At 45.5% G+C, this 72,089-nt stretch overlaps 1 protein-coding gene and 1 pseudogene across 1 annotated transcript; one reads left to right on the forward strand and one right to left on the reverse strand.

Moving 5' to 3' along the window:
- LOC123397002 overlaps positions 1-2,084 on the forward strand; it is a 2,423-nt pseudogene extending 339 nt beyond the window's left edge.
- Positions 2,085-30,108: 28,024 nt separating this feature from the next.
- On the reverse strand, positions 30,109-31,020 carry LOC123399747 (dirigent protein 1-like). Its single transcript, XM_045094134.1, has one exon. The coding sequence runs from the start codon at positions 30,828-30,830 to the stop codon at positions 30,279-30,281; it is 552 nt and encodes a 183-aa protein (XP_044950069.1). The 5' UTR covers positions 30,831-31,020; the 3' UTR covers positions 30,109-30,278.
- Between the last annotated feature and the right edge of the window lie 41,069 nt (positions 31,021-72,089).

The raw sequence follows: 72,089 nt of genomic DNA on the forward strand, positions 1-72,089 counted from the left end.
ACGGCGCTCAAGCTCGCCTGCAACCTCCGCGGCGTGCGCGGCACCGGCAAGTCGGACAAAGAGGGCTTCTACGTCGCCGCGCTCTGGCTGCACGACAACCATCCGCGCACGCTCGCCTGCAACGTCGCCGCGCTCGCCGAGTTCGGGTACCTCATGCCTCGTTTGGTTAAGGGGGATTGGGGAGGTTTTGAGAGGGAGGGATTTCAGAGGATTGGGTGAATCCCTTTGTTCCACCCAATCCTCTCACATTCCGGGGCTTTGCTTCCACTAGTCCTCCGAGAAGGGCTTTGAAATACATGGATAAGAAGGGATTGAAGGGGAACGAAGGGGATTGAGCTAAGCAAATCCCTCCTATCGAATAGGTGCCCGAGGATCCGTGGGGTTTCTGGCCCTGCCGGGGATTTTTCTCTCAAAACCTCCCCGATCCCCTCTAACCAAATGAGGCCTCAAGGACTTCCCCGAGCTGCTCTTCCGCCTCATCCACGGCCCCGACGTGCGCAAGGTCGCCAGGGAGGGCGCCGCCGCCGAGAAGGTTCGGAGGAAGGAGAAGGACTTCGGCAAGCAGCGGGAGGCCTTGCGTGCTAGCCTGGCCAGCCGCAAGCGCGCCCGCGAGCTGGCCCCTGTGCCGCCCAAGGCCACCTTCGGCGACTTCCTGTCCGCCGCCCTCTCCAAGTCCGGCAGGGCCAAGCCCATGGAGGTGGACACCGTCCCTCTCGCTGTCGCGGTCCAGGAGCCGGCGGAGCAGAAGCCAGACGAGATGGAGGTGGATCAGAAGAAGAAGAAGCCCCGGCAGATGTCCAAGAAGGTCAGCAAGGTGGCCAAGCTCGCCGTGCAGTCGCTGGAGACGTACTACGGCGACAGCGCGTACCGCTTCCTGTTCGAGGCTGCCGCGGACTTCTTCGCCGCCCTCCTCGCCTCGGACCTCGAGCAGCTGGCCACCGGCGGCAGGAAGATGAATATCGGGCTCGCCGCCAAGTGGTGCCCCACGCCGGGCTCGTCCTTCGACCGCACCACGCTGCTCTGCGAGGCCATCGCCCGCCGCCTCTTCCCGCGCGACTCGGACCCCGAGTACGCCGAGCTCACGGACGAGCACTACACGTATCGGACCCTCCACCGCCTCCGCCGCGAGGTGCTCGTGCCGCTGCGCAAGGTGCTGGAGCTTCCGGAGGTGTACATGAGCGCCCAGCGGTGGTCGGAGCTGCCCTACACCCGCGTGGCCTCGGTGGCCATGCGGCGCTACAAGTTCCTCTTCAAGAAGCACGACGAGGAGCGCTTCGACAAGTACCTGGAGGACGTGGAGGCCGGCAAGGCCAAGATCTCAGCGGGCGCGCTCCTACCGCACGAGATCGCCGCGTCGGCCTACCGCGTCGAGGACGACGACGTGTCGGAGCTGCAGTGGCGCCGCATGGTGGACGACCTCCGCTCCAAGGGGGCGCTGCGCAACTGCATCTCCGTCTGCGACGTGTCGGGCAGCATGGAGGGCACCCCGATGGAGGTGTGCATCGCGCTGGGCGTGCTCACTTCAGAGTTCAGAGCTCAGCGAGGAGCCCTGGGCAGGCAAGGTGATCACCTTCAGCGACACGCCTGAGATTCACCTGATCCAGGGAGAGACTCTTGTGGAGAAGATGAGTTTCGTTAGGCGCATGCAGTGGGACATGAACACCAACTTCCAGGCGGTGTTCGACCAGATCCTCCGCACTGCGGTGGAGGCCCGGCTGGCGCCGGAGAAGATGATCAGGACCATTTTCGTGTACAGCGACATGGAGTTCGACCAGGCGTCGGTGCATGGCGGGTACTACCAACCGCGGCAGGCGGGAGCATGGGACACGGACTACGAGGTGATCTGCAAGAAGTTCAGGGCCGCCGGGTACGGCGATGTGGTGCGCCAGATCATCTTCTGGAACCTGCGCGACTCGCACTCCACGCCGGTGACGTCGACCCAGCCGGGGGTGGCCATGGTGAGCGGCTTCTCCAAGAACTTCCTCAAGATATTCCTGAGGAACGACGGCGTGGTGAACCCCGAGGCCATCATGATGGATGCCATCGCCGGCGAAGAGTACCAGAAGCTGGAGGTGTTCGATTAGATCGATTATCAGTTGTCACCAGCTTAGTTTGGTCAGTTTTCTTCAGAATTGTGGACGGCTAATGCCGTTTTTCAGAATTCGAACCAAATCCATGCCTAGAATATAAGTTGGATTTTGTAGTTGAACAACGATGCCTGAGCTGGTAGGATGGCTGGAATGGTTTGGCATCCACTGTAGTGAATGGATGGAGTGCATGAATGAATTCTGAATGCCGGACAAATGTATATTGTTCGTGGTGTTTGATTTTCCGAATCCAAACCAAAATCAGCATGCTTGTAATTTCTGTTCTCCCTCGCTGGTATGATGATTGGATTGGAAGAACGATCATGTTATGAACAAATTTCTAGTGCTTATAATATTGTAAGTCCACTGACATACTTCCTCCGTCCTAAAATAAATGTTTTAATTTTATACTTGATCTAATGTAAAGTTGTATTAAGCTTATGACATTTATTTTAAAACGGATGAAGTATATTATAGGTAGTTGTAATGTTGATCCAACAACATGTTTCTCTGTTTCTGCATGCCATGGCAGCTTGCTGCTGTTAATTTCTCTGTTAAATTGAACTGAAACGAAATGAGGTAATTAGATCCATGAATCATAATAACTAGTAACTTGCTGGAAAAAAAATTGCTCGTGGTGTTTGACATGGTCGTGCTGGATTAGTTCAATCCTGCCCTTTGCAAATTTTCATCGTTTTAGAGCATCTCCAACAGCCGCGCTAAACAAACGCCGCGTCTCAAATTTATTCATTTTAGCGTGCGCGTAATCGGCAGAGTGTCTCAAGCGGACGCATAATAACCGCGCGCGCGGCATATAGAGTTGGGCGCGCGGTTTGAATCGCCATCGCGCGCTGCGTATTTGGGGCGTCCGCTTCCGCGGCGGCACACACGAGCGCTCGCGCCGCACTTTCTCCCACCGCGCCACCTTCGCCCCACACGCGCCGGTGCCGGCGAACTGACACGATGGACGCGCGCACCGGCTCCCCCTCACCCCATCCTACAACCGCCGCCGCCGCAAACCCTAGCGCTGGGAGCGTTGGCCACGCCTCCGCCTCCGCCGGAGCTCCTCCGAGCATTAGCCTCGCGCGCGGCCTCTTCATGCCGTCGCGGATGACCTCGGCGGCGGGCATTGTCGCGCCGGCGCCGGCACCCGACTTGATGAAGCCCTCTGCACCCCCCTCGAACCTCCCAAATGCGGCGCAGACGAAGAAGGGCAAGACATCCGCGGCCGAAGAAGCCGAGGAGAGGAGGGTGGCGGTCGAGGAGAGGAAAGTGGCATTGGAGGAGAGGAAGGTGGGCATGGAGGAGCGATCTAAATTGTTGGAATGGGAGAAGCACTTGTTCTTCTTGGACACATCTTTGTTCAATGATGCGCAAAAGAAGTATGTTAATCTTGCCCGTGAAGAAGTCTTGATCCAAAAAAGAGCCATGATTCGCACATAGGTGGCGGTGGCCTTGGCGGCATGGGTGACGGTGGCATTGGCGGCACGGGTGGCATTGGTGTCATGTGTGGCTTTTGGAGCAACCATGGGCGGCATGGTTTCCATGAATGGCTTTGGAGCTACCATGGAGACCATGGGAGGCATGGGTGGCTTCGGACCACTTCCGGACGGCTTGGACGGCATGGGTGGCATGGGTGGCATGAGTTTTACGACTCTCATTGGCGGCATGGGTGCACCTCCGGGCGCCGGTGTGCAACCTTCCCACGATCTTGGCAACACCTTCCGAGTTTCTCGTGATGAGAATGCGGTGCGCAACAATGGAGAGGAGGAGGAAAAATCGTCTTTGGCGGAGTCGGATGAATCGGAGGAAGATGAGGATGAAGACGAGGCTTGATTGTTGTGCCTTTCGTTTGTGTCATGAACTTGGTTTGCATTTTGAACTTTGTTAAATGATGTTGTGGACATGAATTTGAATATGTGGGCATGAACTTTTGGGCACGAACTTGGTTGAATGATGTATGTGATTCAAATTATATGCCATGTGTTTTGTGTTAAATGAGATGTGTGAAATTTGTGTTCAAAATGAAGAAATGTGAGGCGTCGGCTGCGCACGCTGCATTTTAGCGCGTTGCTGGAGCTGCGCGCCCGCGCTGCATTTCAGCGCGGCTGCTAGAGCCAGCGATATGCGTCGTGTCAAACCTGACGATGAACGCGCTGTAAATCAGTTTTTTGGACGCCGGTCGAAACGCGTTTGTTGAAAATGCTCTTAGTTTGTCACGTGTTTGTGCTTCCAGGATTATTTTTTGAACCGTTTTGATTGTTAGTCAGGTGCTGAACATGTTGCTGCTTGAGCTGGTAGGATGGTTCGAATGGTTTAGCTTTATCCAGCCTAGTGGTGGATCATCTTTTATTCGGAGCGGGTGAACGAAGGAGTGAATTTCTGAATTCCGAACAGCGCACTGTTGTGGCATTTGATTTTTAGAATCCAACCAAAATCAGGTATATATAGACGTTGTTGTATGGGCAGTGCTCTGCGCCGGAGCGTCATCCGATCCAACAGCTGCACGCGGGCCGTATCGTTAGATCTACATACAACAAAATTTTCTCGATGCAACAAATTTCGTTCACGATACAATAATTTTCGTTCACGGTTGCAACAAAAATATAGTTGTAGCAAAAAAAATATCAATGTTGTCGTAACAAAAAAACAAAGCTGATGATGCGTGATCGCAAAACAAAAAAAGGGTTGTAGCAAAACAATCCGGTGAACTCGTGTTGCAACTTTGACGAACTTGTATGCAACTTTTTTAATGAACGGTTGTAGAAAAAGGATACCGGTTGTAGCAAAAATTAACACGGATGTAGCAAAAATAAAAACACAAATTGTAGCGAAAAATTCGACGAACTCGAGTTGCAACCAAACGTGGATGCAACTCTTTTAGTGGATAGATGTAACAAATGAAAAATACTTGTAGCAAATTTAAACACTAGTTACAGCAAATTTAAACGAGATAAAAATTGCATGCCTAATCAGCTCTTGCGCGGGTCACGCACGACCGGCCGAAGCGTTCGGCCGGCGCGTCATGGCGAAGCGTTTTCCTTGTTGTATTGTTCATCCAGCAACATGCTCTGTTTCTGCATGCCATGGGATTAATTTGTCAGTTTATTTGGATTGCTATGAGGTAATTAGGTGCACTAATTATGATAGCTACTAGCAGTGGCGGAACTAGTACTAGATTACGCCTAGGGCTAAGCAAGCTTAAATGATGCATTAATTCTAATGATTATATATATTTTTTTAGAAGGGATTACAAAGGTTATTGTTTCTAGGCCTAGGGCTAGAACCCCAACTGCCCTAGGCCTGTCTCCACCACTGGCTACTAGTATACTGATGAAAAATACTTGTCAAGGTGTTTGTCATCTTCAGTTCTATTAGATTGATGGGCCGTGCCCTTTGTTATTTCTCATTGGGTTGGTTTGTGATGGTGTTTGATTAGCTTCTTGTTTCGCGGATTATGAACACTGCTTGCTATGATTGCTAGTCTTCTTTTCAGAATTCAGTTTTTGCTGTTCAACAATGTTGCTTGGATGATTGGGACGGTTGCCAGTGTACTGAGTCTGTTCAGTTTACCTTCAAATCGTCTGTTTCTGCACTACAATTGAAAAGAACGCAGAATGAACAAAAGGGCTTTGAATGGGAAATACATACTTAGTCCAGGAACGCGTGGACTCAGTGACGCCTACTTGCGGCCGACGATCTCAGTTCTCAGATGGCTAGACCAAGGAGCCAGAAGAGCCGCGACGGCGTCCTTGATGCCACCGCGCCGAAGACCTCCCCCGAGTTGCAGATGTCGTCGCCTTCTAAGTTGTCGATCAACCCCAAAATTAGAAGAAGAAGGGGAATCTTATAATTACAGGCACCAAATCAAACAAACTCACCTACAGTAGAAAACAAGGAGGATCGCGGCGTGAAAGCATTGAAAATTAGTTTTAATTTGCACTCTTGATATACATTGCCCTCTGCAACTTGCCGAATTAGTTTTAATCTGCACCCTTGATATACATTGAAAATTGCAATCTTTCTAAAAGGGTGTACTGACTACTGAGGCACACCTCTTTACTTTAATGGTTTGGTATCTTGAAAACCGGTTTGCATTTTGACTTCGAAGAAAAATACCATGGTTGTGCACTCACAAAAAAGGAACTCAGGTAGGTAGCAGCCATCTTAGCTTGTAGTAGTACGTTCTTTCACTCCCCTTCCTTTCTCAAGCATTTAAATTTGGTGGTGCATGATGTAAATTCATTACAAATACTGGTGTTTCCTCGTTGAAAACTATGGCGCTCCAAAGGCTTCATGCTACGTAGTGTTGGCTTCGCCTATACAAGAGAAGCATGCTTGCTAGCATGTCGGTATCCTCTAATTTCTCAGTATCAAGTATTGTAAACAAACCAGTAGTAACCAATAATAACATGGTGGTAAATAATTAAGTAAGCACATAGATTGGGATCTACTACCTAGATAGCTAGCTCATTGAAACACACTGAGTTAGCAAATGGAATCAATGAAAGGTGTATATATATATATATTTCATCTCTGCAACAATGAATGATATACACATAGGAACTCCAGATGCATGATAAAGTCTAAATTGCATGAGTGCATCACACAAATGAGAATGAATTGTCTATCATGCACGGGATATACCGTTCATGCATCTTTTCTGCAGTTATAGTTATTGTGTACTACACACACAATACAACTCATTCCGTTTCTCCCTCGTTCCACTCGTCCACCAACCTATTCTCTTTCATTTGATTTTAATGTTTGTATCAATTGTACTATCTCCGTCACGGTTTAGAAAGCGCGAATGAGCGATCTCTGGAACCAAGATGAATCATGATTGGTTCAATTTTTTTACAAATGCTCATACAATAACCTCATGACGCTTAATTATTAGAAAAAATAATGCATAATAACTCACATAACCACTAAACGAGGAGTGCATGCAACCTAGCTAGTATTTATAATTAACTAAGTAGTAAATGTCAGACGCCTTAAAGTACTATTCATGAACCCTTTCCTTCAAAAAATCAATCATATCCCGGCTCCCCAACCAAACTCGCATCACTATGTTCCATAGAGTTTCACCATGTTTCAAAAATTGAATTTTAAAATTGTTAAAATATACTCCCTCCTTCCCAAAGTCTTAGGCGCTTAACCTTTTTCAGAAAACCCCACAGTATTAGCCGCTTAAGCCTCCCAACCCGTGTTTTTCTCACGTACTCACTAGTGGAGAAAGGGGTATTAGAACCGGTTGGTAAGGGCCTTTGGACCCGGATACACATCCGGTGCTACGTATCCGGGACTAAAGGCCCCCCCTTTAGCACCGGTCTCTTACAAACCGGTGCTAAAGGCCTCCACGTGGGCGCCGAAGAGTGCGCGCAGGCGGAGGACCTTTAGAACCGGTTGGTAACACCAACCGGTCCTAATGCTTTTTTTTTCTTTTTTTTTTCCTTTTCTTTTCAGGGTTTCCGATTCCGTATTTCGGTGTTTCCGTGTTCCGTATTTTCAGGGTTTTCGTTTACGTGTTTCCGGTTCCGTATTTCCGTTTACGTCTTTCCGATTCCGTGTTTCCGATTCCGTGTGTCCGTGTTCCGTTTTTTACGAACACGTAATCGGAAACACGTATCCGGAAACACCGATTCCGTGTTTGCGGTTAAGTGTTTCCGATTCCGTGTTTGCGGTTAAATGTTGATGCACCAAATAAAAATACATATATACATGTAACACGAAGTACTGGACCGATTATCATTACATAATTTGAAGTTCATTTCCTATAGCTGTATACTTGCATAGAGAAGGGGGCTGGCTATTGGTTCATAGGATGGAAAAATTCTCCGCCTTCATCTATGACTTGCGTGAGGAGAAATCCTGCCAATTCCTCTGCAACTGCCTTGCAACGTTGGATTGGTCTGAGCATCGCCCGCTTTCGTTGCAGCTTTAAAAGAAGTAGATGAAAACAATTAAGTTATAAACAAAACTAAACATAATTGATGGCAACATAAATAAAGTTGTGAAGATCCGGTTACGTACCTCTAGATTTCTGGAAGTACGGGATTTCTCATTGATAATCCTGTGAATGTACTCGCAAACGTAGTATCCACAATAATCAGTGCCCGGTGGTTGTTGCGGGACGCCCTATATACGAGAACATAATTCAGTCAAATTAATAATAATCAAGAGAATGGTAATGGTATTGAAACCAGGGTACGTAGTACTACTTACTTTGTTAATCTGAAAGTGGAGCTTGTCTGCCCATGTACCGGGTTCTTCCTTGATGAAGATTTGCCAAACCCTGGCCGACAAAGAAAAATGAATACAAGAGTTAATTATTACTTACTTGATATCAGGAAATGAACGAAAAAGAGGCCGATGAACGAAAGAGGCCGATATATATATACCTTTGAAGCATCTGACGCACGCTCTTCCATGTGTCAGCGTCCCAGGTTAACGGGTCCCAGACTTCAACTTGTCCTTGATCGATTCTAATGATGAACAATATGAAGTGGGACCTGCGCACGTGTACACACGCAGTCATGCATACTCATCAATTACACTTAACATCAGGTAAGCAAAATGAAATGTATACAAGACAGTAACACTCACTTGAATCTGTAGGGCCAAAGTATTTCTTTTTTGGTACTTTGTCGCTTCAAAAACCTTAGCAAATCATCCGGTGTATCCTTGTTGAACTTTTCTATTGTCTCTTGATGAAACGAATACGGGTGAATGAACCCAAAGTCCCAGATTCCTGCCAGCCTGCATTCACGAATCTTCATTCTGCATAGTAGGGTACAAAAAGAATGTCTCGTGAGTGATAACTATACGAGCAATGAACGCGAGCTTAACTAAATAATTAAATTACACAAATAAATCACTTACAAACAGTAGCGGCTGACGACAGCTTTGTCGAGGGCACGTTGATTGTACATCTGGAAAAAATCATCGAACCCAACCTCCACACCGTACTCTCCGAAGTAGTGTTGATCCTGAACTGCCGCCATGATACAGTCTCTCTTTTGCCTTGCGGCCTCCAAGTACCAAACATGTAAATTCCATAGTTGGGTTGTTAGAGCACTAGGATTTTCGACCAGAGGGTGCTCGGGCTTATATTTATATACCACATCAGCAATAGCGTAATCTACGTCGCCCATGCGTGGACCGGACACTGAAGCCTGGTCAGATAACACCTTGAGCGGGGCAATTGACTGTGCTTCTTGTTGTCCGAGCTGGGGAACTTGTTTCCCGCATTTCGTCTGCTCTGCCTGCTTCATCTGTGCGGTGTGCATCTTTTCAATGTACCGTTCATAGTCTGAAAGGGGCGGCGGTGGCGGCGGTTCAGGATAATATAAGTTGTCGATGGTGCGCTCAATTTTGCACTTTGGTACGTTCTTCAGAGTTTCCTTCCAGATGTCTGGAGGGGGCTTCAGGGGAAATCGTGCGAACCATGCTTTGTTTTTGGCTTTCACGGCCTCGTCTAGTTCCTCCGGAGTCATCAGGCCTGGTAACTTCGGGGGAGTCTTGACTTTATTGGGTTTCCTTTCTCTCTTCTTGGGAGGAGTCCCGTTTCTTCTGAACTGCAGCTTCCGCTTTGCCGTACCCGTAGTGGGCGCATCCGTCGGCTCACTGGAGTGCACGGGCGATGGACTCTCGGCCTCGGGCTCCCAATCTTCGTTGTGGGGTGGACTTGGAGGTGCGTTGGGGGGTGGACTTGGAGGTCGTGCATTCTCTGTACGAAAGTGAAAAAACTATTAAAAATAGGCTTACATGTGGTGCAACATTCAGTAATTGTTGGAGGTGGTGCATTTGTACCTGGAGGAGTCGGTGGCCTTGGCGTCGCGTTAGGAAACACGGTGTGTTTCTTCTTCCACAAGATGATACCAAGCTCCATTTCTCCCAGTGTCTTCTCGCCTTCACCTCCAGGAATATCAAGCTCAATTGACTGGCATCCCGGCGTAATTGTTGACAACCCGACACGAGCATGGGATGCTGGAATCTGACCACCATGGTAGGTTGCTCCAGGTTGATTCGGTAAAGCATAGCCTGACGCCACCATGAAGGATATGTTCCCCATTGGCATATATATCTCACAGTTTGTCTTCTCCGTGACATCATCCACAGGGTAGTGAGGCGCCGACGGTTCGACTGCAGGACCATCTTCTAGCTGCAGCTGCGTGGAACCCACGCTGCTTCTATGCCGAGATGGGACGGCATCTGCTACAGGATCGTCTTCTAATTGCTGCTGATCAGCGTCAGGTGCAGGATCTTCTTCCTCCTCTTCAGTGTTAGGTACAGGGTGTCCCCTTTTCTTCAAGAGAAACGCCACCTTTTCTTCTAATGTCGATATCCGTTCCAGCGCCTTCCTCTTGCTTCTACCACGGCTTCTATAAGTGCCAAGGTCCGCCGGAAACCCTTGGTTCCACGGGGTAGTGGCTCCAGAGCCTCGTGTTCGTCCCCACTTTTCGAGGTTCCCGAGTGCCTTCGTCAACTCGTCGTTCTCTCTATCGGGAACAAAAGTTCCTTTTCGAACAGCTTCTATTGCCTTCTCTAGATCTGATACGACTTGTGTTATTTTTTCCGACCATGGTCCCTCCGCAACAATCATCCCAGTCTCAGCGTCCAACGTTGCCCCATGCGCGAACAACCAGAACTTGGACCTATCGGGCCAGTCATGTGTCTGTGGAATGATATTTCTTTTCAGAAGCGCATCTTCATAGCGTCGCCACCTAGGCAGGGCAGTCATGTAGCCACCTGATCCCAAAATATGGTGATATTTCTTCTTCTTCGCATTCTCCGTATTTGTGGCTGATCGGGATGTGAAGACACCCGATTTCTTGTACGCCTTAAAATCAGGCCAAGCGTCTCTTATCTTCACTAGGTGCCCAGTGAAAACTGGATCTTCGTCCTTATATTTCTTCCACAAGTCTTTCTTCCACCTCTCGAATTGTGTGGCCATCTTCTTCAAAGCCCACTCCTCGACTTTCTTCTTCTTATCTTCCGCTACGCTAAAATTTAGCCAGACCGTGTCGCAAAGCACTATTTTCAATCTGTCATCGACATAAGTAGCTCCAACGTTGGCGCCGGTCTTCGGCTTATTCCATTCTATTAAGTTGATCGGGACCAGGTCTCTTACAACAACTCCGCACTGATTTACAAATTTGCGATAAGTTTCTGGGGGTTCCAGTGGTTTGCCATCAGCAGCAACTTTATCGATCGAGTAACTTGAAGTATCTTTCAACCTTGCGGCCGGGCCTCGTTTCGACTTTGTCTCAGTACTTGCGCTAGCTGTTCCGGAGGGCGCCTAAACGGGAAAATAATGATTCGTTAGTAAGTGCAATACAAATTAATTGTTGCGTCAACAGTGACTTGAGATATACATTGGCAGAGTTTGTTCCGGAGGGCACTTCTACATCTACTACATCTTCTATATTCTCAGCTCCGTCACCGGAGTCATTCAAAAATTGATTGCTAAACGCCTGTCCACCGTCGTCATCATGATATATGGCCGTTGCATCTTCAAAAATCATCTGGCACATGTATCTTTCCTTCTCCGCCTCACCCATTCCCGCGAGCTGATCGGCGTGCTGATCATGTGGTTCTTGGGGATCCATAGCTCAACACTTGCTAGTAACAAGAATTTAACTTAGCAAAATTATTTACGGAAAAGTTTTACGGAACCGGAAAGTTTACGGAAAAGTTTTACGGAATCGTCGGAGTCGTAATCGTCGGAAAGTTTTACGGAATCGTCGGAAAGTTTTACGGAATCGTCGAAATCGTTGGAAACTTTCCCCAGCAAAACTAGTGAGAGGTTGGGGGGACATGACGAAAGGGTCCCTTGGCCAACACAGTTATATTTGTGTCAACATGATTTTGTTTACGAATGCTCGCAGATCTCCAACACGTCAGCACGATTTCCTATGCTTGCTGCAACGTTCGCAGCTCAGAATTCAAATTAAAATGCCACTTGCAAGCATATTATTGTTGTTTGACAGATCACTTGTGAAGGCCAAAGAACCAAATACCAACATCGCATCTGCTCCAGTAAACTATTGATGTAACATCGCATACCAAATACCAAGATCGCGTCGGCGTACGAGACGTTTCCGTGGGAGAAGAAGATGAAGTCGCTGCTGCCGGTGCCGGAGTCGAGCCGGTTCCTGTCGCTACTGCTGCTCCCCAAGGCCACGGGCGGCGAGGAGGCGACGGCGTGGGACGGCGTGGGACGGCGAGGAGGCGACGGCGTGGGGCGGCGAGGAGGCGACGGCGAGGAGGCGACGGCGTGGGACGGCGAGGAGGCGACGGCGTGGGGCGGCGAGGAGGCGGCGAGGAGGTCGACTCGACGAGGAGAGAAGGAGAGAAGACGCGCGGGAAGGCGAGAAGATGGCGGCACCGGAGAGGTCTAGGCTGTACAAGCCTTTAGCACCGGTTGGTGTTGACAACCGGTCCTAAAGACCCTTTAGCACCGGTTATTAACACAAACCGGTACTAAAGGTCCAAAAATTGGGCGCGCGAGCGAACCCACCTTTAGGACCGGTTGTTGTTAAAAACCGGTCCTAAAGGTTTTTTCCTTTTTCTTTTTTCCTTTTTTCTGTTTCCTGTTTTCTTTTTCTTTTTGTTTCCTTTTTCTTTTTCCTGTTTCTTCTTTTATTTTATTTTTTTGTTTTCCTTTTCTGTTTTCTTTTACATTTATTTATAAAATCAAAGTAGACTCAAAAAGCTTTTGTAAAATCAAATATTTATAAAAACATATTTATATTTTCTGATATTTTGTGTAAAAATTGTCTAAATGTCATTTAAAACAATAAAAAAAAATAAAAAATAAGATATTTATCAAACTAATTTGAAAATATAAAGATATTTTTTGTTTCCTTTTCTTTTTCCTGTTTCTTCTTTTATTTTTCTTTTTTGTTTCCCTTTTCTCTTTTCTTTTACATTTATTTATAAAATCAAAGTAGACTCAAAAAATTGTAAAATCAAATATTTATAAAAACATATTTATATTTTCTCATATTTTGTGTAAAAATTGTCTAAATGTCATTTAATTGTCCAAAATAGACTAAATTTTTTTGTATAAACAAAAGCTTTTGTAAAATCAAATATTATGACAACATATTTATATTTTCTGATATTTTGTTTACAAATTGTCTAAATGTCATTTTAACACTTAAAAAATAAAAATGATATTTATCAAAATGGTCAAATTTAGTGGAAACTGGTCAAATTTTTGATATTTATCAAAATGGTCAACACAATTACATAAAAGGTTTAATACATTATTACACATCACCAACAACACCCTCTATCTATTTTTCTTCTTGCCTTTCTTCTGATTGCGCCGTAACCATGGAGTATCTTCATCATTTAACGGGATGCTTGGATCATCTTTGACTTTGAAGGGAGAAATTTCATCAAATTTATTGTAATCTTCTGATATGTCTGTCTTGTCCTCGACTCCCACGATGTTTCTTTTCCCTGAAAGAACTATGTGGCGCCTTGGCTCATCGTCTGATGTATTCGCTTCCATATCTTTTCTTTTTCTCGGTCTGCTAGACATGTCCTTCACATAGAAAACCTGAGCCACATCATTGGCTAGGACGAATTGATCATTGCCGTACCCAAGATTCTTCTGATCCACTGTTGTCATTCCGTACTTCGGGTCTACCTTCACGCCTGACAGGTTGAACCATTTGCACCAGAACAAAGGGACCTTAAAGGAAGGTCCGTAGTCAAGTTCACATATCTGCTCTATGTAACCATAGTATGTGACCCTTTGCCCGTTGTCGTCTTTTGCATCAAACCGGACGCCACTGTTTTGGTTGGTGCTCTTTTTATCTTGGTCTGCCGTGTAAAATGTGTTACCATTTATCTCGTACCCTTTAAAGGTCAATACAGTCGAAGATGGTTGCTTGGCCAACAAGTATAGCTCATCTTCAACAATGTTGTCATTAATGAGACGTCTTTGCAACCAACCGCCGAAAGTCTTCGCGTGTTCTTTAGCAATGAAATCTTCAGGTTGCTCCGGGTATTCCGAGCGTAAAATATCCTTGTGTTCCTGGATATATGGAGCCGCCAAGCTGGAATTAACTAGAACTGTGTAGTGTGCTTGAGTGAAAGATTGCTCGTCCATACATGTTGTTGATTTCTTTCCTAGCGTGCCTTTTCCACGCAGTCTCCCCTCTTGGCGCGACTGAGGAACACCGATCGGGTTCAGGTCAGGAAAAAAGTCAACACAAAACTCAATGACCTCCTCTGTTCCATAGCCCTTGACCATGCTTCCTTCTGGCCTAGCACGGTTTTTAACATAATTCTTCAAGACTCCCGTGAACCTCTCAAAGGGGAACATATTGTGTAAGAATACAGGACCGAGAACGGAAATCTCTTGGACTAGGTGAACTATGAGGTGCGTCATAATATTGAAGAAGGTTGGTGGGAACACCAACTCGAAGCTGACAAGACATTGGACCACGTCCTTCTGTAAACTTGGTAGAGTTACTGGATCGATTGCCTTCTGAGAAGTTGCGTTGAGGAATGCACATAGCTTCACAATGGGTACTCGCACGTTTTCTGGCAGAAGCCCCCTCAATGCAATCGGAAGTAACTGGGTCATGATCACGTGGCAGTCATGAGACTTTAGGTTTTGGAACTTTTTCTCTTCCAGGTTTAGTATTCCTTTTATGTTCGACGAGTAGTCAAACGGGACCTTGATACTGCTCAGGACTTGGAAAAAGATCTCCTTCTCTTCCTTGGTAAGAGCGTAGCTGGCAGGACCTTTGAAATTCTCTGGATTCATCAGGTCGTCTGTTCGTGCATACGTTGGTGGTGCAGCCGTGCTTTTGGTGTATCTCTCGATTTCTTCCCATGCACGCCCAATAAGTTTAGCAGGTTCACGCAAATATTTTTCCTCACGTGCATCACGTCGATCGCAGAGCGAACCTCTAGGAATTTCCAATAGGGTAGTTCCCAGAATATAGATTTCTTCTTCCACATGGCTACGTGGTTGTCGGCGTCATTCGGAACAGATTGTGCGCCAGGACCCTTACCAAAGATTACTTTTATATCTTTGACCATGTCATATATATCAATACCTTTAGGGAGGGTTGGCTTCCTCCGTGTATCTGCCTCGCATTTGAAATGCTTTCCTTTCTTTCTTACGGGATGCCTGTCTGGAAGAAATCGACGATGCCCCGGGTACACATTCTTGCCTATATGTATACTTTCAGTCTCGCCTAAACAGTGTGTGCATGCGCTGTATCCCTTGTTTGACTGTCCTGAGATGTTACTAAGAGCGGGCCAATCATTGATGGTTACAAACAGCAACCCTCGTAGGTCAAATTCCTCCTGTTTGTACTCGTCCCACACACGTACACCTTCGTCAGCCCACAACTCTAAAAGTTCATCAACCAGTGGCCTCAGGTACACATCAATGTTGTTGCCGGGTTGCGACGGGCCTGGGATAAGCACTGGCATCATAATGAACTTACGCTTCATGCATAACCAAGGAGGAAGGTTATAGATACATAGAGTCACGGGCCAGGTGCTATGACTGCTACTCTGCTCCCCAAACGGATTCAGGCCATCTGTACTTAGACCAAACCTTAAGTTTCTTGGGTCACGTGCAAAGTCCTCGTACTTATCGTCGATGTTTCTCCACTGCGACCCATCAGCGGGTTGTCTCAGCATATCGTCTTCCTTACGGTCTTCTTTGTGCCATCGCAGCAACTTGGCATGCTCTTTGTTTCGGAACAAACATTTCATCCGTGGTATTATAGGAGCATGCCACATCACCTTGGCAGGAACCCTCTTCCTGGGGCGATCGTCGCCCTCAACATCACCAGGGTCATCTCGCCTGATCTTATACCGAAATGCACCGCATACCGGACAGGCATTTAAATTCTCGTGCTGACCGCGGTAGAGGATGCAGTCATTGATGCATGCATGTATCTTATGCACTTCCAATCCTAGAGGGCAGACAACCTTCTTTGCTTCGTACGTACTGCAGGGCAGCACGTTATCTCTTGGAAGCATCTTCTTCATTATTTTCAGCAGCTTTTCAAATCCCTTGTCAGATATTCCATTCTCTGCCTTCCATTGCAGCAATTCCAGGGTGGTGCCCAGCTTTTTCTGGCCATCTTCGCAATTTGGGTACAACAATTTTTTGTGATCTTCTAACATGCGCTCCAACTCCAACCTCTCGTTTTCACTTGCGCAGTTTATCTGTTCTTCACGAATGACCTTACGAAGATCATCATCAGACTCATCAACAATGTCCTCAAGTTCAGCCTCGTCTTCCCCCATTTCAGTATCACCGTGTTCATCGAACATAGGATAGTTATCATTATCCTCTTCTTCTTCATTGTCTTCCATTACAACCCCTCTTTCTCCGTGCTTGGTCCAACAAAAATAACTGGGCATGAAGCCTTCTTGCAACAGGTGGGTGTGTATGGTTCTTGAGTTAGGGAAATTCCTCTTATTCTGGCATTTTTTACATGGACAAAAAATAAATCCATTCTGCCTGTTTTTCTCAGCCACATTGAGAAAACTATGCATGCCATTAAGGAATTCGGGACGACGTCGATCACTGTACATCCATTACCGGTTCATTTGCATTATATAAATTTATCAAAAACCATTATACTAAATCATCATGACTAAATTAATTAATTAATACAAAAAGTTCATCACACGTTAAAACCAAAGTAGCGTAGTGACCATACATATATAGTTCTCATAAAAATACACACTGAAACCAACCATAAAAACTCTCTCTAATTAATGCATTTAAAAACAACAACAAATGCGATCAAAATCGCAACAAAGGTAACAATTGACCCGACGGCATAATGATACCAAGCCTCTTTACTAATTGCATATTTTCTAATCTTTCTAATCTTCAGGCGCATTGCGTCCATCTCGCTCTTGTGACCATCGACGACACCGGCAAGAACCTTTTCCAAGGTCATCTTCTCTCTTTCAGTTTTTTCCAACCTTTCTTCAGTTTTTTTCAATCTTTCTTTCAGGCCAACATTTTCTTGTTCAACTAAGTGTAACTTCTCAACAATAGGGTCGATTGGCATTTCCGGTTCCACTACCTCCTAGATAAAAATATCCATGTGAACTTGGTCGGCGTAATTAATTGTCATATAATCAGGAAATGAAAATATGTAGTTATAAAAGATAATATACCACATCCGAATCATAGACTGGACGAGGGCCAACGGAGACGGATATCAAAACCATGGCGCTATACATATAAAAAAAATCTTACACAATAAGAAAATTATATACAAGTAAATATGTAAATCATACAAATCAAAATTTGTTTTGGTAAATAAAAACAATAGGCTCACCAAGGTTGTGTCGGTGACGGGGCGATCGACGGCGGTGAGGAAGGGGACAAGGCGCACGACACTAAAAAAAACCACAAATCATAATTAAATTTGAGCTCAAATTGCATATGTATACATAACAAATGATGAACTCTCTCTAGCTTAGGCATTTCATCAAACACCTAGCTAACACAACAAAAATGAAATGAGCAAGAAAACGAGCAAAACTTGCAATGCCGGAAGAGGGAATGTTGATGCTAACCGTAGGACCGATGGGTGCCAACAATCTTGACAAATGGTGGAGAAAAATGGGGATGGATTAGAGCTCCCAAGAGGAAGGAGAGAGCAAAAATGGAGTTGAGCTCGAGCTGGAAAAAATGGAGCTGAGCTCGGGGTGGAATATAGGGGAGTGCTTTAGGACCGGTTTGTGTTAAAAACCGGTGCTAAAGGGTCTAACAGCGGGGCCCCGCAGTTGCTGCAAAAATGAGAAAAACTTTAGCACCGGTTTGTGATACAAACCGGTTCTAAAGGTCTGTCCACTGGGCCCCCCTCCCTGCAGCAAACGGTCCAAAACCCTTTAGGACCGGTTTGTGTTACAAACCGGTCCTAAAGGCCTTGCGGCCATTTGCTGCAGGGAGGGGGCCCAGCGGACAGACCCTTTAGAACCGGTTTATATCCAATCCGGGTCCAATGTGGTTGGCTCAATGCCCTGTTTTCTACTAGTGACTGCTAGCTATCACTAGTACTAGATCGGTTCTATTCTCTCAGGCCCGTTTGCTATTTTCCTGGATCGTCCAATCACTTCTGTTAGAGGAGTTCGTCAAGACGTACGCTAATTTTCGTGCAAAATTTAGGCGCCTTAGAAAAGGGGAAGGAGGGAGTATTCAAGAGTGGTCTTGTTTCAAAGTCATCATCACAACGAACACAAATATGCAAACTATTATTTCTATGACGAGTGAAGTCTGAAATCAACCTTGTGATTATAGATGCGGTCACAAATGAACTCCGAACTTTAAACCCCGGAACTCTGTATCCTGAACTCTTTGATCCCGAACGGTGGGGTCTTTACGTGGCTGGGAACGGGCCGAGTCAACACCCGCGGATGGGTCTCACACTATACCTGGTCGAGCCGGACCAACTCGCTGACCCCTTCGTCTTCCAGTTTGCCCCTTCGTCTCCCATGACATGACTCTGTTCCTCTTCCACGGCGGCGACGACGACGGCGACGAGTGGAAGATCGTTGCGGCCGCTGATGACCATAGTAGTAGAAAAGAGCGAGGTACGCCTGGTCCTTCTCCCCTCTCCAATTCAGTCTTTTTCTTTGTTTTGTCTTGGTTAGGTTTAGTGTTTTTGAATGGTGAAGCTGCAGAAATTCGGGGTCTTAATCAGTCGATTTGCTAGTGATTTATGTTGTCCACTATATTAATTAGTTGTGATGCTTGCAATGTAGGTTATTTTTGTTGAATCCAGGCTTGGTAGTAAATTTTTGCACTCCTGACAGTCCTGAAACAACAAACCAGTTGCAGAAACAACGACCGCGTTGCAGAAATAATTCCTAAAACAACGAGCGTGTTGCAGAAATAACGGTCGTATTGCCAAAATTACAACTTCTTTTGACCCATGTTGTAAAAATTACGACATGTTGCAAAAATTAGTGTCATGTGTCTCGCTTGCAGCACCGACAACCGACCTCACAACATCTTGCATCAAACTTACAAAAATGACATATAACCAACAATATGTATAAAACAGCTTGCAGCAATGATGCTTGACTGAGTTACCGTAATGAAATGTAGCCACGTGTCTCCATGAAAAGTGTGTGCTGGCTACCAAAGCAAGCATTAGCTTACTAGTGCCAAATCCTTTGGTACTCACTTCGCGCTTCCTTGTGTTGTTATTTAGCTATGTAGCAAAAGCACTGCTGTGTGAAGTAATAGTAAAAAAAATACCCAGTCACATGGACCACTGTGTTGAGTCGGCTTCGGTCACAATTTAGATGGGTGGGCCTGCTTCGCGTGGTGAAAGGTATTGAGAAATAAAGCATGTGATCAATTATATTGAAGGAATGTCTTTTAGAAAGGTGTCTGTTAGAAAAAAGATGTCTCCCAACACACCCCTTCATCTTGTATATAAGTGAGTCTCTCACATTTCAATGAAATGAGTGAATCATTTAAACTTTTTATTTGTCTCTTTACATTCATTCTACAATACGATATCAACACGTAGTCTCTGCCTAGAGAGTAATCCGGCCAAGAAAACAACCGTTATACCAACGATAATGGGGAAGCACATTTCTGCGTGAGACGAAGCAGCGGTCTAATGTACCACAGTTCTCCGTGTGTCACTCGCGATTGGAGGCCGGAAATAAACGGCGTCCATCCCGATGATGAGGCGTGAGATGCGAATGGCGTTCGCGGCGGCAGCAACAGCAGGCGATGGCACACGGTTGATCGCGCAGACAGCATGCAGCGGCAATATCATGCAGCATGCATGCATTTGTGTACACGAGACTAATCATCAATATATTCATTCCTTTTGTCTTCTTGTGATTAAGAAGTACAGAGTAAGAAATATCGGATACATTGTGTTTTCATGCATCTAATTGATTCATTGAATCAGCCACAAAGAGGCGGTCGGTAAGCATGGCTGCACGGCTTTAGCGGTTACTCCTGAAACGAAACTGGTGGCGACGGCCAGTGCGGCAACAACGCTTATGCATGAATCAACTTAGTTGTCTTTTATGATTATTATCAGACGTTTAATCATGTATCTTCTTTATTCATCTAGTGCATGTACTACTCGTCTGTATCGTGCATGTGTACCTGAAGATACAAATTGCTACTCCAAGCAGGAATCAGAGGAATTGTTCAACGGCGATGGCATCGATTCTAGTCCTGGCGGTGGAAGCCATCGATACGATCACTGCGGTCTTTGACCGACGTTGGATCGCAACACGACAGACGACGACTGAGCACGCGAACGCGCATAACAGCGTGTGTCTTGGAAGTCAGCCTTGTCGTATCTCGCCCCTTATAGCGATTGAGATATCCGCTCTTCGCGGATTGGTGGCTCTTGCAACCACGGATCCAATCTCGGATTCCGACATGCAGAGACGCGTAGAGCACCGACGGCGGTGAGGGGGAAATTCCGCTCAGGAATTGGTAACCGCACAAGAGGAAGAGATATCTTGTCTCTTTTGTGATCTTGCAAATCACGTCTAAGTCCATGTAATTTCTGGATCAGCCCTTTGGCTTATCAAAAATTGCGGTTTAGATCTGAAGCTTATTGAAATTACAGCCAAGCCATCAAGCTTGTTGGACTTAGTAGTTTAGCCCTCGGGCTTACTGTTTTCAGCACTATAACCATAAGGTTATTGGTATTTGCGTTTTATGCCTAAGGCTTCAGAACAAATACATATGATAGATCTTTGGGTCCTGCTGAATTGCATAATAATTGATTATGCATCATTTTACGTCATGTAAAATGACCGCTTGAGGCCCCAAGTCCTCATATATATTGCACAAGTATGTTCATACTTCTGCGTTTATTTGTATTACATGAGTAATACTTCTGCAAAGAAATATGTTGATTTCATTATTTACATAGAATATGGAATTTGCTTGCAAATTTGGGAAACATGAGGTAGTGAAGTGTATGACACTGCCTGGTTATGTCAAATTTATATTTGTCACAAGGAATAGACAAATGATGCATATTGCATAATTGTAGAGTATCCAATATTGTTGTGAGGTCTATATTATGTCATTTCGACATAATGACTACCTTTAGTTTTGAACACAACTTATGGATGGCATCTATGGCAACGAATTAAATTTCGTTTACAACTGCGAGGTCTACACCACCATGTGGTGATTACCTTCAATGTGTTTTAATTAACATGAGGTTGTAAGAAACTCCATAAGAGTAAAGTCTACACTACTCAGTAGTGATTATCTCCATGTGTTCAAAGCAAAGTGAAGGCACAAAACTTATGACATAATCATTATGAAGCCTACACCGTGGTGCTTACCTTCATGATGTTTTTCCAAATACTTGTCAATTTCATAGCATTTGTCTTGGTTGTGACTACAGTGTCACATGCTCCATCAGGAGAGGAATCCAAGGCATTAGTGGCGATTATGCTACATATTATGCTATGAAGATAATTATGCAAAAATACTTGCATATTTTGGTGATTGCCTTCCATGAGTACACAATTTATGAGATGTGATCATAGCAACGAATTAAATTTCGTGCACAACTGAGAGGTTTATGCCACTTTGTGGGAATTACCTTCATGTGTTTTAAATAACATAAGGTTGTACACAGGTTATGATTGATTAAAATATCCATAAGAGTGAGGTACCACTACGTGGTTGATTACCTCTGTGTTTTATGGGAATAAAAGATTTATTCTTTATGAGGTGATTATACCTTTAATTTGAAGAACTACATCATATTGTGATTATTATCTTCTTGTGAAGGCTTGCTTCTGAGTCACTAAGAATCACCATGATCATGATTATGCTTAGCCATAGCATTTTCATTGTACTTAATTTACTGTAAATTAATGCATGATCATTTCATGCCATATGTGGCTGACCTTTTTAAAAAGGAAATGTGATGTAATGACACAAGGTGGACGTCATGATTAAACATGGGTCATGGACATTAATATTTTGTCAACCCGTGGCCTTGTCGCCACTGAAACTCCATCTACAGAGAATGTCATGGCTATTTATAAATAGTTGAAATGTGCAAATTTGCATTTATGTGACATCGCAATGTCTCGGTTCTCAGACGGAGTATTTAATGGATGATGAATATCCATTTGCCCTTTGGGACTACCTTAGGGAGAGATATATCGTCATAAGCATCACATGAGTGAGTATTCATTTGTGTTCAGGACTTGAAGTCTGTTGGCGCTTATTATTCTATTGTCTATAAATCAAGACTAAGTTGAGATTATGTGATAAGGCAGTCTCAGATCTTGATCTGATTGTATGTCCTTACTGCACTTTACATCCTCCTATGATGGTAAAAGAAACACCATCTTCATTTCAGGGTAAAAATATGATGACCTTTTTGTGAAGAGTCATCTGGTACACCCCAATGGATGATATATCATTACCTGAAATTTGTGCTAGTGTTTTCAGTACTAAGCAATACGTGGTTAGAGAACCACGAGGAGTTGAAAGTAAAGTGAAAAAAAACAAGTACAAATGGAGTGTATATCTCATAAAGGAATGTGTCATTTAAATAAATGATCACAATGACAACTACCAATTTTGTCAAAGATGTGGTTGTATGAAATATCTTATTAATGATTACCAAACTTTTAAGTTTTTGGTTGAATCATGTCACCGACTCATTGGAGAAGGCGAATGAGTTTAATGGGATAAGTTTGAAGTTCTACTTCAGATGGACAACCAGAAAACATTCTGGTGTAGTAGAAGGAGAATGCACTCCTCTACATTGATGATATGCTTGTGGAATGACATTCCCAAGATATTTTGGAGTTCTTAGTTATCCCAAGGTATCATTAGCCTATAATTGTACTACTATAGGTGGTATAATTTGTAACATCTTGTCCATGTGACATGATAGTTGTGAGGAATTGATTGTATGAATCATTCATAGACAATATTGTTGCGTACACAATAATTTTTCCTCCTTTACCTTTCTGGTATGACGACGATTAGAAAAATTATTGATAATTCTATTGGCTACAACAAAGTTGTAATATTCCTAACAATCGAAAGATTTTATGTGCACTACATGTGCCATAGAGGAATTAATTTTAAGGCACTCTCACCTTAAAATTTGAATGTGCCACTCATTATTCTTGAACAGATTCAAGAATGATGCAAAATATTCAACCATTGGCTGGGTTATTTTGGTACTTCATGGTATTCATAGACACATCTAGAAGATGGTCTTAGGTGTGTATCTTCCACACAAAACCATGTGTTTACTGAATTAAGTGCTCAAATTGACGAATTTGGAGCAAATGATTATATGCATGGGATAGTTCCATTGGAATGGAAATGTCGTTGAATTTGATTCACAAGAAATCCATGGTCATAGGCAGTACATCGTGTACTTACTCAGAATGGTGTGGCTAGATCTCTTGTCAAAGAGAGTCAAATTGCATGGCCATTGCTGCGGAATTGTAATTAACCAACATTTTGTTGGTGGTAACATGCGGTCTCACACACCGTATATTTGGTCTACATAAGATCAAATGCATTTAATACCGTATCCCCTTGCGGTCTGTACGTGGAAATCGATGAAGTATTTCCCATCTGCGATAATTCGGTTGCATACCGATATCACCACCCCAGTGTACATCAAGGGCCTTCACATATATTTGGGGTCTATGTGAAGAATAACTGAGGTATGATTGTTAATCCGTCAAATACCTTAACCCTAGTGAGGGGGTTATTTGTAGCCCGTGCGCTGATTGCTTTTGCAATAAGGACATTTTCTGGCATTAGGGCGAGTAATGTACCATATAGAATGCCACGAAATGCATCATAAATGTCATATACATTTTGCACGTACTTAAGAATCTGAACTAGAGATTCTGATTAGGAGAATTTGCAACATATTGCAAATAATCTTCCATATACATTTACTGATGAGAAAGGTGTCACTGAATTTTCTACCAGAACGAGTGGAGGTACCTAATAACTACTCGTATCCCCAGATGAGAGCAAGAGGGGGAGAATTCTGGTCACATGGGATTAAGTTCTCATATGTTTTTTGCGGAAATAGAGGAAATGGTCTCCTCAGTCAGTAAATGTGATTCAACCTCACGTTGAATGACACTTGATGGATGCGCGTCATCCATAGCCCAACATCGATGTGCACGCATTTTTTTATGATGCTGGGACATCGAAACACCTTGACTCCGTTGTTGTGGGAAATCACAAGGAGTTAAGAGGCATAATGATAATTCCACTAATGATATTGATTCATGAGAATCGTATATTAAAGTCTACATATGTCGACATAAATTTCTTCTTGAGAATTGCAGAAATCCTTTTGGGCCCTGAACCAAAATCCACGGGAAGTGTTGTTGACACTTATATTGGTTCAAATGAAAGGAAACAATTAAGAAGAGTAGCACTCGCTCATCAAAATAGAGGTGTTTACCATAGTAAAACCCGCTCCTCATAAGTATCTTCCGTAGTGAAGAGAAGTGATTTTTCATTCAGAAACAAAATAAATGAGGTGGTGAGAAAGCGAGGCTTGTAGCACATGGGTTTCCGCACAGACCTCACATCAGTTATGATGTAGCATACCTTCTCGGTATGAGTGGAATTATGTTTCGATACTGAATTGGCAGTACAAATTCATGCGGTTGATGTATGTAATGGCTACATACTCACATGGATCATTTTAGTTCGGATATATATTTTGAAGTCGTTGAAATGGCTTAATATTCCGAATTCAATGATAGATCGCAACATGTGTGTGAAGCTTCAAAAGTCATTCTTTGACTCTGAATTTGGACGGAGAGTCGTGTGGTACAACCGACTAAGTGAGTTACTCCTTGACAAGGATTACTCTAATACTGATGATTGTTGATGTGTATTCATGAAGATATCATGAATTGGATTTACATCTTCTTATTGATGTGGATGATCTTATCATCAATGTCTATACAAGACATATTAAACCCACACAATCATTTTGAGACGAATATTTGGGTCAAACCAAATGATGCTAAGTTTATAGCTTTAGCAAAATCCCTCGAGAATAAATGTATGTCAGTCTTTGTATATCTGGAAATATTGAAAACATTCAATATGGATATATCGTATCAAAGACACATATGGTCATATTATACTTTACATGGGACACAAGTCCATGGGAGATGGTGAAGTGATAATGGACATGAAGTTCCATATCTGAGTACCATCGGAGCACTCATATATATTGCAAAGTAAGTCAGTCATGACACTATATTTTTTGGCAATTTATTGAGAGTGCAATCCCCAATAAAAGGTATAATGGTTGGTGTAAGGAATATCCTTGGATATGTCCAAGACACAAACGGTCTTGATTAATTCCATTGAGAAAATCAAGATGGGACCATGCTGTGATATCTTCATAGTGGCTGATATCCGATCCCAACAATGCCATATCAAAAATTGGATTTAATGAAAGAGTATTCTGAGTGAAGCCTTCATAATAGACTCTAAATGAGTCCTTCCTATAATCATTCTCCCATACTATGTTTGAAGCATGACAAGATATACATGTCTTCGCAGAATGACTGGTCACATGTGAGATCATGTGGAGATTCATTGGAATCAAAGATCATTATCTACCAAGATAATGTCACTTGTATTGCTTATGGGTTATATTTATCCTCGTGGATTACAGAAATGTAAGAGGATAATCTGCAAACAAATTATTATGATGTTCAAATTGTCTCTACCAACGTTTATATTCCAAAATCGCATTCGTGGAATTGGTATGAGACAACATTGATGTTTGCGAAATTCAGGCGGAGTAAAATCCCATGTTATAAAATGTTGGTGATCTTCAGATCATTCGTATTGTACTCCTTTTCCCTTTATGAGTTTTCCAAGATGGTTTCTCATATAAGGTTTTTAACGAGACAATATAAATACAAGTGCGGATGTATGCCATATTGGTTTCTCCTTATATTTTTCCACTGGGTTTTAAAGGAGTTTTCGATGGCATATTATTATAAGGTTTCTCCTCAATTTTTCCCACAGGGTTTTTGGAGGAGATTTCAGTTTGCAATATACACATAACAAATTGATCAAGGGGGAGTGTTGAGAAATAAAACATGTGATCAATTGTATATGGGAGGGATGCCTCCCAGGAGGTGTCTGTTGGGGAAAAGGTGTCTCCCCAACACACCCCTTCATCTTATATATAAGTGGGTCTCCCACATTGCAATGGAATGAGTGAATTATTTGGACTCTTTATTTGTCTCTTTGCATTCACTCTACAATAAAACGGACACGCTCCACTCTGTAGGATCGAGTGGGCTCAGACCGCGCCGGAGGCGGTTGACGGAACAAGAAATCAGCCGACTGTTTTCAAGCTTTTTCCTTATTAATTTGCAATCCCATCCTCTAACACTGTCACGTGAGCAGATCCTGGTCTAAAACGAGGTTAAGGGTAAAAAAATACAGGATCAGAGAGTTCAGGGTACAGAGTTTCGGGATTTGAAGGTCGGAGTTCATTTGTGACTGCGCCTACAACCACAAGGTTGATTTTAGAGTCCACTCTCTCTTCGACCTTCTGTTCAAAAGATAAAGTGAATTCAGATTTTAAAATCATGTGAAAAAGCATGTGTGGTTAGGTAATTATTGTATCGCTTAATTTTGGGGTGAGACGAGAGAATTTGCATTAGAAGGGGAAAAAGTTATCAACATTATTTATAAACGTTCAATGTGGTTTTTCATGTTCTAAAGCATACCAAAATGCTTGGTTCTGTGTCAATGCACTCCAGATATAAATATTACGAGTTCGTATTAACATTCGTTCTTATCAAGTTTCATTAGTTTTTTCCCGTGTCCTAGAGTTCATGATATTTTTTCATAAAATTTCACCGTATTTTATGATTTGAATTTTAAAACCTGCAAAAATGTATTGAAGGGTGGTCTTGCTTATCGAAAAAGGTTTCCGTCCCGTTTTATAAATAAAGCAACCAACATCGACCCTCATGTACAGACTCACGCCATCACAATACACGCACACACCCAAAACAGGATTCATAGACACTGAACGTAGCAACACTATCCCTGGCATTATAAGAGCAACCAGAGTTTTCAACCGTGAACACGCCACCGTGAAGAGATGAAGCCGCATATGACGAAACGTGTGCTTTAAGACGACGCCTTCAGGAAGGTTACGACACCAGAATGCCGCCACCGCCCGACCCGAGGACCAGAGTTTCCCCTGGAGCAACACGACGGGCAATGAGAGCCGTGACGATGCTTCAAGAAGGGAGCGAGCTACGCCGCCGCCGGTCCGTCCGAAGATGGATCAGGTTTTCACCCCGGCCAACACTCACCACCATCGGACGCCACACCCAGGCGACCACACCGCCCACACGGCCATGGGCACCGAGCAGTACCTCGCCACGGGCTCTACCCATGAGCACCGCGGCACCACCATCGGGGCCGCCGCCCCGACAACCCAGACCTGGACACCACCTCACACGAGACCCACTGCTACCCCAACCACGGATACGAGCAAAAAGGACCCGCCTTTCACAACGCTGGGCGGTCCTCAACAGGGCTCCATCGACCCATCCTGCTGCCGGGCGTGAGACGAGCTCAGTCCTACTCTCGGGCGCGAGACGTGGTCGGTCCTCCTGCCTCGCGCGAGACGAGGTCGGTCCTGCTACCGGGCGTGAGACGAGCGATGGACCGTACTGGGGGAGGGCCAAACCTACGATGAAGGTAGCATCCACACAACGAGGAGAGGGATCGAAAGACGAAATGGACAGACTACAAACGAGCTGACGCCGAAAAGCCAATCACCGCCCAAGCCAGCCCGCCAAGCTGTCGTGTAGCCGCCGCACCACCAAAAGGCCACAGCCCGTGCCCGGCCTCCACGCGCAGACGCCCACGGCCGAAGCACCAGCCACGCCGGGCCGCTGCCCCTCTAACGCTGCCCATCCCGATCCCACCATCAGATCTGGGTGAGCGCCCCGCCACCAGCCCACAGCCAGGCATCCACCACCCCACACACCCATGAAGGCACGAGGAACCTCCAGGAGAAGCAGAGGGAGCCACCAGAGGCCACCAGGCCAGCCGCCGACTAGATCCGCACCCATCGGATCCAGATCGGGCCGTCGCTGCCGTGACTGGCGCCGCCACCGAGGGGCACCACCACGTGCAGCCCACCATGCCGGACCGCGCGTCTGCAACATCGTTGTCAGACGCCAGCCACCACGCCGCCGCTGCCCGAACATCCTGGCCCACGCCGTCCTCTTCGAGGGGGGTGTGAGGAGCCCCACGGCCACCGCCGCTGACCAGGCTTAGTCCGGTGGCGCGCACCGGCGGCAGCAAGGGGAGGGGGAGGAGAGGGAGAGCCCGACCCGAGGGCGCTAGGGTTAGCACTCCCTGTCGCTTGAGGGAGCGACGCGGAAGGGGGCTCGGTAATTAGCTGTGGGTATATTGAGCGGTCTTTCTTTAAAGTTCACATCTTAAGAAACACAATGTTTCGAACCATTTATAAACTAATTAAATTTCCGTTCAAAAGATAAAGTGGATTCAAACTTATCCTCAATTATTCTTGTTCTCAGTTATTTTCAATTTTTCCTTCAAGTATTTGTTTTCCTTTTCAACCAAATTTAACTTCTCGAGAAGAATTTATATGTGGGTTGGAATTTCCAGTTCAACTGCCTCCTAGATTAAAAAATATATGTCACGTTGGTCGTCATAATTGTCATAAACAATAAATAAAACAAATATTTATAAAAGATAATATATACCACATCCGAATCATAGACAGGACGAGGACCGACGGAGGCGGATACCAAAACCATCGTATTATATAATAACAAAAAATAATAAAAGTAAGTAATTTATACAAGTATGTATGTAAATCACACAAGTAAGATTTTTTTTTTTAAAAAGAAGACAAGAACAAGAGGTTCACCATGGTGGTGCTCGCGACGAGATCGACGCGGGGCGATCGACAACGGTGAGGACGGACACGGACGGCACCCTACCCATGTGCAGACTCTAAGAAGTTAATTTAAGCATTTCAAATGAGCTAAACTAGCAGTGACACATTAAAGGATGAAGTAACTAACCTTTTAAAACACTTGTGGAGTTGATGCACGGACAAATGTAAACAAATATTGAGGAAAATGGAGTTTGAAGGTCGAGTTTGAAGAGGACAAAGCTTAACTAGTGTGGCTCGGGCATTTCATCGAACACGTCAAGTGCATGAACTAGAGTGGCAAGGGTGACATATGGCATGGGCACACTTCAGTGAAAAACAGAAAGAGTGGCCAGGGGCGACGGTATATATAGGCAGAACTTTAGTCCCGGTTTTTCTCTAAAACCACGACTAATAGCCTTTCTTTAGTCCCGGTCCGTGCCACAAACCGGGACTAATGATCCGCGGCACGCCACGTGGGAGTCGCTGGATCTTTAGTCCCAGGTTTTTTCCCGAACCGGGACTAATGAGGTGAACCGAACTGGGACAAATGCCCCGACAAACCGAACTAGAACCAATGCCTGCCATTGGTCTCGATTTTGATTTAAACCGGGACTAATAGTTTTTCGACCCTGGGCCGAAAGAGCCTTTTTCTACTAGTGTTACAAACCATATGAAAAAAACATGGGTGTGTGTAGAGCATACCATGGAATCTCAGCCAAAAAAAAACAGCAATAGGAAAAGTTATCGGCATGCATGCACATGACGGTATATATGCCTTTCCCATCACGTAAATGTTCACCAGCAGAGAAGCGAAAACTATTACTCCCTCCGTTCTTAAAATAAATCCTTTTAATTTTTTTAATACGGATTACATATAGTTATATGTACATATATTTTTGTTTAAAAAAATTTATATACATACTTTAGAATGTAAATTTATTAATTATATTTCATATTGATCGTGGAATATCTAAAAATACTTATATTTAAAAATAGAGGGACTAGTTCTATGAAATCATCACAACTTTGCATATCGCCGTTTCGAAAAAAAAACAGCTTTGCATATCGCCCTCTCATACTTCCGATCCGTTTGCTGTCCAGAACATATATGTTGGCGTTTGCGACGCTTTGCTTCCACTGTTTACCAACGTACACGATAGCACCGTAGGCACACAAGCCAACAGGAACAGGTCGATCAGGCATGGTACATGTGCAGGAACAGGTCGACCTCGTAGACGACGGACTCCGGCGTGGGGCTCCCGGCGGGCGTCATGACGCAGTACCCGCGCGCCATCCTGAACGCGCCGGTGCCGCCTACCACGGCGCGCTCGATGGCGCTCGTGAAGCTCAGCACGGGCCCCAGCATGGCCAGCGTGCTCCCGCGGCGCTCCCCGGCCGTGAAGACCAGGTTGATCGCCGACTGCCCGCCCGGCGGGCTCACGAGCCCCGCGCTGACGAAGAGGCCCTGGTACCGGCCGACGAGCGACGAGTTCCTCGCGTCCGGCCCGTCGCGCAGCTCGTCGTCGAGCACGCCGACCGCCCCGAACGTCGCGCCGGCTCCCTGCAGCGGGGACGGCACCGTCGTGAGCGTCGTGGCGTTCCGGCCGGCGAAGGTCTCGTGCATGTACAGGTGGATGTGCGTGAGGCCGTGGTCGCCGGCGCCGGCGCCGGCGCGCGTTGCGAGGTAGGGCGCCGTCCACAAGGCCAGCAGGAGGACGAGCAACAGCGACGGCAAGGAGGGGATCATGGTGATCAGAGTTCAGAACGTGTAGAAATTGATGTTTCAGCTGAGTTGTGCAAAACGCAGCTTGCCGATGGATTCATCAGCCGGCTCATAATGGCTTCATCGGCCCGTCGAGGGACTGTGTCTGAGTATGACGTGCAGGCTAACGATAGACCTGCATGCCCGTATATGTAGCTGTCACAACTAACGAATTAATCAGGATATTCATTTTACATAATTTCAAAAATAGGCATTCTTTAGCTTTCTAAGCAATGTTACCTACTGCTCTGATTGACCAACTTTAATTGCAACCAGCATGAAGCTAATGTTTCATTCAGATGGTGTGTATTTTTTCCCCGAAAGATTTTGTTTATTTATTTGATTGAAGATCCTAAGTATATAATACAATACTAGTTTAGTGCCCGTGCGTTGCCACGGGACAACAAACTCATATCGTTTATCATCATTATTGATCCTCGCCGTTGACTCAACCTCGTTAGTTGTCTCACCACCATCATTGAACGCTTGATCTACCCTTGCTCCCCTCATCAATAGCTCAAGAGAGGATCGTCGTCCTCCCATAGCCCTAACAACATGTGCGAGACATAGTATCATATGTTCATATTTAACATGCAAAATAAAAGGCTAGATAGACATACATCTAGAATATGCAAAATAACAGTTTCTTAATCTAGCCAAGAAATTTGATAGCCCTGATAGATCGTGTAAATACCTCCGTTCTTATGCTAAAATATACACCAATATATAGAAACAAAAATTATAAAGTTGCGGGATAAAAAGCAATCCTACAACCGTGAACACTCTCAGTCTCACTTTCTCCTCACTGCTCACCCCTCCCCCTTTCAGCTAGCCACCAACCATGCTTCCCCATGCAGCCGCCGACGCGTCATGACGCGCATCAGAACGGCGTGCGAGGCACCCATCACGGCCCAACTTTCCACAATGCGCCTCTAAACCCTCCCTCCTAGCTACACAGTTGTGAGCTGAGATCGAGGGGGGAGGGGGTGCAGTGCTCCATTGGACGCGCGCGCAGTCTGGACGACGTCATCCACCGCGCGGCGGCCCTGCCCCATGACCCCGCCGCAACAGCGCCACGCCGGTCTGAATCTTTTGTGGCAACATCCAGTGCGCGTCGTGTCCAGGAGACCCTTCCACAAACCATGTTCGCTGGGATGGGCGGGGATCGACCAGGAGTGGATCGCGTGGTGCACCACGACGCCGACGACTTCTCTTCGCCACCTAGCTCTGCTCCCCTCCCTCTGCTCACGATCAAGATGCCCATGGATCTTATTGATGTTTAAGAACGTGTTGGAATGTAAGGATACCGACATGCTAAATCTTATCATAGAGCTACAAAAAAAGCAGCTCAACAGATAATGTTCCTTTAGTTCATATCGAAGTATTTATTGTCTTGAAAGACTCATCCTTTCATAGTAGAGATATGAGGAGCTCACTAAAGGCAAACTCAGCTCGAATTTGGGTTCTTCATAAGTTATTTGATACATAGTTCCTTATCCATGTACTTCTAATGAGTGATTCTATGGAACTGAAGTCTAAGTCAGTTTTCTTAAAGCTATATCATGATATTAGACAATGCAAAGCATGTATACTCAAAATTCGAACCACGTACGCTAACCACAATCTTGAAGAAAACTACCCCTCTTGCCATGCTATGATGTTAAATATACAGTAATGAGAGGACATCATTCAAATTGTAACATCACCATCATTCAAACTCTTCCAGCATGTGAACTCTCTTCTCACCATCCACACATACTATAAAGATATGTCTTCATACATTTAACACTCATCATGTAAGCTCATCGTGACACAAGAGCTTCCACGCCAGCTATCTCGGGGTGAAGTTAAACAGGTCACATGAGGACCAAAAATATAGGTTTCGATTTACATGCGTGTGTCTATTGCTGAACACACATCGGAATTCTGGCACTACCACAACAACATGTGTCATGGCAGCTAACACTTGCATCTCGAGGATTCAAACTACCTTCGCGATCACCTTTGAACCTCTCAGAACAGCACCTCCCACATCATGAAATCTGGCAGCTCACCCCTGTTTCCTCTCATTGAGATCATCTCATTAGCAATGGACCTTCAGAGATGGTGTAGCCGGTTCTGCACATTGTGTTTCATAGAGCAAAATCTTTCCGCGGCATGAGAAATGTGCATCTCCCCCCAACTTAGGGTCATGGCTGTTGGTGTCTTTCCAAATAGTCAGATTTCCAATTTGGTTTGACTAATTCTGAAACCCTACATGCTAATCCCAATCCCCTCCACCTGCCACCCAATCTACTCATTTACTCCTCCGTCTGCCGAGTTAACGAAAAGAAAAATACCTGATCCACATGGATCAGGGAGAAAGTGGACGTCCTGAGCCACGGCTCGACTCGTCGCCTTCACTAACGTCGTATCCTCCGTTTACATCCAGGCCCACAGCACAAGTGTATTCTTTCATTTTCTAATTTACTGAAGCACTTTTATCTCTACCAGCCATTTAATGCGTCGCATCCCAACATGCAGATCAACCGTCCAGATAAAGAGCAAAGGTGCGCTCGCGAGCAGAAACACCGCGTCCACCAACCAGCTGCAATAAAGAGTTTGAAAAACCTAATGCATCCGAGATTTGCTTATACTATTCTAAACTAATGGTTAGTATAAACAGAGGCAAAGCTTTTGCCTTTTTCCACATGAACCATAAAAACATTTTTTACCACATTTGACGTTACTACATCACATAATCGATTTTTTAAAGTAACATATTCAACAAGCATAATTGCCAAAAGTGAACTCAAACTGTATGGTTAAAAAATGACCACTAATAACTTCCACATCACATGGAAATGAATCAACTCATTTTTTTTAGATTTGACATATCGTGATGGGAGATCTTGGAATATTATGTGCATATTTTGAGGTTATGTTCCATGAGCAAGAGATGGGATAGATAACATAACTAAGCAATCAACTAATGAACTATTCCGATTGTTTTATGGAGAGTTTAAGAAGATTACCTCTTGCTTAAATAAACCGTTTGACTAATAAAATCATGTAATGTGTGATATTTATTGCACCAAGCACAAATATTCTATGATGAATCAGACACCAAACATTTATTTGATTAGGGGCTAACTCTAGAAATGTCAGCGCATGAGTACATGACTACATATGCCAATTCTGAAGAAATGAGCTCTTGTAACATTACTTGTTGAGTATGACCAATTTTGCATGTGTTCTCCACGACTCAATGGTCACCACGCCGGACAGCGACCCATCGATGACCCTCACATTGACATCTATCTGTAGCCAATCAACATGGTGGGTAGAGGTTAGTGGCATCAACTAAACTGATGGTCAGATCGCAGGAGCTAGCAGAATCGTCAGTTCACAACCACAGAAACTTATACAAGCTTAAAATAGACTATGACCACAATCATACAAACGAAAAACAGGCTATATTTTGCAACCCATTTCCCCAAGGGTTGCATGTCGGATAGGCTAATCGTTAAAACCAAGGTTGATCCATCATTAACGAAAGCCTCCATAAATGGTCAAATTCTGTAAAAAATCAAATAAACTATATCCAGAGGACCGTTAACTAACACATCAGGGAGCATTTTGAAGCAGGGAAAATATTATGATTAACATGATTCTCGAGATGTTTTAAAAAAACATGATTCTTGAGAAGTCGAGAATTGTACCTTTTTCAAGCTTGACCTCCTAAAAATAATGAAATCACCAGCTTGCTAGTTCTCTCTGTTGGGTGCCAATAAATCTCACATATAGCCAGAATTCACCAATGATTGCTTGTCCAAAGTAATACAGAAATTCTTACTCTTCTTAGTCATGTAGCTCTTAGGTTTTATTGCCGTGAGTTGAAAAAGTATAAACAGTAAACACGTTACATGCCAGTCCGTGCGTGCGTTGCTAGCTAGTCGATCAATCAATTCACCGATCCATCTCATGGCAAAGCTAGCTAGTACGTTGTTAGCTGATTCAATCCATCTTACAGTAAGTCAGGTTTGCTATGTTTTTTGTTTTTCCATCAAGCGGAAGCCCCAGCCAGGCAGAATACTGGCTTCACAGGAACGGAGACAATCAAACAACAACGTCATTGAAGGAAAGGATCAAGATCTACGCACCTGTTACATTGTCCTTGACGGAGGCATAGGGCGTCAAGTTTGAGCTGTTGGTCTTCTACGCGTTCTCGTACACCATCCGCTGCGCTGCATGGTACTTGCCGTAGCCGCCTGTGATGAGGACGCACACCCTCATCGCATAGTTCACGCCTGCTACAAACCCAAATCGCGAAAGCTACCGGCCGTGGAAGACATCTTGAAGCAAGTAGATGGAGGGCGGAGGTGGAGCGGGACTCAACGACGAGAAAGCGAGAGGGCGAGCCACGGCCACCACCGAGAAAACGAGGATTGCCGCGAAGACGACGCCTGTCACGCGACGCCAGACGCGGACCGACCGCAGGCGCCGGCCCAGCCGGCGCTTCTGCCACCGCAACCATGTCCAGCATGGCTAGCTGCTGCCGGTGCGACACCTGGAACGCGGCGAATAACTCGTCCGTGAACGGGTCGACCTTGAACCGCCGCAGCGCGTTGACCACGTGTGCGTGCCGGACGGACCGATCCTGGACTTGGACCGCGAGGTGGAGGACGAGCTGCTCCAACAGGCTGTACAAGAAGAGAAGCAACTGTCAGAAGAGCTCCAAGCACTGATGCAGCGGGCAATCCAACAGATGAGTTCAATCCAGGAGCACCAATGTCACCAGTTTGCTTCATGAAACAATAAGACATTTGCTTGTGCTCTGGTGATAGATATACTTGTTCGTAAGATAACCAATGTGTATTTTGACAAACTGGTGCGTACCTTATCCACTCTCAGCTACAGTCAAGCTAAGTGAGTTAGAACCGAAATGAAACTGTACACAAAAGTAGAAAGCTAGTAAGCTACAACATTAAAATACACCTCAAACCATAGCAATCCTAACTCCTCACTTTGACCATCAGAGCAATATTTTGAAAAAAATGACCATTTGAAGGTGACTCGGATGAGCCTTTATAAAAATGCAGTAGCTAAAGCATGTTTGAGAAATAATAGCCGTCGACAGATATAGGTAAGAAACAAAATCCAGGCCAAGTTTTTAACATAAGCATAAGCATGGATACTGTGTGAAATATTAGTCTTATTGGATTATAGATAATCTGATAATAAGAGTCAATTTACATGCTACTTTGTAATGTTGATAATATGTCATTTGATACAGAGAATTTAATAGCAGTATCAATTGCTACTGCAGCATGCTTCATCACACTAATACTACCAACTCAAGTGTCTGCAGTATAATTACGAAGATAGTTAAACTCGAATATCATGTAGAAACCTTGGCGGAAAATTAAATTTTTGGAGCAATTCATTTGGTTGGATAGTTTACTTGCAATATAAAGCCTTGCCTGAACAACAGTTCATACATTACAATATGTCTCATCAGGTGGTCATGCAAGAGCATAATTATGCCATTTTGATTCAATATGTCACATATCTACAGACCATATCTCACGAAACTCAAAAGCATTGTCTTGACCAAATAGTCAGCATGCAATGCATGGTGCTACTCTCTTTACGTGCATGTGAACCAACATCAAATTGGTAAGACAAAATTTCAAACATGAGGGTGTCCAAGGGGGCAAGTTATAAAAACCACTACCCATATCTCGAGAAGTAAAGCCCTATTTCCATAAAACCAATCATGATACTTATATCAATCATCACCACCATAATTTTTCTATAGGTATGAACAACAAAAAAGAGCATGTATGGCCTATAGGTATGAACAAGAAAAATGAGCTGATTAGCATGGGAGGAAAGAAGCGGGAGGAGGACGACCATGGAGACGAACTGTTGTTGCTGGAGTTGCAACACTACCGACATGGAGTATGGGGAGGAGGCGAGAAGCACGACGTCGTCCCCCTTCCCCATCCTCTCGTGGTCCCTGGCCCATCACCAGCCTTGTTGCTCCTTCCTTCACCTCCGTCCCCTGACTGGTCACCAGCATCGCTACTCCCCCCCCTACACACACATCTGTTCCTCACCTCAACTGTGCAGATCCGGCTACATATCGTCCTCCGACACCTGGGGCGGCAGAGGATGAGGCCTATGGGGTGCGAAAGAGGAGGGCCTTTTGTTTCTGCTGGCGGCCATGGAACAATTGAAGGGGAGGAAGAACAGTACGACACCTGAAGGAAGTGGCGGCACGGGGGGCATGTTTTTGCCGATAGCAAGACTAAACCGCTGGCTCGGTCTGCTAGATATGCTCATAGGGATAAGGCAGGCGTGCATGCGTTCATAGGGGAAAGTATATGTACATGATTGTAAGCATCAGTGTGTGCAAGCGTGAAATATATTATAAGCACATGTGTCAAGACATATCAACATACCATGGTCCTAATATGTGTTGTCGTCTCTCTTTGTTTCGTTTCGTATTTGTAATACCGAGTTAAAATATGAAGATTGGTGGCCTTTACATGTTTTACTCCTCACCCAATAAACAAAAGGCCACCGACTGCATGTTTATTTGCCAAACCTTTTCGTGTGAACCAGAAGCCAATAATGATCAATGATCTGTTCAATTGTTTGAAGAAGTACTACAATATAAAGAGGGAGAATGAAGTTTGAACCTGAAAATGGAATCCATGACACGGAACCTCACCTTGCAGCCGACCGTCAGTATCTCGATACAAGATTGAGCACGGCACCACAATTCTTCTCTTCCTCTCCAAGCCATCACTGTGAGCCAGCATGAAATGTTTCTTGCAACGTGGATATACAATGTTGGAGCTGCAGTATCAACATTTGTCTCACTCATCTTCGTACAAAGATAACACCACAATGTAAAAAACACTAAGCAAGAGAATACTCCAGTTGCAAATGTTTGAAGTGTATAGAACTGAAGAAATTATAACCCTTGTCAAGTACCAATTAAGCATCAGAACAAGCTGAACCTAGTTTGTTCATCTACACAAGCGACAGGGAAATCATCTCAAGATACAGAACGGACATATACCTGGCCAGGATAATCTCGTCGTTCCAAGTCGAGCCCTACATCCGGGCCCTCTCCTCGTATCTGCATCACATACACAAGACCGAACGGCCGATGCTGAGTCAAGATAAGAACCCTCAATCCGAACCAACTCAAATCATATCTATCTAGCCCTCCCTCAGTTCGAAAAAAAAATCTAATCTCATCTAACCTAAACAAAAGGACCCGAACGAGATCTCTCCCAGGCAAAGGGAGATAACCCCAAAACGTAGGAGGGGATCAAGACGCGGGCGTACCCTAGCCCGAGCCGACGATGATGTTGTTGATGGGGATGAAGATGAGGTTGACGAAGAAGCCGACGAACCCGACCGTCGTCCGCGCGGCCACCTTGGTGAACTCTGCTGTAACGACCAAGATGCGATCCTTTCCGATCTGGGGGTCGAGGCCCCCGAATAGGAAAGAAGTGCATCTAAGCGTTTCGCAAGCAAGTAACATAACACAAATAATAATAAAAGTAGACAATTCGGGATTCAACTGTCTTCTTATTAATAACACAGAGTACAACACAGATACAAACAAGGTAGTTCCGCTACGGACTACAAAACATGGAAACTGCTATGCTACCCTGCTGCAGGCCCACGATCACGACCACGCCTCAGTCCTCTGGATAGTTCACGTAGAGGCGGTCTGTCTCCTCATCGTACTGCCACGCCAGCTGGGTGCCGTCGGGGTCATCGGTCTCTGGGTTACCTGTACCTGCTGGGAGTTTCGGAGGAATCCGTGAGCCACGGGGACTCAACAATCTAAGACCTTGGTGCCAGAACTAGTCATGTTATTGGGTAAGGTAGGGGTAAAGTGTATCAGGCTGCAACATCCTACGCTTGATTAAGTGGCTAACTTACGCAAAATAGAAGTGAAGGTGGTCTACGCTAACGGTCGGGTTTACTTGATCAGTAAGTGATCCTGAACACCTACCTACGGCATACATAACCCCACCGTGTTCCCGATCGAAGAGAGATCTTCGAAGGGACAGTCACGGTTACGCACACAGTTGGCATTTTTATTAGTTTATGTTTAAGTTCTCTAATACCGGATGTTAACAAAATATTCCAAGTTGCCACATAACCGCGGGCACGGCTTTCCGAAAGATTAAACCCTGCAGGGGTGCTCCAACTAGTCCATCACAAACGAACACAGGCCGCAAAGGCATCCTCTATCACGAATCTCGTGATCTCGTCGGATTCCTTAGAGGAAAACCTCAACTCTGGGGGAAACCAAAGCTTCACTGGGATTCCTATACGCAAGATATACCGCCAAGGTAAGACAAGGCTAGCAGGACCTCCCGACGTGTCGACGACCCTGATAAGAGCCGCGTATCTCAGTCTCAGGACACGCCGGATGAGCGATGGTTACCACGCCAAAACACCGAGTTGCCCCGGGGAGCGTAATAATCTGCTCTCGGTTGGACCAACACTCATGAGGAGCACTGGCCCGGGTTGTTGATTAAAGTCCTCGGCGTAGCTACTCCCTATGCAGATTATTATTAAGTTGTTTAGCAAATTAACACCAATGTCGGGTCCTGCCGGACAAGCCTTAGCACTACGCGATTTATCGAGGGGGTCCCCATAACAACTTCGAACGTGTTAGGAGCGATCATTATGGAATCAAACACCGGTAACTAAGGCGGCAATAACGGAATAAAGCACCCCGCAAAAGGCTAGGCCTCCTGTCATTTACCAAGTATATAGGTGCATTAATTAAATAACATAATTTAATATAATGATATCAAGCTCAGGTCATCACATGAGTTTAAAACACCTGCAACTAGCAATGCTAACATTAGTAGCTGAGCAAGCCTACTTAGCCACACAAGTTTGCTAGGAAGGAGAACGGTGTTTGGGCTCATGGCATTTCAAGAGGCAATTTAATGTCAGTGGTAGGCAGCAAGCAATATGACATGGAAACGAAACTAACATAACAAGTCTAGAGATGGAATCAAGGTCATATCATCTTGCATGTGATATCCTCAACTTGGAATGGTTCTGGATCGTCCTGCACGTACTCTCCTGACTCCACGTATTCTTTCTCCGATCCCGGTGCTACCCAACATAAGAATAACAGCCAATGAACAGCAGAACCACAAGATGCAACAATCACATGATGCATGACATGAAAAATGGGCATGCATCACTAATTCTATCACTAGCACAAGCAAAATAAACTACTGCAAGTTTCTAGACATAACTGAACACTAAGATATTTTGACATGCATGATAATGACATGAATAGATGCGTCTCGTGAAAACGGTGCAAAACCATGTAAAGAACATTGCAAACGGAGCTACGGATCAACGGGAATCAACGAAACAAGATATGAAGCTCTACGTGCAAGAATCAACACCACACTCACAATTGGCACAAATCTGGTATTCCCAGGTTGCCAAGATCTACAACAACCAAACATGAATGGATTGGAGCAAGGAAGAACACCACAACATCAACTAAGCACACACATTGACCAAAATGACAAAACTACATAATCTGCCATAATTTGCATCTTAGCTCTTTGGGAGCTACATGCAACATAGCTACAGGTCTCCAAACATGACAAATAACATATGTGGTTGTAGCCCATCAAGAACACTACAAGCACCAGCAAGAATCACAGCAAAAGGAATTAAACTCTAGAAGTTACAAGGCCACAAACTTTCCCAAAACCATCAGATCTCAGGGACTTAGTGAAAATTCCTGCACCTGAGTTTCTGTCTCTGTTCTGAAGCTTTTGACAGCAACCAAAACACAACCTACTGGACTCCAAATGATTTCAAATTTTACAGGGAGCTTCACAAACATATCAGGTTCAAAATCCTAGCACTGAACTAAGGCCAGATCTCAACAGAATGACCAGCACATCCTCATCTATAGGGGAAGAAAATGTTTCCAGAATCCCAGACTTAGTGAAATTTCAGATTTCACTAATCTGGAATTTTTCAGCCACATGCCCACTTTGTCTAGGCATAGTTTGCACACACATAACACCAAGTGATGAATGACACCACTATGGTGTAGAGAAAAACCCCTACTACTATCACACAAAAGCTCATGCCCTTGGGCTCCACCTATTCCATGGAATCAAAGATCAAACTTGCAACTAAACTGAATATGTCAACTTCATAAGGTATCCTACTAAGACTACAACTAAAGGTTGAGTTCATGTGCACAATGACAAAGTGACATGGGGGTTTGAACCCCATGTTTGTGTCATGCACATCAACAACACCCGTACCTATCACAAGCCAACCCCACACACAACACGCCCTCTCTCATATTAAACATGAGGAGGTGCTCAACTTGCAAAGGTGGGAAGGTCCACACACACACATATGTCAAGCATAACATATAGCTAGTCCTACCCAATCTAGTTAGAACATACACTAACTACACTCACATCATGAATCCAACACCTACACACCCTAGCTTGCTCATGTGCACATCAAGGCTCATCATGCCTTGGCATGTGTGAGGCTCACACACACATCAATCACACTAGCACCACATGGTGCAAGAGCCCAACTCTAAGCACAAGGGAAACACACTCACATCTTAACTATTCTAGTGCAACCACAAGCTAATACACACACATCATGGTGTAGCTCAAATCCTACACTCATGCTCACATGGGTGTGTATTCCCAAGTGTGTGGGGAGACACACACACATACACAAAACTACTACCACCAAAGCTTAAACTCAAGGGCTTGTGCAATTGCACAAGCATGTGTGTAGGGTCACACACACACTTGCACAGACACTCACCCTCAAGCACACACTCTCACACACATAAATCTACACACCTACCCTAACACACATGAACCCTACATACATACTCTCTCTCACTCCTTCATCAAACAACAGGGAAGTAAAAAAATATAAGGGCATTGTACCACATTGATCTAGGCATAGAGTAGCAAACAAAGCAAGGAAAAAAACAACAACAAATCAGGAAGAAAGAAAAGGGAAACAAAATGGGGTCTCTCTGAGATTCGAACCCCAGAGCCCCTGGTGCAACACACCACACACATCCACTGCGCTGCTGCTACTGCTGTTGACAAAGGAGATGGAATAAGCAGGGTAAGGCTTCCCTGAAGCCCTCTGAACTGAAAAACAAGCAAACAACAGACAGTGCCGAGGGGGGGACTCGAACCCACGCCCTCCTCATCACGCACACGCTCCACTACCACTACGCTACGGCTCAACGACTGGCACATCCTCGTTGTGAAAACAGAAGAAGGCCTCTCTGCTGCTCCGAGGCGTCCCGCCGGCGACCGAACCAGAGGGAGCTGGCGGCGCCTCTCACGACCATCTACGGCAGGAAGAAGCCTCGGCGGGGGACGCGGGGAACCGAGGGGTTCCGTTTTCGCTCTAAGCACGGGAAAAGGTGCCCGCTTGGCGCCATGTCACTGCACCGGAGCTGCTGCTGCAACGACGCCGTCATGGTCTACCGTCTACTCCGGCAAAGCGTCGGTCACTCCTCTCCTACGCATGCTACGCCGAGAGGGGGAGCAAAGAAAAGGTACTGCAGCTCACCTCGGCTCACCTACGGGAACGAACGAAGAGGAAGGAGGGGGAGCGAGCCGATGGAGAGGAGGTGGCCGGCCGGGGAAGACGCGGACGACGAGGACGTCGAGGATGTCGAGGACGTCGACGGGTGGCTGCGGGAACGCGACCTCCTCGGCCACCGCATCCTCCTGGCACTGCTGACGGGGCGAGAAGTCGTCTCCTGCTGCCGCTACAAGCTCAACGAGCTCCTCTCATGGCGGCCTGTGGTGTTCTGCCTGATGGCGCGAGGGACGAGGGGAGGGAAAAACGGCACCCTAGGGTTGCGGGGAGGAGGGCTGGTCGCTTAAATAACCTCGGGGAACGAGCTTGAGCCGCTGGATTGGGGGGAAGGCGATCGGGAGGTGGAGCGAGGTTCATACCATGGCTGACGTCGACAGGAAGGAGACGATCGTCTCCTGGGCTGCTGCTGCTGTGCGAAGGGGTATTGGGCCTGGGAGGAGTTGCAGCGAGAGAAAGAGAGGAATGGGCCGCCAGGGGGAGAAAGCCCACCTTAGGCGCCACATAAGGAAGAAAAAACAACAACCTAAGCTATTTCCTGCTCACAGAAATAACACAGAAAAAAAGAAAAGCCCAAGATAAACTACAAGTGCTAAAATAAAATTGGCACTTGCATTGGACATGTAAAATCTAAACCCAATTAATAAAAATAGAAACAAGGGTTTAGGAGCACGTAAATATTTTACAAAACAGAATTTAGTTGGTCTGTTTTGTAATTATATGCCCCTCAAAACATGTTTTAAAAATATCCAACACACCACTCCATATCCCACACAAAACGTGCTAAACCATGGGCATTTTTAAAAGAGGGAAGGGAGAGGGGAATCTTGACATAGGAGAAATAGAGAGGAGGGGTGGAGATGGTTTGAAACCTAAGTACTTACTATCACATGCACCACTCCACTCAAGCCACACAAGCATGAAATCACAAGATCACATAACTCACACCTAGCAAGATCACATGCAATCATATCAAGACATAGCATCATAAAGTATGGCAAGGATGGTATGACATGGATGCATGCATGCAAAATAAGAACACAAGGTGACACATGAAATCATACATGCATAGATAGCTCTCATGACAAAGTCAAGGTGGTCCCACATGGAAGGTTACAAAAAGGGAAAGCTTTACACTTGGGGCACTACATCTGCACGCAGAATGAGGGTCAGATCTGGCGAGAGAGGAAAACGAACCGGATCGGAAAACGAGGGGAGCGCGCAAGCGCGCGGGTCCTTACCCTTGCGGTCGGGCTTGTGGGAGCGCTTGATGAGGCGGACGATGTCCTTGGCGAACTCGTGGAGGGGTTCCACGACGGAGTCGACGGCGTCCATGGCTGTCTGGCGGGCGGGCGGGCGAGATCTCGGAGCCGCCGCCGACATTCAGTTTTCTAAGGATAACGAAGGTTGTGAGAGACGGGGAGGAGGGGATCGTGGGGGTGACGTTTTTCGCGTGAAATCTTGCCACTTGTGCAGGGTCGCACTATCACGAGGAAGGTGGGGATTGGTTTTTTTGTCAACCGTTTTTTTCTGTATTTAACTAACTGGTTTATGGAGGGATGGAAAATATTGGTGGAACTGCTAGGGGAGCTAACGAGAGGTCGAACCATCCCGCTGGTTGAACCATCATGACGGCACATCCCCCTTTAATAGTAGAGATGTGAGAAGGAAATGTGTTAAGTTAAGGAGTTAATTGCAGAAAACATCGATATTGAAGGCTAGGGTTGCAGAACGAGACTTCTATAGTTTTGTGCAAAAAACCACTATTTCTGAGATTAATTTTTTGAAAAAAATACACTAGTTGACGACTTTGGCTCATTTGATGACGAATATGACAGGTAGGGCCCGCAAATTATGTAATGGCATACCGGTTCGCAAGTGACCCTATTAGACAGAGGATTTGTACAGGTTTACAAAGCAGTCCCTATAATTTTACATCTGCACCCTTTTTCAAAAACTAAAAAAGCAGTCCGCCCGTTTGGAATCCTCCTCGTCTCTCCTCCCTCGGGGCCACCATCGACAACCACGGTGGCCATCTCCACCACCGACGCCGTTGCTACTTGTTGCTCATGCCCATGCGCAGCTAGTGCCACTGCTCCTCCCGCCCAGGTGCAACGCCCGCTTGTAGAGGGCGCAACGACTGCTCATGTCATTGCGCCCGAGGTGCTCGTGTCGCGAGATTGAGGGCGCCGTTGTTGCTCCTGTCATATGCACGTCGACATGTTTGTGACAGCAAGTTCGAGGCCGTCAAGTCAAGCTCGTCCAAGCAAGCGTTCGCCACACTCATGGGCATCAGGAAGAACGAGGTGTGGTGCCGGGGAGAGCTCCCGCTCCTCGCCACCACCTGTTGTTGCTGCTCCCGGTACCGCGTCGCATGGCCAAGGCGGTCGCTTGATAGTCCCCAAGTTTAAGAATCATCATAGCACTTTTCAAAGATGAAAATGATAAATATGTAGTGTCGAACCCACTAGAAGCTAAAGGAAGATCAATATTCTCTCAAGTCCTATGTGCCATCAATACGACTCTACGTACATCAAGCGTTTTCTTCTATCTAGTAATGGAAATAAAACTACGTTGTGGATATAAAGAGAATAGCTTAACATGATCTTGGAGAACAAAAATATAAAAATAGTCGCTGCTTAAATAAAGTTAGAATGTATTACAATATATTACAAATAGTGAGTGTGAAATAATGATGGTATGGTTTGCGGAATTGTCCTAAGCAATTGATAACAAGATCGGTGATTATTCTTGCAATTTTATATGAGGGAGAGGCATGAGCTAACATACTTTACATGACTAGATCATAGGAACTTACGATTGGAACTCTAGCAAGCATCCGCAACTACTATAAACCATTGAGGTAATCCCAACCATAGCATTAAACATCAAGTCCCCTTTACTTCCATACGTATATAACCCCCTTACTAAGGTGTAAGCTTTTGTCACACTAGCCACCCACTATAAACGAATCATAAACATATTCCAAACACCCTCCAGTGGGAATCCCTCACGTGTGCGCGGCATGGAGGGCACCATAGGACAACACCAAAATAAAACATATACTTAAACCAATCAAGATCATCAATCAACCCAAGTGACAACATACATCTACTCAAACGTCATAGGATGGTAACACATTATTGAATAATAATGATGTGTCATGAAACACCAAGTTTAAGCAGGGGATTACAACGGGGCGAGGGAGAGTGGACCATTGAAAATAGATGAGAAAGATTATGAAGATGGTGATGTTGATGAAAACGGTGATGTTGATGAAGACGATCACCGCGGTGATGGTTCCCCCGGCTGCACTCCGACGCCTCGGAGAGAGAGGGGGAGAGAGTTCCTGTAACGTCAAAGATGTAACACTTTCCGTATTTGGGGGCGAGGCCTCAATAAGGAAAGAGACGCTGTAACGCCCCGGACACACCCGACGACGGTCGTTACTCCTGGCGGGATCTAGACTGGCCCCACATATCAATACTAGTCTTTTTTGCGCACTTTGTCCTTACTCATGCGCACCCGAGATCAACTTTTCGGTCGGTCACCCATCCTAGAACTACTCCAAGCTGAGCACGCTTAACCTGAGAGTTCTGTTCGAGTAGCGTTCCCTCTTGGCACAAACGTCTGTGCATCCAGTCAAAACGTCATAGGATGGTAACACATTATTGAATAATAATGATGTGTCATGAAACACCAAGTTTAAGCAGGGGATTACAACGGGGCGAGGGGGAGTGGACCACTGAAAATAGATGAGAAAGATTATGAAGATGGTGATGTTGATGAAAACGGTGATGTTGATGAAGACGATCACCGCGGTGATGGTTCCCCCGGCTGCACTCCGGCGCCTCGGAGAGAGAGGGGGAGAGAGTTCCTGTAACGTCAAACATGTGACACTTTCCGTATTTGTGGGCGAGGCCTCAATAAGGAAAGAGACGCTGTAACGCCTCGGACACACCCAATGGCGGTCGTTACTCCTGTTGGGATCTAGACTGGCCCCACATATCAATACTAGTCTTTTTTGCGCACTTTGTCCTCACTCATGCGCACCAGGGATCAACTTTTTGGTTGGTCACCCATCCTAGTGTTGGAAATATGCCCTAGAGGCAATAATAAATTAGTTATTATTATATTTCTTTGTTCATGATAATCGTTTGTTATCCATGCTATAATTGGATTGATTGGAAACACAATACTTGTGTGGATACATAGACAAACCACTGTCCCTAGTAAGCCTCTAGTTGACTAGCTCGTTGATCAAAGATGGCCAAGGTTTCCTGGCCATAGGCAAGTGTTGTTACTTGATAACGGGATCACATCATTAGGAGAATCATGTGATGGACTAGACCCAAACTAATAGACGTAGCATGTTGATCGTGTCATTTTGTTGCTACTGTTTTCTGCGTGTCAAGTATTTGTTCCTCTGACCATGAGATCATATAACTCACTGACACCGGAGGAATGCTTTGTGTGTATCAAACGTCGCAACGTAACTGGGTGACTATAAAGATGCTCTACAGGTATCTCCGAAGGTGTTCGTTGAGTTAGTATGGATCAAGACTGGGATTTGTCACTCCGTATATCGGAGAGGTATCTCGGGGCCCACTCGGTAATACAACATCACACACAAGCCTTGCAAGCAATGTGACTTAGTGTAAGTTGCGGGATCTTGTATTACGGAACGAGTAAAGAGACTTGCCGGTAAACGAGATTGAAATAGGTATGCGGATACTGACGATCGAATCTCGGGCAAGTAACATACCGAAGGACAAAGGGAATGACATACGGGATTATATGAATACTTGACTCTAAGGTTCAAACGATAAGATCTTCGTAGAATATGTAGGATCCAATATGAGAATCCAGGTCCCGCTATTGGATATTGACCGAGGAGTCTCTCGGGTCATGTCTACATAGTTCTCGAACCCGCAGGGTCTGCACACTTAAGGTTCGACGTTGTTTTATGCATATTTGAGTTATATGGTTGGTTACCGAATGTTGTTCGGAGTCCTGGATGAGATCACGGACCTCACGAGGGTTTCCGGAATGGTCCGGAAACGAAGATTGATATATAGGATGACCTCATTTGATTACCGGAAGGTTTTCGGAGTTACCGGGAATGACGAATGGGTTCTGGGTGTTCACCGGGGGGGGGGGGGGGCAACCCACCCCGGGGAAGCCCATACGCCTTGGGGGGTGGCGCAACAGCCCTTAGTGGGCTGGTGGGACAGCCCAAGAAGGCTGTATGCGCCATAGGAAGAAAATCAAAGAGAAAAGGAAAAAAAAGAGGAGGTGGGAAAAGGGGGAAGGACTGCTCCTTCCAAACCTAGTTGGACTCGGTTTGGAAGGGGAGGCTTGCCCCCCTTGGCTCGGCCGACCCCCTTGAGGGTCCTTGGACCCCAAGGCAAGGCTCCCCCTCTCCCCCCTATATATACGGAGGTTTTAGGGCTGATTTGAGACAACTTTGCCACGGCAGCCCGACCACATATCTCCACGGTTTCACCTCTAGATCGCGTTTCTGCCGAGCTCGGGTGGAGCCCTCTTGAGATAAGATCACCACCAACCTCCGGAGCGCCGTCACGCTGCCGGAGAACTCATCTACCTCTCCATCTCTCTTGCTGGATCAAGAAGGCCGAGATCATCGTCGAGTTGTACGTGTGCTGAACGCGGAGGTGCCGTCCATTCGGCACTAGATCGTGGGACTGATCGCGGGACGGTTCGCGGGGCGGATCGAGGGGCGTGAGGACGTTCCACTACATCAACCGCGTTCACTAACGCTTCTGCTGTGCGATCTACAAGGGTACGTAGATCGGAAATCCCCTCTCGTAGATGGACATCACCATGATAGGTCTTCGTGCGCGTAGGAAAATTTTTGTTTCCCATGCGACGTTCCCCAACAGTGGTATCAGAGCTAGGTTCATGCGTAGATGTATTCTCGAGTAGAACACAAAAGTTGTTGTGGTCGGTGATGTGCGTTTTGCTGCCCTCCTTAGTCTTTTCCTGATTCCGCGGTATTGTTGGATTGAAGCGGCTTGGACCGACATTACTCGTACGCTTACGAGAGACTGTTTCATCGCTACGAGTAACCCCGTTGCTCAAAGATGACTGGCAAGTGTCAGTTTCTCCAACTTTAGTTGAATCGGATTTGACCGAGGAGGTCCTTGGATGAGGTTAAATAGCAATTCATATATCTCCGTTGTGGTGTTTGCGTAAGTAAGATGCGATCCTACTAGATACCCATGGTCACCACGTAAAACATGCAACAACAAAATTAGAGGACGTCTAACTTGTTTTTGCAGGGTATGCTTGTGATGTGATATGGCCAACGATGTGATGTGATATATTGGATGTATGAGATGATCATGTTGTAATAGTTAACATCGACTTGCACGTCGATGGTACGGCAACCGGCAGGAGCCATAGGGTTGTCTTTAAACTAACGTTTGTGCTTGCAGATGCGTTTACTATATTGCTAGGACGTAGCTTTAGTAGTAATAGCATGAGTAGCACGACAACCCCGATGGCGACACATTGATGGAGATCATGATGATGGAGATCATGGTGTGACGCCAGTGACAAGAAGATCGTGCCGGTGCTTTGGTGATGGAGATCAAGAAGCGCATGATGATGGCCATATCATGTCACTTATGAATTGCATGTGATGTTAGTCCTTTATGCACCTTATCTTGCTTAGAACGACGGTAGCATTATGAGGTGATCTCTCACTAAAATTTCAAGAAGAAATTGTGTTCTCCCCGACTGTGCACTGTTGCGACAGTTCTTCGTTTCGAGACACCACGTGATGATCGGGTGTGATAGATTCAACGTTCACATACAACGGGTGCAAAACAGTTGCACACGCGGAACACTCGGGTTAAGCTTGACGAGCCTAGCATGTGCAGACATGGACTCGGAACACATGAGACCGAAAGGTCGAGCATGAATCGTATAGTTGATATGATTAGCATAGAGATGCTTACCACTGAAACTATTCTCGACTCACGTGATGATCGGACTTGAGATAGTGGATTTGGATTATTGTTGGGGAACGTCGCATGGGAAACAAAAATTTTCCTACGCGCACGAAGACCTATCATGGTGATGTCCATCTACGAGAGGGGATGAGTGATCTACGTACCCTTGTAGATCGTACAGAAGAAGCGTTAGAGAATGCGGTTGATGTAGTGGAACGTCCTCACGTCCCTCGATCCGCCCCGCGAACAATCCCGCGATCAGTCCCACGATCTAGTACCGAACGGACGACACCTCCGCGTTCAACACACGTACAGCTCGACGATGATCTCGGCATTCTTGATCCAGCAAGAGAGACGGAGAGGTAGAAGAGTTCTCCGGCAGCGTGACGGCGCTCCGGAGGTTGGTGATGATCTTGTCTCAGCAGGGCTCCGCCCGAGCTCCGCAGAAACGCGATCTAGAGGAAAAACTATGGAGGTATGTGGTCGGGCAGCCGTGAGAAAGTCGTCTCAAATCAGCCCTAATTGCTCCATATATATAGGAGGAGGGAGGGGGACCTTGCCTTGGGGTCCAAGGGACCCTCAAGGGGTCGGCCGAGCCAAGGGGGAGAGGACTCCCCCCCCAAACCGAGTTGGACTTGGTTTGGTGGGAGGAGTCCCCCTCCCTTCCATTTCCTCCCTCTTTTTTTTTCTTTTCCTTTGATTCTTTATTCTTGGCGCATAGGCCCCCTTGGGGCTGTCCCACAAGACCACTAAGGGCTGGTGTGTCTCCCCAAAGCCTATGGGCTTCCCCGAGGTGGGTTGCCCCCCCCGGTGAACTCCCGGAACCCATTCGTCATTCCCGGTACATTCCCGGCAACTCCGAAAACCTTCCGGTAATCAAATGAGGTCATCCTATATATCAATCTTCGTTTCCGGACCATTCCGGAAACCCTCGTGACGTCCGTGATCTCATCCGGGACTCCGAACAACATTCGGTAACCAACCATATAACTCAAATATGCATAAAACAACGTCGAACCTTAAGTGTGCAGACCCTGCGGGTTCGAGAACTATGTAGACATGACCCGAGAGACTCCTCGGTCAATATCCAATAGCGGGACCTGGATGCCCATATTGGATCCTACATATTCTACGAAGATCTTATCGTTTGAACCTCAGTGCCAAGGATTCATATAATCCCGTATGTCATTCCCTTTGTCCTTCGGTATGTTACTTGCCCGAGATTCGATCGTCAGTATCCGTATACCTATTTCAATCTCGTTTACCGGCAAGTCTCTTTACTCGTTCCGTAACACAAGATCTCATAACTTACACTAAGTCACATTGCTTGCAAGGCTTGTGTGTGATGTTGTATTACCGAGTGGGCCCCGAGATACCTCTCCGTCACACGGAGTGACAAATCCCAGTCTTGATCCATACTAACTCAACGAACACCTTCGGAGATACCTGTAGAGCATCTTTATAGTCACCCAGTTACGTTGCGACGTTTGATAAACACAAATTTATTCCTCCGGTGTCTGTGAGTTATATGATCTCATGGTCATAGGAACAAATACTTGACACGCAGAAAACAGTAGCAACAAAATGACACGATCAACATGCTACGTCTATTAGTTTGGGTCTAGTCCATCACATGATTCTCCTAATGATGTGATCCCGTTATCAAGTGACAACACTTGCCTATGGCCAGGAAACCTTGACCATCTTTGATCAACGAGCTAGTCAACTAGAGGCTTACTAGGGACAGTGTTTTGTCTATGTATCCACACAAGTATTGTGTTTCCAATCAATACAATTATAGCATGGATAATAAACGATTATCATGAACTAAGAAATATAATAATAACTAATTTACTATTGCCTCTAGGGCATATTTCCAACAGTCTCCCACTTGCACTAGAGTCAATAATCTAGTTCACATCACCATGTGATTCCAACGAATCCAACACCCATATAGTTATGGGGTCTGATCACGTCTTGCTCGTGAGAGAGGTTTTAGTCAACGGTTCTTGAACTTTCAGACCCGTGTGTTCTTTACAAATCTTTATGTCATCTTATAGATGCTGCTACTATGTGCTATTCGGAAATACTCCAAATATCTACTCTACTATACGAATCCGTTTCACTACTCATAGTTATTCGGATTAGTGTCAAAGCTTGCATCGACGTAACCCTTTACGACGAACTCTTTAACCACCTCCATAATCGAGAAAAATTCCTTAGTCCATTAGTTACCAAGGATAATTTTTTTGACCGCTGCTAGTGATTCAATCATGGATCACTCTCTGTACCTCTCAACAGACTTTGAGTCAAGGCACACATCAGGTGCAGTACACAACATGGCATACTTCAGATTCTACGGCTAAGGCATAGAAGACAACCTTCGTCTATTCTCTTTATTCTGCCGGGGTCGGATTTTGAGTCTTACTCAAATTCACACCTCACAACGCAACCAAGAACTCCTTCTTTGCTGGTCTATTTTGAACTCTTTCAAAAACTTGTTAAGGCATGCATCTTGTTGAAACTTCTATTAAGCGCTTTCGATCTATCTCCATAGATCTTTGATGCTCAACGCTCAAGTAGCTAATCCAGGTACTCCTTTGAAAACTTCTTTCAAACAACCTTGTATGCTTTACAGAAATTCTACATTACTTCTGATCCACAATATGTCAACCACATATACCTATCAGAAATTCTATAGTGCTCCCACTCACTTATTTGGAAATACAAGTTTCTCATAAACCTTGTACACACCCAAAATCTTTGATCATCTCATCAAAGTGCTTATTCCAACTCCGAGATGCTTGCACCAGTCCATTGAAGGATTGCTGGAGTTTGCATACTTGTTAGTATCCTTAGGATCGACAAAACCTCCTGGTTGTATCACATACAATGTTTGCTCAAGGAAACCGTCGAGGAAACAATGTTTTGACATCCTACGTGCAATATTTCATAAATAATGCAGCAACTACTAACATAATTCTAACAGACTTTTAGCATCGCTACGAGTGAGAAAGTCTCATCATAGTCAACTGTTTGATCTTGTCGGAAACATCTTTGCGACAAGTCGAGCTTTTCTTAATAGTGACTTATCACCATCATCGTCTGTCTTCCTTTTAAAGATCCATCTATACTCAATAGTCTTATGACCGTCAAGTAGTTCTTCCAAAGTCTACACTTTGTTTTCATACATGGATCCTCTCTCGGATTTCATGGCTTCCAGCCATTTGTCAGAATCCGGGCCCAGCATCGCTTTCTCCATAACTCGTAGGTTCACTGTTGCTCAACAACATGACCTCCAAGACAGGGTTACCGTACTACTCTGCAGCAGTACGCGACCTTGTCGACCTACGAGGTTTGTAGTAACTTGATTCGAAGCTCAATGATCACCATGATCAGCTTCCACTTCAATTGGTGTAGGCGCCACAGGAAAAACTTCATGCGCCCTGCTACACACTGGTTGAAGTGATGGTTCAATAACCTCATCAAGTTCTACTACCCTCCCACTCAATTCTTTCGAGAGAAACCTTCCCTCGAGAAAGGATCCGTTTCTAGAAACAAACACTTTGCTTTCGGATCTGAGATAGGAGATGTACCCGACTATTTTGGATATCCTATGAAGATGCATTTATCCGCTTTGGGTTCGAGCTTATCAGACTGAAACTTTTTCACATAAGTGTCGAAGCCCCAAACTTTCAAGAAACGACAGTTTAGATTTCTCTAAACCTCAGTCTATACTATGTCATCTCAACGGAAATACGCGGTGCCCTATTTAAAGTGAATGCGGTTGTCTCTAATGCATAACCCATAAACGATAGTGGTAATTCGATAAGAGACACCACAGCATGCACCATACTAAATAGTCCGTGGCTATGACGTTCAGACACATCATCACACTACGATGTTCCAGGTGGCATGAACTGTGAAACAATTTCCACATTGTCTTAACTGTGTACCAAAAACTCGTAACTCACATATTCATTTCTATGATCATATCGTAGAGAGTTCATCCTCTTGTTACGACGAACTTCACTCTGAAATGGAATTGAACCTTTCAATATTTCAGACTTGTGATTCATTAAGTAAATATTCCTGTATCTACTCAAGTCGTCAGTGAAGTAAGAACATAATGATATCCACTGCGTGCCTCAGTACTCATTGGACTGCATACATCAAAATGTATCACTTCCAACAAGTTACTATCTTGTTTCATCTCAATGAAAACAAGGCCTTGCTCATGTGGTATGATTTGCATGTCACTAGTGATTCGAAATCAGGTGAGTAAAGATCCATCAGCATGGACCCTCTTCATGCAATTTATACTAACATGACTCAAGCGGCAGTGCCACAAGTAAGTGGTACTATCATCATTAACTCGTATCTTTTGGCACCAATGTGTAACACTACAATCGAGATTCAATAAACCATTGTAGGTGATTATTCAAGCAAAATAGAGTAACCATTATTCTCTTTGAATGAATAATCGTATTGCAACAAACACGATCCAATCATGTTCATGCTTAACGCAAGCACCAAATAACAATTATTTAGGTTCAACACCAATCCCGATGGTAGAGGGAGCGTGTGACGTTTGATCATATCAACCTTGGAAACACTTCCAACACGTATCGTCACCTCGCCTTTAGCTAGTCTCCGTTTATGTCGTAGCTTTCATTTCGCGTTACTAATCACTTAGCAACCGAACCGGTATCCAATACCCTCGTGCTACTAGGAGTACTAGTAATAGTACACATCAACATTATGTATATCAAATATACTTCTCTCCACTTTTGCCAGCCTTCTTATCTACCAAGTATCTAGAGTTGCTCCGCCTCAGTAACTGTTCCCCTTATTACAGAAGCACTTAGTCTCGGGTTTGGGTTTAATCTTGGGTCTCTTTATTAGCGCAGCAACTGTTTTGCCGTTTCACGAAGTATCCCTTCTAGCCCTCGCCTTTCTTGAAACTTAGTGGTTTTTCAAACCATCAACTATTGATGCTCCTTCTTGATTTCTACTTTCGCAGTGTCAAACGTCGCGAATCGCTCAAGGATCATTGTATCTATCCTTGATATGTTATAGTTCATCACGAAGCTCTCAAAGCTTGGTGGCAGTGACTTTTGGAGAACCATCACTATCTCATCTGGAAGATTAGCTCCCACTTGATTCAAGTGATTGTCGTACTCAGACAATCTGAGCACACGCTCAACGATTGAGCTTTTCTCCTTTACTTTGTGGTCAAAGAATCCTGTTGGAGGTCTCGTACCTCTTAACAAGGGCACAAGCATGAAATCACAATTTCATCTCTTTAGAACATCACTTATGTTCCGTGACGTTTTAAAACGTTTTCGGTGCCTTGCTTCTAAGCCATTAAGTACTTTGCACTGAACTATCGTGTAGTCATCAGAAACCTGTATGTCGGATGTTCACAGCATCCACAGACGACGCTCGAGGTGCAGCACACCGAGTGGTGTATTAAGGACATAAGCCTTCTGTGCAGCAACGAGGACAATCCTCGGTTTTACAGACTCAGTCTGCAAAGTTTGCTACTATCAACTTTCAACTAAATTTTCTCTAGGAACATATAAAACAGTAGAGCTATAGCGCAAGCTACATCGTAATTCGCAAAGACCATTAGACTATGTTCATGACAATTAGTTCAAGTAATCACATTACTTAAGAACTCCCACTCAAAAAGTACATCTCTCTAGTCATTTGAGTGGTACATGATCCAAATCCACTATCTCAAGTCCGATCATCACGTGAGTCGAGAATAGTTTCAGTGGTAAGCATCTCTATGCTAATCATATCAACTATATGATTCATGCTCGACCTTTCGGTCTCATGTGTTCCGAGGCCATGTCTGCACATGCTAGGCTCGTCAAGCTTAACCCGAGTGTTCCGCGTGCGCAACTGTTTTGCACCTGTTGTATGTGAACGTTGAGTCTATCACACCCGATCATCACGTGGTGTCTCGAAACGACGAACTGTAGCAACGGTGCACAGTCGGGGAGAACACAATTTCATCTTGAAATTTTAGTGAGAGATCACCTCATAATGCTACCGTCGTTCTAAGCAAAATAAGGTGCATAAAAGGATTAACATCACATGCAATTTATAAGTGACATGATATGGCCATCATCACGTGCTTCTTGATCTCCATCACCAAAGCACCGGCACGATCTTCTTGTCACCGGCGTCACACCATGATCTCCATCAACGTGTCGCCATCGGGGTTGTCGTGCTACTCATGCTATTACTACTAAAGCTACGTCCTAGCAAAATAGTAAACGCATCTGCAAGCACAAACGTTAGTTATAAAGACAACCCTATGGCTCCTGCCGGTTGCCGTACCATCGACGTGCAAGTCGATATTATCTATTACAACATGATCATCTCATACATCCAATATATCACATCACATCGTTGGCCATATCACATCACAAGCATACCCTGCAAAAACAAGTTAGACGTCCTCTAATTTTGTTGTTGCATGTTTTACGTGGTGACCAAGGGTATCTAGTAGGATCGCATCTTACTTACGCAAACACCACAACGGAGATATATGAGTTGCTATTTAACCTCATCCAAGGACCTCCTCGGTCAAATCCGATTCAACTAAAGTTGGAGAAACCGTCACTTGCCAGTCATCTTTGAGCAAAGGGGGTCACTCGTAATGATGAAACCAGTCTCTCGTAAGCGTACGAGTAATGTCGGTCCAAGCCGCTTCAATCCGACAATACCGCGGAATCAAGAAAAGACTAAGGAGGGCAGCAAAACGCACATCACCGCCCACAAAAACTTTTGTGTTCTACTCGAGAAGACATCTACGCATGAACCTAGCTCTGATACCACTGTTGGGGAACATCGCATGGGAAACAAAAAATTTCCTACGCGCACGAAGACCTATCATGGTGATGTCCATCTACGAGAGGGGATGAGTGATCTACGTACCCTTCTAGATCGTACAGCAGAAGCGTTAGAGAACGCAGTTGATGTAGTGGAACGTCCTCACGTCCCTCGATCCGCCCCGCGAACAATCCCGCGATCAGTCCCACGATCTAGTACCGAACGGACGGCACCTCCGCGTTCAGCACACGTACAGCTCGACGATGATCTTGTCTCAGCAGGGCTTCGCCCGAGCTGTGCAGAAACGCGATCTAGAGAAAAAACTATGGAGGTATGTGGTCGGGCAGCCGTGAGAAAGTCGTCTCAAATCAGCCCTAATTGCTCCATATATATAGGAGGAGGGAGGGGGACCTTGCCTTGGGGTCCAAGGGACCCTCAAGGGGTCGGCCGAGCCAAGGGGGGGAGGACTCCCCCCCCCAAACCGAGTTGGACTTGGTTTGGTGGGAGGAGTCCCCCTCCCTTCCCACTTCCTCCCTCCTTTTTTTTTCTTTTCCTTTGATTCTTTATTCTTGGCGCATAGGCCCCCTTGGGGCTGTCCCACAAGACCACTAAGGGCTGGTGTGTCTCCCCAAAGCCTATGGGCTTCCCCGGGGTGGGTTGCCCCCCCCCCCCGGTGAACTCCCGGAACCCATTCGTCATTCCCGGTACATTCCCGGCAACTCCGAAAACCTTCCGTTAATCAAATGAGGTCATCCTATATATCAATCTTCGTTTCCGGACCATTCCGGAAACCCTCGTGACGTCCGTGATCTCATCCGGGACTCCGAACAACATTCGGTAACCAACCATATAACTCAAATATGCATAAAACAACGTCGAACCTTAAGTGTGCAGACCCTGCGGGTTCGAGAACTATGTAGACATGACCCGAGAGACTCCTCGGTCAATATCCAATAGCGGGACCTGGATGCCCATATTGGATCCTACATATTCTACGAAGATCTTATCGTTTGAACCTCAGTGCCAAGGATTCATATAATCCCGTATGTCATTCCCTTTGTCCTTCGGTATGTTACTTGCCCGAGATTCGATCGTCAGTATCCGTATACCTATTTCAATCTCGTTTACCGGCAAGTCTCTTTACTCGTTCCGTAATACAAGATCTCGTAACTTACACTAAGTCACATTGCTTGCAAGGCATTTGTGTGATGTTGTATTACCGAGTGGGCCCCGAGATACCTCTCCGTCACACGGAGTGACAAATCCCAGTCTTGATCCATACTAACTCAACGAACACCTTCGGAGATACCTGTAGAGCATCTTTATAGTCACCCAGTTACGTTGCGACGTTTGATACACACAAAGCATTCCTCCGGTGTCCGTGAGTTATATGATCTCATGGTCATAGGAACAAATACTTGACACGCAGAAAACAGTAGCAACAAAATGACACGATCAACATGCTACGTCTATTAGTTTGGGTCTAGTCCATCACATGATTCTCCTAATGATGTGATCCCGTTATCAAGTGACAACACTTGCCTATGGCCAGGAAACCTTGACCATCTTTGATCAACGAGATAGTCAACTAGAGGCTTACTAGGGACAGTGTTTTGTCTATGTATCCACACAAGTATTGTGTTTCCAATCAATACAATTATAGCATGGATAATAAACAATTATCATGAACTAAGAAATATAATAATAACTAATTTATTATTGCCTCTACGGCATATTTCCAACAATCATGTACCACTCAAATGATTAGAGAGATGTACTTTTTGAGTGGGAGTTCTTAAGTAATATGATTAATTGAACTAATTGTCATGAACATAGTCTAATGGTCTTTGCGAATTACGATGTAGCTTGCGCTATAGCTCTACTGTTTTTATATGTTCCTAGAGAAAATTTAGTTGAAAGTTGATAGTAGCAAACATTGAAGAGGATTGTCCTCGTTGCTGCGCAGAAGGCTTATGTCCTTAATGCACCACTCGGTGTGCTGCACCTTGAGCGTCGTCCGTGGATGGTGTGAACATCCGACATACACGTTTCTGATGACTACACGATAGTTCAGTGCAAAATACTTAATGGCTTAGAAGCAAGGCACCGAAGACGTTTTGAAACGTCACGGAACATAAGTGGTGTTCTAAAGAGATGAAATTGTGATTTCATGCTCGTGCCCTTGTTGATAGGTACGAGACCTCCGACAAGATTCTTTGTCCACAAAGTAAAGGAGAAAATCTCAATCATTGAGCGTGTGCTCAGATTGTCTGAGTACGACAATCACTTAAATCAAGTGGGAGTTAATCTTCCAGATGAGATAGTGATGGTTCTCCAAAGTCACTGCCACCAAGCTGTGAGAGCTTCGTGATGAACTATAACATATCAAGGATAGATACAATGATCCTTGAGCGATCCGCGATGTTTGACACTGCGAAAGTAGAAATCAAGAAGGAGCATCAATAGTTGATGGTTTGTAAAACCACTAAGTTTCAAGAAAGGCAAGGGCTAGAAGGGATACTTCGTGAAACGGCAAAACAGTTGCTGCACTAATGAAGAGACCCAAGATTAAACCCAAACCCGAGACTAAGTGCTTCTGTAATGTGGGGAACAGTCACTGAGGCGGAGCAACTCTAGATACTTGGTAGATAAGAAGGCTGGCAAAAGTCGAAAGAAGTATATTTGATATACATGATGTTGATGTGTATTTTACTAGTACTCCTAGTAGCATGAGGGTATTGGATACCGGTTCGGTTGCTAAGTGATTAGTAACATGAAATGATAGCTACGGCATAAACGAAGACTAGCTAAAGGCGAGGTGACGATACGTGTTGGAAGTGTTTCTAAGGGTGATATGATCAAACGTCGCACGCTCCCTCTACCATCGGGATTGGTGTTAAACCTAAATAATTGTTATTTGGTGCTTGCGTCAAACATGAACATGATTGGATCGTGTTTATTGCAATACATTATTCATTTAAAAGGAATAATGGTTACTCTATTTTCTTGAATAATCACCTTCAATGGTTTATTGAATCTCGGTCGTAGTGTTACACATGTTCATGATATTGGTGCCAAAAGATACGAGGTAATGATGATAGTACCACTTACTTGTGGCACTGCCGCTTGAGTCATGTTGGTATAAATTGCATGAAGAGGCTCCATGCTGATGGATCTTTATACTCACTTGATTTTGAATCACTAGTGACATGCAAATCATACCACATGAGCAAGGCCTTGTTTTCATTGAGATGAAATAAGATAGTAACTTGTTGGAAGTGATACATTTTGATGTATGCAGTCCAATGGGTGCTGAGGCATGCAGTGGATATCATTATGTTCTTACTTCAATGACGATTTGAGTAGATACTAGAGTATTTGCTTAATGAATCACAAGTCGGAAATATTGAAAAGTTCAATTCTGTTTTGGACTGAAGTTCGTCGTAACAAGAAGATAAACTGTCTACGATATGATCATAGAAATGAATGTCTAAGTTACGAGTTTTGGTACGCAGTTAAGACAATGTGGAAATTGTTTCGCAGTTCATGCCACCTAGAACATCATAGTGTGATGATGTGTCTGAACTTCATAGCCACACACTATTTGGTATGGTGCATGCTATGATGTCTCTTATCGAATTACCACTATCGTTTATGGGTTAAGCATTAGAGACAACCGCATTCACTTTAAATAGGGCACCACGTATTTCCGTTGAGATGACACAGTATAGACTGAGGTTTAGAGAAATCTAAACTGTCGTTTCTTGAAAGTTTGGGGTTTCGACACTTATGTGAAAAAGTTTCAGTCTGATAAGCTCGAACCCAAAGCGGATAAATGCATCTTCATAGGATATCCAAAACAGTTGGGTACATCTCCTATCTTAGATCCGAAAGCAAAGTGTTTGTTTCTAGAAACGGATCCTTTCTCGAGGAAAGGTTTCTCTCGAAAGAATTGAGTGGGAGGGTGGTAGAACTTGATGAGGTTACTGAACCATCACTTCGACCAGTGTGTAGCAGGGCGCAGGAAGTTGTTCCTGTGGCGCTGTAACGACCAAGATGCGGTCCTTTCCGATCTGGGGGGCGAGGCCCCCGAATAGGAAAGAAGCGCATCTAAGTGTTTTGCAAGCAACTAAACATAGCACATAATAATAAATAAAGTAGACAATCTGGGATTCAACTGTCTTCTTATTAATAAAACAGAGTACAACGCAGATACAATCAATGTAGTTCCGGTACGGACTACAAAACAAGGAAAATGCTATGCTACCCGCTGCAGGCCCACGATCACAACCACGGCTCAGTCCTCTGGATAGTTCACGTAAAGGCGATCTGTCTCCTCGTCGTACTGCCACGTCAGCTGAGCGCCATCGGGATCATCTGCCTCTGGGGTACCTGTACCTGCTGGGAGTTTCGGAGGAATCCGTGAGTCACGGGGACTCAGCAATCTAAGACCTTGGTGCCAGAACTAGACATGTTATTGGGTAAGGAAGGGGTGAAGTGTTTCAGGCTGCTGCATCCTAAGGTTGAATAAGAGGCTAGCTTACACAAAGGAGAAGTGACAGTGCTCTATACTAACGGTCGTGATTACTTGATCAGAAAGTGATCCTGAACACATACCTACGGCGTTCATAACCCCACCGTGTTCCCGATCGAAGAGGGATCTTCAAAGGGACAGTCACGGTTACGCACACAGTTGGCATATTTTATTAGTTTATGTTTAAGTTTTCTAATACCGGATGTCAACAAAATATTCCAAGTTGCCACATAACCGCGGGCACGGCTTTCCGAAAGATTAAACCCTGCAGGGGTGCTCCAACTAGTCCATCACAAACGAACACAGGCCGCAAAGGCATCCTCTATCACGAAACTCGTGATCTCGTCGGATTCCTTAGAGGAAAACCTCAACTCTGGGGAAAACCAAAATCTCACCGGGATTCCTATACGCAAGATACACCGCTAAGGCAAGACAAGACTAGCAGGACCTCCCGACGTGTCGACGACCCTGATAAGAGCCGCGTATCTCAGTCTCAGGACACGCCGGATGAGTCACACTACAGGTATACCAAACCTCAGGTTGCCCTGTGGTGGCCCCATAGTCTGCCCAGTTTGGACCAACACTCATGAGGAGCACTGGCCCGGGTTGTTGATTAAGAAACCTCGGGGTAGCTATTCCCTATGCAGCTTTTTATTAAGTGATTAGCAAATAGTACCAATGTTGGGTCCTGCCGGACAAGCCTTAACACTACGCGATTTATCAAGGGGGTCCCCATAACAACCCCGAACGTGTTAGGAGCGATCATTATGGAATCAAACACCGGTAACCGGTAACTAAGGCGGCAATAACGGAACAAGACACCCGGCAAAAGGCTAGGCCTCCCGTCATTTACCAAATATATAGATACATTAATTAAATACCAGAAATTAATATAATGATATCAAGCTCATGGCAACTCATGAGTGAAAAACACCTACAACTAACAATGCTAACATTAGTAGCTGAGCAAGCCTACCTAGCCATGCAAATTTGCTAGGAAAGAGTAAGGTGTTTGGGCTCATGGCATATGAAGAGGCAATATATTTTCGGTGGTAGGCAGCGAGCAATATGACGTGGAATCGAAACTAACATTACAAGTCTAGATATGGGATCAAGGTCATGTCATCTTGCCTGTGATATCCTCAGCTTGGAATGGTTCTGGATCGTCCTGCAAGTACTCTCCTGACTCCACGTAATCGGTCTCCGCTCCCGGTGCTACCCAACACAAGAATAACAGCCAATGAACAGCAGCTCCACAAAATGCAACAATCACATGATGCATGAGATGAAAGTTGAGCATGCACCACTATTTCTAACACTAGCACAAGCAAGATAAACTACAACGAGTTCCTGGACAGAACTTTGCACTAAACTATTTGGACATGCATGGTAATGAAATGAACAGATGCATCTCGTAAAAACGGTGCAAAACCATATAAAGAACTTTGCAAACGGAGCTACGGATCAACGGGAAACAACGAAACACGATATGAAGCCCTACGTGAAAGATTCATCACCACACACACAATTGGCACAAATCTGGTGTTCCCAGGTTGCCAAGACATATATGAACCCAACATGAATGAAATGGAGCAAGGTAGAACACTCCAACAACAATTAAACGCAAACTTTGAACAAAATGTCAAAACTACGCAATCTGCCAGTTTCTGCATCTTAGCTGTTTGAGAGCAACATGCAACATAGCTACAGGTCTTCAAACATGACAAATAATATATGTGGCTGTTGCCAACCAAGAACACTACCATATCCAGCAAGAATCACAGCAAAAGGAATTAAACTCTAGAAGATACAAGGCCACAAACTTTCCCAAAACCATCAGTTCTCAGGGACTTAGTGAAAATTCCTGCACCTGAGTTACTGTTTCTGTTCTGAAGCTTTTTGACAGAAATCAAAACACAAGCTACTGGACACCAAATGACTTGAAAATTGACAGGAAGCTTCACAAACATACCAGGTTCAAAACACTAGCAGTGAACTAAGTCCAGTTTCCACCACAATGACCAGAACAACCTTATCTACAGGGGAAGAAAATGTTTTCAGCATTCCAGACTTAGTGAAATTTTCAGGGTTCAAAAATCTGGAATTTTCCAACCACATGCCCACTTTGTCTAGGCATAGTTTGCACACACAAGTTCCCAAGAGGTGTTTGACACCACTATGGTATTGAGCACAAACCCCTACAACTAACACACCAAGATCCATGCTTTTGGGCTCCATCTATATCATGGAAACAAAGCCCAAACTTTCAACAACATAAAAATGCAAATCCATATGGTATTCTTCTAAGAGGACAATACATAGGAGGGTTTCATGTGCACAATGACAAAGTGACATGGGGGTTTGAACCCCATGTTTGTGTCATACACACCAACAACCCCAACACACATGAGCCAACCCCACACACACAATATGCCCTCTCTCATATGAAACATGAGGAGGTGCACCACTTGTAAAGGTGGGGAGGTCCACACCACCCACACATCTAGCATGACACAAATCTAGTCCTACTAGAACTAGTTAGAGCATACAATAGCTACACTCCCTAAATGAATCCGACAACACCACACACTACCACTCATGAGCACATCAATGCTCTTCAAGCCTTGCCATGGGTGAGGCTCTCACACACATATCTATACTAGAGCTACCACAAGCTAATGCACACACATCACAATCTACTAGCCCCACATGGTGCAAGAGCCCACTCCAAGCACAAGGGAAACACACTCACATGCACATCTTTCACAAGCACAACCACACACACTACATCACCTAGCACAACTATAACAGCAAGGAGAAAAAAAAATACATAATTCCATGGCCACCTTTGGTAGGCACAAGATCAGCAATAGTAAGAAGGGTGTTTTAAAAAAAATGTAGCAGAAGAAAAAAAAACAACAAGGACAGAACACAATAGCAAGAGGGGTCAGGATTTGAACCCTGAACCTCCTGATGCTCTCTACTGCACCCATCCACTCTGCTATGCCCCTGGGCTCGATAGAGAAGGACCCAAACAGAGGTTAACTCTGTTGTGCTGCCCTACTGCAAATCAGAAAGGAAAACAAGCAAGATAAAAAGGGGGTGCAACGCATGGGATTCGAACCCTGCACCTGACGATAACACAAACACCATCTACCACTGCGCTGCTGTTACTGATGTTAACAGGAGAAGGAAAAAAGGATAAGGTAATCCACCTGCAGGAATAAATCAAAACAAGGAACAAAAGGCGCCGAGGGGGGGACTCGAACCCACGCCCTCTTACAGGCGCACCATGCTAGTTACCACTCGGCTATGACTCGTCTACTGTCATAGAAGAGAGTCTGAAACTAGGTGAGCTAACACTCCCGACTGACTGCTATGCCCTGCGAAATCTGCTGCTCGCCGGTAACAGAGAAGACGCCATGGGGACTCAATACGGATCAACACGGCGAGGGATCCAGCCTGGCCACGGCAGCTACCACGAGGGGGAGGAAGCCCCTCTGCGCAGCGCTGGCACGCACACACTCTGCACTGCAGAACAAGCCGCGCTACTGCATCCTACTAAACCGCTGCTAGGGAACAGAGAAGCACGCGCCACGCCGGGAACGAGCCGGACCGCGGAGGAGGAAGGAAGGAGGAGGACGCGGCCTCACCTTGGGGGAAGATGGGGCGCCGAACGGGGAGGAGGAGCGTCGAAGGGAAGCAGGCCGTCGACGAGGAGACCCGACGGCAGAACCGAAGGAGATATGGCGGGACACCGCGGGCACGGCCTAGACGAGCTCGGGTCCGGCGATGTGGTCGGCCCCCGGGACCCCTAGCGCCGGGAATGGATCGCGGGGATCCACCCCGTGCTCCCAGGCATGACGACGGCGGCGAACGGAGGCGGGGCGCGACGCCACCGGCGACGCCTTCTGCTCTCTGTCCTGCTTCTCTCTGCTGTCTTACCTGACAGAGAAGAAGGAAGAGAGATGGGAACGAGATGGGTTTGGGAGAGGTGGCGGCGGCGGCTGAGGGGAGGAGAGGAACCCTAGGCTTCGGGCACGGACGCCAACGCATCTTATAGGGGGACCTCGACGTGCTGCTCACGGCGCCGTCATCTCTCTCTCTCTCACACGTTCTGACGGAAAGCAGGCAGCGAGGGGAGGAGGAGGACGCCGTGAAGAAGGAAAAGAGAGGAGAGGTCTCGCGTGGGCTCTCTCTGGAGGGAGCCGCTGGGCCAGGAGGGAGGAAAGAGGCCCAAGCTGCCCAGGAGGAAGGAAAAAAAATTGGGGAGGGGATTCCTATTTAGTATTTAAACACACTCAAGAAAATAACCCACAAAATAATCTACTGAGGCAAAAATCAAAAGGAAAATCCTGCTGGACTTAAGGAATTTTTGCCCAATAGGGAAAAATAGGAATGCAATAATTGGAGAAGTTTGAAATTAATGCAAAACAGTAATTTAAGCTACTGTTTTGAATTTATTTGCACCACTAAAATCAAAGAGTCAAAACAGTAAAATTGCACCCCCTCATAAGCACATTTTATCCACCCACTAGACATTTTAGAATCACCTTTGGGAAGAAGGAATTTTGGCAGGACTGAACATAGGAGGGAAAAGGAGTTCGAAAGCAAGAGCTTAAAAGACTGGCACTCACTCTTGCATCACACACCATTATCACATGCTCACAAGGTAGTGCAAAACCACCACTTAATCCTAGCAAGATCACATGCACTCACAACACCACAACACTACTCCTATTAAACTCAAATGCAACATGATCATGGCATGCAATCATAAGTATGGCAAGGAATGATATGTAACTCATGCATGCAAGGGAAGTAAGCACTAGGGAACACACATGAATTCAAAGCACGAAAGATATCCTCAAGATCTCTGACAAGCTGGCCCCACATGGAAGGTTACAAGAAAGGAAAGTCTACACTTGGGGCATTACAAACTCTCCCACACTACAAAGAAGATCTCGACCCCGAGATCTAAGACTGAAAGAATTCGGGAAATTCGGAACGGAGGTGATCCTCGCGTTCCCACGTAGCCTCTTTATCGGAATGGTGTGACCACTGCACTTTGAGGAACTTGACAGACTTGTTACGGGTCTTGCACTCAGTCGCCTCGAGAACCGCAACTGGATGCTCGCGATAAGAGAGGTCAGGCTGGAGATCGATATCCTGAAGATGCACAGTGCGCTCGGGGTTCTTGAAACACCTCCGAAGCTGAGAAACATGGAACACGTCATGGACATTTGCAAAGGTTGACGGAAGCTCGAGCTGGTACGCGAGGTCGCCCCTCTTGCCAACCACTCTGAACGGACCAACGAAACGAGGCGCAAGCTTGCCTTTGATGCCAAAACGCTACATACCCTTCATAGGCGACACCTTAAGGTAGACAAAATCATCAAGCTCATACGACATGTCACGGTGCTTGCTATCGTAATAGCTCTTCTGCCGAGACTGCGCTGCTCTGAGGTTGTCGCGAATGATCCGACACATCTCCTCAGCCTCTTCTATCATATCATTGCCAAGGATCTGACGCTCGCCTGTCTGGGACCAGTTGAGCGGAGTACGGCACTTCCTGCCATAGAGAATCTCAAACGGAGCCTTGCCAGAGCTAGCTTGATAACTGTTGTTATACGAGAACACCGCGAAAGGCAGACAATCCTCCCACTTCATGCCAAAGGAGATAACACATGCTCTCAGCATGTCCTCAAGAACTTGATTCACTCTCTCCACTTGACCACTAGACTGAGGATGGAACGCTGTGCTGAAGCGGATCTTCGTGCCCATAGCAGACTGAAAAGAGTCCCAGAACTTGGAAGTGAAGATACTCCCACGATCTGATGAGATCATCATAGGTACACTGTGCAACGAGACAACCCTCGAGGTGTACAACTCTGCCAGCTGAGCTGCTGAAATGGACTCCTTGACTGGAAGGAAATGCGCCACTTTACTCAATTTGTCGATGACGACGAAGATAGCGTCATTGCCCTTCTTGGACTTCGGAAACCCTGTGACAAAGTCCATCTCAATGTGATCGAACTTCCACTCGGGAATCGGCAAAGGCTGCAAGAGGCCCGCTGGTCTTTGATGTTCTGCTTTCACCCTTCGACATACATCACACTCATTGACGAATTGAGCAATTTCACGCTTCATACGGGTCCACCAGAATGACTGCTTCAAGTCATGGTACATCTTGGAACTTCCCGGATGAATAGAAAGCAGAGAATTGTGAGCTTCTTCCATGATCACCTTCCTGAGATCACCTTTCGGGACGACAAGGCGGTCCTCGAAAAACAAAGTGTCTCTGGCCTCCACAGTGAAACACTTATACTTGGGAAGGCTCTTCCCCACACCAATCTTGACCTTCTTCACCATAGTATCAAGTAGCTGAGCTGCTCTGACCTGATCTTCCAAGGTAGGAGAGATCTGAAGGTTCGCCAGAAAACCCTGAGGAACCAGCTGAAGATTGAGCTTCCTGAAAGACTCAGAAAGACCCGGCTGGAGAGGTTGCAGAATCAGACTGTTGCAATATGCTTTCCTGCTCAATGCATCTGCCACAACATTTGCCTTGCCTGGCGTGTACTCAACACTCGGATTAAAATCCTGGAGCATTTCCACCCAACGTGTTTGCCGAAGATTCAAGTTAGGCTGAGTGAAGATATACTTGAGGCTCTTGTGATCGGTGAACACTTCAACCTTACGTTCCAACAAGAGATGTCTCCAAGTCATCAAGGCGTGCACCACAGCTGCTAGCTCGAGATCGTGCACAGGATAGTTCTTCTCCGCAGGCTTCAGCTGCCTGGAGGTATAAGCAACCACCTTCCTATCTTGCATCAAGACTGCACCAAAACCCTGAAGAGAAGCATCGCAAAAGACCTAGTACGGCTTGGAATCATCCGGAGGAGCCAATACCGGAGTGGAGGTAAGCTTCTCTTTGAGTGTATCAAAAGCCAGTTGACACTCTGGAGACCAAACATACTTGACACCCTTCTGAAGAAGAATAGAGAGCGGCTTGGCGATTTTGGAGAAGTTCTGAACGAATCTTCTGCAATATCCGGCAAGACCGAGAAAGCTTCGAAGCTGCTTCACATTCTGCGGAGGTTCCCATTCAACAATGGCCTGAACCTTGGACGGATCAACCTTAATGCCCTCGGCAGAGATAATATGCCCAAGATACACCACTTCTTTCAGCCAGAACTCGCACTTGGAAAACTTTGCATAAAGCTTGTATTCTCTCAGTTTATCAAGCACCAACCTGAGATGTTTCTCATGTTCTTCCTCATCCTCAGAAAAGACCAGAATGTCATCGATATAAAGCAAGACAAACTCATTCTTGAATGGCGAGAAGATATAGTTCATCAATCGGCAAAAAGTTGGAGGAGCATTAGCCAGACCAAAAGACATGACCGTATACTCATAAGAGCCAAAACTGGTCCTGAATGCCGTCTTTGGAATGTCTTCCTCACGAATGCGAATCTGATGATAGCCCATCCTGAGATCAAGCTTGGAGAATACTTTAGCACCTTTCAACTGCTCGAACAACTCATTTATGTTCGGAAGCGGATATTTGTTCTTGATTGTCTTCTTGTTCAATGGGCGGTAATCGACACACAGTCGTTCCGTACCATCCTTCTTCTTGACAAATAGAACACCACATCCCCACGGAGACGAGCTTGGTCTGATCAAACCCAAACGCTCCTGCTCATCGAGTTGCCTCTTGAGTTCCTTCGACTCTTCTGGACCCAGCTTGTACGGCCGCTTGCACACTGGCTCTGTGCCTGGCTCAAGCTCGATGACGAACTCCACTTCACGGTGCGGAGGCATCCCTGGCAACTCTTCAGGAAACACGTCCTGATATTCGCAGACTACTGGAACTTGCTCAATGGGATTGATCTCACCCTTTTCATTCAAGGAGAACAAGCGGACTGTGTCATCGCGCGCCGCGAATATAATCACATCCTCCGAAGAGTGGGTCAGCTTCACTTCTTTAGCTTCACAATCAATTGATGCTTTGTTCATGGCCAACCAGTCCATACCAAGGATCAAATCAATGTCGGACTTTCCCAAGACATACGGAGAGGCCAGAAAAGCATAATTGTCCATTTTGATAGAAACATCCGGAGCAAACCAACGAGAACTCATAAGCATGCCCGGAGAAACAATATCGAAAGACCTGGCCAACTCTTGAAGATGGATATCGTGCTTTGCCGCAAATGGATAAGACAAGAAAGAATGCGATGCACCAGAATCAAACAAGACTTTAGCAGGAAAATCATTGACTAAGAGATTACCCATGATCACATCCGAAGAATTTTCTGCCTCAGCTGCATTCACCATGTTGACTCGAGCTGATCTGGGGTTGAACTTCACAAGAGCGTTGCTAGGAGGTTTGCCTGGAGGAGGAGGCGGCAGACGGAGCTGAGAAGTGCATTTGTTGGCATAGTGACCCTTCTGCCCACATTTGTGACAAGTGACATCTGCTGGCTGCCGGAACTGAATCTGAGGAGGCCCTTGCTTCTGCTGCTGATATCTCTGCTGGAATCCAGGGTTGGGTGGGCGGGAAGAACCACGTCCACCTGAGTGCTTCGGCTGCTGAGAGTGCCGAGGAGGAGGAGGAGAAACCCAAAACCTCTGTTGTTTCTGAACCACCTGAGTCGAGGAAGAGCTGGAATCTCTGAAACGTTTCTTGGAGTTCTCCACCCTGAGCAAGGCTGCCTCTGCTCTGAGAGCTAAGTTATAGAATTTGTCAAACTCCTCAGGATCGTGCAAAGCGAGTGCTAACTGCAAATCCTCCTTCAAACCACCCCTGAACTGGTATATCTTGCTCTTCTGATCCGGAACATCCTGCAATGCGTACCGGGCGAGCTCGTGGAACTCAACATTGTACTTGTACACAGAATTGCTGCCCTGCTTCAAGCGCCTGAACTTCTCACGCATCTCCTCAACAAAACTGGAAGGAATGTAGTGGGACCTGAAGTCACGACAGAACTCGTCCCAAGACATCACCCTGCCACCTCTGGAATCCTTAAGCTGCTGCCACCAAATAGAAGCCTGTCCCTTCATCTGGAATGTTGCAAACTTGACATAATCCTCTGGACGCACATTGCTACACTCGAAATGCTTGTTCATATCACGGATCCAATCTTCCGCGTCAAACGGCTGGTCGCAAGAAGTGAACGTCCTGGGCTGGTTTGACAGGAACTGACTCAGACTAGCGAAGTGATTGCCACCTTGCTGGAAATTGCCTTGCTGATGATTGGCTCTCTCCTGGATCAACTGCAACAACATCTGAGTATTTGCATTGGTAGCTGCCATCATTGCCTGCCAAGCCTCTGCAGGAGGAGGCGGCGGCGGTGGCGGAGGAGGAGGTGGAGGCGGCATATCCTCACGGGCTGGTGTCTGACGAGTTGGTGGAGCCATCCTGAAGATGGACAGCAAATTAGTCCACTGAATATTTGAAGATAAGCTGAATCAACAGACAGAATATCTGAATAGAACTTAGCATTGCACTCGAACAACATAGCAAAAGTGCATTCTCAAAGTAACATACGACAAAATTCCGATAAGGGCCACAGCAAACAAGTGTGAGCTAGAACTGCTCGGAACAAACATATGATCGAGATTTCCCAAACCTCAATCAAGCGACTGTAGGAAGATAGTCCTATAAGATACTACCAGATATCCCACCTATGAATTCTCGAAATAACTGGTCATGTAATCAGGCACACAGATACAAGGAGTATTTCACACAACTCCTAATCTAAACCATCACCTGTATCACATCCTTCAACACACAACCAGCATCTCGGACCTTCGTCTACACAGATCCTCGTGATCACAACGATACAAAGTGTGGTAGTACCCCCGAACAATCTACACCAGTACTGGGGACGTCGGGGTTATCTCACCACTACCCGTATTGAAGCAATAACGAACACCCTCCGTTCTTAGGTGCTCAGAAATCTGAATGATGGCGATGTGCGCGATAATCCCTGGAGCTCAACTCCCCTGATACTTAGAGCAGATAGGAGGCACCAGGACACGATTCCGTCACATCGAAATCATATAGATTTCGCAAACACCCGCGTGATCCTAAAAAAATTTTGAGCGGGAAAAGGAGTAGAGTTAAAGATTTCCTAAGACGGAAGCCTCACCAGAGCAAGGAAGAGGAGAAAAATGAAACCTACTCTCCGATATAACTAAGACTCAAAACATTTACTAGACTCGACTCGGCCAAATACGATCACACAAAGGCTCCTATGGTCGTAAGGCTCTGATTACCAACTTGTAACGACCAAGATGCGGTCCTTTCCGATCTGGGGGGCGAGGCCCCCGAATAGGAAAGAAGCGCATCTAAGTGTTTTGCAAGCAAGTAAACATAGCACATAATAATAAATAAAGTAGACAATCTGGGATTCAATTGTCTTCTTATTAATAAAACAGAGTACAACGCAGATACAATCAATGTAGTTCCGGTACGGACTACAAAACAAGGAAAATGCTATGCTACCCGCTGCAGGCCCACGATCACAACCACGGCTCAGTCCTCTGGATAGTTCACGTAAAGGCGATCTGTCTCCTCGTCGTACTGCCACGTCAGCTGAGCGCCATCGGGATCATCTGCCTCTGGGGTACCTGTACCTGCTGGGAGTTTCGGAGGAATCCGTGAGTCACGGGGACTCAGCAATCTAAGACCTTGGTGCCAGAACTAGACATGTTATTGGGTAAGGAAGGGGTGAAGTGTTTCAGGCTGCTGCATCCTAAGGTTGAATAAGAGGCTAGCTTACACAAAGGAGAAGTGACAGTGCTCTATACTAACGGTCGTGATTACTTGATCAGAAAGTGATCCTGAACACATACCTACGGCATTCATAACCCCACCGTGTTCCCGATCGAAGAGGGATCTTCGAAGGGACAGTCACGGTTACGCACACAGTTGGCATATTTTATTAGTTTATGTTTAAGTTTTCTAATACCGGATGTCAACAAAATATTCCAAGTTGCCACATAACCGCGGGCACGGCTTTCCGAAAGATTAAACCCTGCAGGGGTGCTCCAACTAGTCCATCACAAACGAACACAGGCCGCAAAGGCATCCTCTATCACGAAACTCGTGATCTCGTCGTATTCCTTAGAGGAAAACCTCAACTCTGGGGAAAACCAAAATCTCACCGGGATTCCTATACGCAAGATACACCGCTAAGGCAAGACAAGACTAGCAGGACC

The sequence above is a fragment of the Hordeum vulgare genome, chromosome 5H (assembly GCF_904849725.1).
Source record: "Hordeum vulgare subsp. vulgare chromosome 5H, MorexV3_pseudomolecules_assembly, whole genome shotgun sequence".
In the NCBI taxonomy this organism is placed as follows: Eukaryota; Viridiplantae; Streptophyta; class Magnoliopsida; order Poales; family Poaceae; genus Hordeum; species Hordeum vulgare.

What these genes read in the sequence shown, in the direction of transcription:
- LOC123399747 (XM_045094134.1), bottom strand. Translation starts at nt 30,830, where the DNA reads ATGATCCCCTCCTTGCCGTCGCTGTTGCTCGTCCTCCTGCTGGCCTTG.